The 72089-nt window shown below is 35.7% G+C and overlaps 1 long non-coding RNA gene across 1 annotated transcript; it reads right to left on the bottom strand.

Moving 5' to 3' along the window:
* Positions 1-54654: 54654 nt before the first annotated feature.
* LOC122211259 lies at positions 54655-61587 on the bottom strand. The gene is made up of 3 exons (XR_006198581.1): positions 61566-61587; positions 55763-55803; positions 54655-54732 (listed from the first exon to the last, which is right to left on the bottom strand). It is a non-coding gene; the product is annotated as an uncharacterized LOC122211259 (long non-coding RNA).
* Between the last annotated feature and the right edge of the window lie 10502 nt (positions 61588-72089).

Here is a 72089-nt window from a genome sequence, read left to right as displayed (position 1 = left end):
AGAGACAAAGACACTATATAATGATAAAGGGAATAATCCAATAAGAGAATGTAACATATCTATGCACTCAACTTGGAAGCACCTATATATACAAAACAACTATTAACAAACATAAAGGAAAAAACTAACAGTAATATAATAGTGGGGAACTTTAGTAACCCACTTACATCAATGGAGAGTTCATCCAGACAGAAAATCAACAAAAATACAGTGGTTTTGAATGACACAATGGGCCAAATGGACCTAATATATATATATATATATATATATATATATATATATATATATATATATATATTCCAAACATTCCACCCAAAACCAGCAAGACATACATTGTTTTCAAGTGCACCTGGAACACTGTCCAGAATAGATTACCTGTTAGGTAACAAAATAAATCTCCATACATTCAAGAAAACTGAAATCATATCATGCATCTTTTCTGACCAATTGGTATGAAACTCAAAATCAAACAAAAAAAAAAAAATCCAGAAGTGACACAAATACATGCAGGCTAAATAATATACTACTAAACAATGAATGGGTCGAACAAATCAATCACATGGAGACAAATGAAACTGAAAACACAATGGTTGGAAATCTTTGCAATCCAGCAAAGATGTTCTAAGAGACAAGTTTATGGTAATACAGACTTACTTCAAGGAACAAGAAAAATCTATTTTTTTTTGTCTTTTTTGTTACATAGAATTAGACTCATCTATGAAGATGACAGCTCACGTACAGGGAATCTTTGCAACTGAGGAATGTTATGTTAGCAAAGGTGATAAATGAAAAGAAAAAGATGCAACATACCTTTAGTTGTGAAAGGACTTTTTCTTGAATGCAAAATACTGTACATTTTTTTTAGTTTGAGAGAGAGAGAGAGAGTGTGTGTGCATGGGTGGGGGCAGAAAGAGAGAGAGAGAGAGAGAGAGAGAGAGAGAGAGAGAGAGAATCCCAAGCAGACTCTGCACTGTCAGCATAGAGCTCAATGCAGGGCTCTATCCCACGAACCATGAGATCATGACCTGAGCAAAAATCAAGAGTCCAACGCTTAACCAACTGAGTCCCTCAGGTGCCCCTGTACATGTTTTTCAATAGCAAAAGAAAAAACCAATAGAGTTAATAATGTGTTTTGTTCTTAATACTGCAGTTATCCATTTGTTTATTGACTTTTTCAAGTTATTATTTATTCCTTGTTTCATGTTATTATTGACATTTCTGTTCCATTATCTAAATGGTCAGCCAGTGACTTGACAGAAATTTCTTTTAGTGCTAAAATTTAGCAGACTTTTTCTTCTCCAAACACTCCCTTGGTTTTTGTTAGTTTTTTTTTTTTTTAAATATGATTCTGGAGGTCTGAAATGTTGATTTGAACAATTTTTTTTGCCAGATTAATGGCTGACTCGGTGGAGGGATGGATCTTTGTAATTTCCTACTCCACCACTGTCAGTGACATCACTCTTACTTCTCAGAGACAGGAAATTCTCCCCACAGGGGATTACTCCAGCTGAGTACCCTACTCTTTTGAAAACCTAAGAGGACAATGTCAGCCCAGTGTATTTTTTTGTGTGTTGTGGAAAATCTATTTTAATGCTACAAGAAGGGGTGTAATTATTAGCCTCCCAAACCGATGGTCTAAAAATCAACCATGGAGCTAGGGTTATGATTATATGTAATAATTGTATTCATAGAATGGTCAATTAATGAGCAACTACTGTGCTGCTCCTCACTAAGCAGCTAGGGAAATACAATAGTAAATAAACTGCACTGGACTAAAGACATCAAAACCTAATTCGTGTGATATTTACAACACAATTAAAAATTATTTCTAAGGCAACATTTTAGCAACTGAAATCAATGGTCTTAATCTGGATGCTAGCATACAGAAGGCAACCTAAAAGCCTTTTACTGTGTTAGCCATTATGTTGATTTTTGTCAGTTGTTTTGCTTTTCATTTGTTATTTGAGCACTTTTACTTGAGGTATGCACTCCCCATGCCAGCATTTTTACCAACATTCTTGAATATCATATATCCAGCTCACATGTTTATCGCCTTTCCCGAAGGTGGCTCAGCTTGTGACGCTTTCTATATTATGTTCTATTTTGTGCAACCAAGCAACCTAGCAACTTTCTCTTATTTTTAGGATATCAAATATTATAAGCATTTTTAGGTAGAAATGTTTAAAATTGATTTGCTTTGGATTCTTCCATTTTTCTTTTGCTACATTAACATACAATATTTCACTTAAAAATTCTAGTCGGGTTTTTAGTCTTCTCTGATTTTAGTAAGAAACAGAAATGCAATAGAAATGTATTATGCTGGAATCTATGTGCATGGTCAATTGTTCTAAGAGGTTGAATAAAAATGCCATGATATTTATATCTGGATTTATAAATATGGAAATTCTGAAGCAAGTCCACTGATACACAATTATCAAAATAGCTCTAGGCTAATTATCTACATGCATTTTTATATCTCACAAATAAAAGCAAACCATGCAATTTACAAATCAATCAATCACTATTTATTGAGTGCTTCTTCTGTGCTTTGTACTGTGCACGTAGCTTACAGCTGTAACTTTATTGACTGATGTGGATCACTGCACAATCAATATGGTGGGGGCAGTATTTACCAGTCACAAAATCTGAATGGGACACAGAAACGAACATTTGTGTTTATTTTGCAGTCCACATTAACAATTACATGGATACATGGCTTCTATCTGAATTATTAAATGATTAAAGAACAGATAGCAATTTTCTTAATAACCCAAATTTTTACATAAAGTCCCCCCAAGCTATTATTTCTGCAGTACACAGATGTAAATGTAACTTTATCAGGCTATTCCTAAATATTTCTACCTAAATCAATCTAATTTTAAAAAGTTCTTTTCTCCCTTACAATAATTTTGGTTTTGTTTTGATATCTTACAATATAAACTGGGTAGAATGTTGGTAAGTTGCTGAAAATAAATGACAGAAGAACAGAGGATAACAGAATACCTATGAAATATTTTGGAAGGACAAAATAAAGTGGTTCTTCCATTTAATCTTTGATTAATGGCACAAAAAAGAAGACTGACCACTGGCTGTCCAGAGTCTAACAGAACTCTGAACTCCCAGCAACCACAGCTTGACCTCAACCTAATACCCTTTAGTTCATTAGATGGAATAGAGGAGAGATAATGAGAGACCAGAGAGTTCACAGTAACTACTGCTGCCTTAACAGCATAAAACCAGTGTTCACAAAATCCTCTCCAGGAAGCTTTCACCAGAGGTCACACTTCAAACATTTGATCATTTCTTTCTTCTTTTGTATAGAGTAAGCAAGGTAGAGAAAAAAATCTTTACAAAAAGCGTAACTGGATGTTCACACTGTTTTCTCATTCGTTTCTTCTCTATGAGATAACTAGAGATGTGAAAAGTTGATGGATTAAGCAAAGACTTCCTCTTCAAATGAGGATTATAGAATAAATTTGCCTTCTTGTCACACATTTGGTAGCAAATACGGAATATCTACTTTGTTTTCAGCCTAAATGTTTAAATATGCAAATAAAAGAGGGTAAAGGAATATTTTAATATTCCAAATACATGTTTTAATTTTTCTTTTTGGAATATTTATTTGCAAATAGACTTTGTTCCATTTCCGTGGTTTTAACATTCAGAATGTTTGGGATATTTTAACCAAGACTCAGATTATTACTTGATACTATGGTGGTCTGTTGATATGTATTGTAGGTAATGTTCTACATTGATTATATAACTTTATTTCAGCAATTCCTTTTTTTTAAGGCCCAGAATATTTAACAGGGCCCCAACTGAAAATAAACTGATATTCAGAGTCTGATTATATCAAAAAGCTTATATATATATAAGCTTTGTATATACATATATATATACACATATATATATACATATATATGTATATATAAGCTTTGTCTTTGTATAGATAGACACAGGGGTTTAGTAGCCAAGGTACAAACATGGGAATTTTCAGAGTGTTGAGAACACATGTTAGAAGAACATTTGTGAAATTTCATAAGGGAATACAGATTAAGGAAAATATAACACAAACAAAAGAACAGGGAACAATGATGGTTGTATGATGTCTTGTCCCCAGTCTGACAACACAAAAAGAAAGTGCTGCTTTTAATATTCCCCACACTTTGCAACACTTCCTACCAGATAGCCCTTCACAGATATAAATATTCTGTTAATTGTCTTTCTGTACTCACAGGAACAGTGGTGAGTTACCAACTGGGCTCATGTATCTCAGTAAACACAGCAATGCAGGCCCTGGCAAGAAATCAGTATTAAGCTGGGCAATAGAATTATATAGGATCGAGTGTTAGAGACTCTCAGAAATACTTTTAGTATCTCTGCAGGAGTCTACAGTCCTATATAAGGAAGGAGTTCCAGGTCAACGGAATTTGAAAATTAAAGTTAAAATGACCTCCTTTCTATTCACACTGAAAGGAGCGCTGAGAAAATTTAGGTTTCCTCCAGTAGTGTGGCTTTCTATCTCCCAAGAACAATTTCTGTCATGAACAAATCTACCTGAATCAGGCACTGAATGAAAATTAAAGGATCCTCAGGCAGGCCCACGTCATTCATCATATAGCAAGCAAGGAAGAATCTCTAAACCAACCCAGTTTTTATTTCTTCGTCGTCATGCAATGCCTAACATTAATTGTTCCAATTTACCTGGGGAAGTTATTATTTTTTCCTATATTTTGAAGAATCTATAGAAACATCAAAATAGTATCTTGCCCACACTAAATCTTATCTATGCAACAATGCCTATAAAAACTTATTTTAATTTTAATAAAATATATATAACATAAATTTAATTAACAAATTTCAGGTATACAGTTCAGTGCCATTGAGTCCACTGACATTACTGTGAAACTACCTATTAGTCTCCAGAACTTCTTTGCCTTCCCAAACTGAAACTCATCTGATTAAGCAATAACTCCCATCTACTCATCCCTATCCCTGACAACCACCATTCTACTCTGGATTTCTGTACATCTGACTACTCTATGTGCCTCATCTAAGTGATGCCATAACAGTATTCATCTTTTTGTGTCCGGCTTATTTCACTTCACATAATGCCTTCATTATGTTCATACATAATTGTATGAACACACGACATACATACAACATACAACAGTTCATACGTGTTGTGGCATGGGTCAGAATTTTTCATTTCTTTTAAAGCTAAATAATATTCAATGGTACGTATGTTCTGCATTTTGTTTTTCCACTTATCCACTGATGAACATTGGGGTTATTTCTACTGTATGACTATTATAAAGAATGCTGCTTTGCGTAATGATACACAAATATCTGTTGAAGTCTCTGCTCTCAGTTCTGTTGTACGTATACCCAGAAGTACAATTGCTGAATTAAATGGCAATTCTACCTTTATTTATCTGAGTACTATCCATCCATTTTTTCAGTGGCTGTACCATTTTACATTGCTATCAGCAATGCATAGGATTAAAATTTCTCTGCAATTGTTATTTTTTGTTTTTATCACAGCTAATCTGATGAGTGTGAAATGGTATCTCATCATAGACTTTATTTGCATTTCCCTAATGATTAGTAATGCTGAGCATATACCTGTTGGTCATTACATGTCTTCTTCAAAGAAATGTCTGTAGAAGTCTTTTGCCCAATTTTTAATCAAGGATTTTCTTTTATTTTTGTTTGTTTTTGTTTTTGCTAGTGAGTTATAGCTGTTCCTTATATATTCGGGATTATTAATGACATCAAATATATGGTCTGCAAATGTCTTCTATTTGGTTTGCCCTTTCATTTTGTTAATTGTCTCCTTTTGCTGTGCAGAATATTTTTGGTTTGATGTAGTCCCACTTGTCTGTTTTTACTTTTGTTGCCTGTGCTTCTGGTGCCATATCCAAGAAATCATCGAACGTCATAAAAATTTTCTGCTATCATTTCTTGTAGGAGCTTTATAGTTTCAGGGCTTACATTTAAGCCTTTATTCCATTTTGAGTTTATTTTCGTGTATGATGTAAGATTGGGATCCAAAACCAGATGGACATCCAATGCTCCCAAAACTAGATGTTCAAGACTATTTTTTCCTATTGTGCATTCTTAGCACCCTTGTCAAAGATCCCTTGACCCATAAATGCATTGATTTCATTATAGGAACTCTTTTCAGTCAAGTTTAAATTCTTATATCAGTAGTTTGTAGTTTCCAGTATACAAATCTTTTATGTCCTTGGCTAAGTTTGTATTTTATTCTTTTTGTACTATTGAAAATGAGACTTTAAAAAAATGTTTATTTATTTATTTTGAGACAGAGCGTGCACAAGTAGGCAGGGGAGGGTGAGAAAAAGAGGGAGAGAAAGAATCCGAAGCAGGATCCACACTCAGTCTGGAGTCCAACATGGGGTTCAATCTCACGACCATGTGACGCTGACCTGAGCCAAAATCAAGAGTCAGGGGCCAAACCAAATGAGCCACCCAGAAGCCCCCAAAATGAGATTTAAAAAAATTTTTCATTTCAAATAGTTTATTGTCAGTGTATTGAAATGAAACTATTAATTATTTTTATCCTGAAACTTCACTGAATTTATTTATTAGTTCTAACAGTTTTACTCCTAAAAGAAAGCATAGGGAAATACTGATATTTGTGTGGGAAAAACTTTCTTGGATATGACACCAAAAACACAGGCAAAAAAAGACAAGTAGGACTACATCAAACTCAACACTCTCACACAGGAAAGAAAAAAAAAATCAACAAATGAAAAGGCAACATGCAGAACAGGAGAAAGTATTTGCAAACCATATATCTGATAAGAATAATCCCAAAATATAGTGAACACCTACAACTCAATGGCAACAAAACAACCCAATTAAAAAAAAAGCAAAGGATATGAATATGTATTGTTACATGGAAGATAAAGGAATGACCAAATATATGAAAAGGTGCTCAATATTACTAATCGTTAGGGAAATGCAAATCAAAACCACAGTGAGATCACCTCACACCTAATAGGATAGTTGTTCTCAATAAATAAATATATAAAAAGTGTTGGCAAGGATATGGAGAGAAGGGAACGCTTGTAACTTTGTTATGGTAATCTAAGTTAGTATAGCCACTATGGAGAATAGTATGAAGTTTTCTCTAAAAATTACAATAGAGCTGCTAAGTTACTCAGCATCCTAATTCAAGGGATCTACCCAATATAATTTAAATCAGGTTCTTGAAAACATGTTTGTATTCCTATGTTCATTGCAGCATTATTCACAATAGCCAAGACAATGATATAACCTAAATATCCGTGGAAGACAAATGGATAAAGAAAATGTGGTATTTGCACAAAATTGAATACTATTCAGCCTTAATAAATGGAAATGCTTCCATTTGCAACAACATGGATTAAATGGGGGACATTATGCTAAATGAAATAAACCAGACACATAGGGACAAATACTACATGGTGCCACTTATCTGAGCAATCTAAAATACTTAAATAGAAGCAGAAAGTAAATGTAGTTGCCAGGAGCTGGGAGAAGAGTGAAAGTGGGAGGTATTTGTCAAAGAGTACAAAGTTTTAGTCATTCATATAAGTAAGTCCAAGAGATTTACTGTATAGCATAGTATCAGTTGGTTTTTTTTTAATATGAAATTTATTGTCAAATTGGTTTCCATATAACACCCAGTGCTCATCCCAACAGGTGCCCTCCACAATGCCCTTCACCCACCCTCCCTTCCCTCCCACCCCCCATCAACCCTCAGTTTATTCTCAGTTTTTAAGAGTCTCCTATGATTTGGCTCCCTAACTTTTTTTTAATCAATTGTTAATACTGAATTGTATACTTAAAAATTTGCTAGGGCTCCTGGGTAGCTCAGCTGGTTAAGCATCCAACTCTTGGTTTAGGTTCAGGTCATGATCTCATGGCATGGGGGTTCGAGCCCCATATCAGGCTCTGTACTGGTAGTGCAGAGCCTGCTTGGGATTCTCTCTCTCCCTCTCTAGCTGCCCTTCCCCCACATGTGCTCTTTCTCAAAATATATAAATAAATTTAAAAACCATTAAAAAATTGCCAAGAATGTAGATCATATGTTGTATATTATCACAAATTAATAATAAAATGAAGGTGGGAAGAAACTTTTAGACATTATGGATATATTAATAGTATAGAATATACTGATGGTGTCACAGATGTATATTTATCTCCAAACTAATCAAGTTGCATATATTATATATGTTCAGTTTTTCTATGTCAATCATAACTCAATAAAGTGGTTAAAAAAAAAAAGATTAAAATGTCATTTGGTATCCCAGTCTATTAAAAAGAAGAGAGCTGCTCTAATGGAATAAAGTTAGGATGGGACAGGGTAGAGAAAAGTGTTCACATCCCCATAATAAATATGTCATTAAAAATAAACAGTTCTGAAGCAGTAGCTGAAATGTGTCATCAATTTTCTAATCCAACCAGCATCATTTCGGGAACACCAGTTATCTTGTTGCTTAAGTGACTAAAGACTTCATAATTCTACCTCTGAGATAAGAGAAATCTGTTACTCTGTAGTTAGACAAATTTCTGAGATAAAAGAAATCTGTTAATCTGTAGTTACATAAACTTTTGTCTTGTAACTTAGCCACATTTTTATCTGGGGAAAATAATTAAGTTGGCACAGTACAATACATAATATTTTACTATAATAGGAAATAATGTCATGGTGGAGTATGATGAACATTAACTGCATTCACCCTTAGACATATATGCGATGCTTAATTATTTCTGGACACATGGTTTCTGCTAACCAAATTTCCCTGTTTGGGGCGTATATGTATATAAAGAGATTTATAATCATATTTCAAGGAATGTTATGTGTCCTTTGCAAATTTATAATTTAAACTATTGTCACCAATTCTATTGCAAAGATATAATATTTTATCATGGTACCATTCCTTGCCCCAAATAAATCCTTTTAAAATTCAAAGATTTTGTTTTTATCATGCCCTTCCCCCAAAATACTATGTAAATAAAATTTTAAATTTAAAAAGCTTTAGCCAAAACTGTTAATAAACCATCTTGCTCTAATCTGCACAGATGTTTTCACTAGTCATGGTTTACTCTAGAGAGCTATTTATTTTGTCCTGTTGAGTAACAAGGCTACATTTTGAAAATGTGATTTTATAAAACTGACCACAGCTATCGCTTGACTGTATAACAAAGCAACACAGGTAAGCCTATGTTTATAATGGTGCAGTTGTTAAGATGAGCAAAATCATAGACATTTAAATCAATTATGTACAAACAAAGGAAGGATGGAATAGTAGTTAGTGCTAAAGAAATTACTTCCCTCTCTTCAGAGAGAAATGCCATGTGGAAAAAACAGAATTGAAATTATGATAGGTTTTACTCTATACCTTGAAAATACTATTTACCTAACTTCTTGCTTTTTAAAAATAGTGTAAGATTTTTTTAATCAGAAATCAGTGAAGTGCTCTTCTCACCTGATGTTTAGAGTAGTTACTTGACACTCCCCTCAGCTATAGTATTTAACATTAAAACTTAAAGCTGAAGAAAGGAAAAAATAAGTGGTGAGAAATAACCATCTCAGAATGTCTGATTTTTCTGCAGAGAAGCTGACTGTTCTCATTGAAGTCACACACATAAAAACTTTAAGAAAACATTGGTTGTGGAAAAAGTCAGCCTGATTCAGACACTAATATCAATATTCCTCCTTTGTAAAACAGATTAGATGTTCAGTAATTAGTGCATATGAATGAAAGGTTTGGCACAAAAGTGTTTCCCTTCATCCATGGACTTCCATTTCCAATCCAATTGAAGAGAATTGCCCAGTTAGTCTCCTGAAATATTAAATGTAAAGGATAATTATTTTACCTTTTTAAAAAAAATTAACATTTATTTATTATTGAGAGACAGAGAGTGAACAGGGGAGGGGCAGAGAGAGAAGGAGACACAGAATTGGAAGCAGGCTCCAGGTTCTGAGCTGTCAGCACAGAGCCTGATGCGGGGCTCAAACTCACAAACCGCAAGATCATGACCTGAGCTGACGTCAGACGCTTAACCGACTGAGCCACCCAGGCGCCCCTGAAGGATAATTGTTTTAAAAGTTTGTAAACTGTACTATTATTTGCCATGATTTATAGTTGTCTATAAATAAAATGTGTAAACAAGATATATTTATTTATACACATTCATTAAGCACATCCTTTTTGGAACATGCTGGGGAGAGTACTGGAAATGATTTCAAAATTAGGAAACATAATCTTTGCCTTCAAAAATTTAAATGACACATTAGTGGGAGAAACAAAGCATACATGGCAGAAACACTTTTCAGGCTATGGAATTTTCCTACTGCCAAAAAAGAAAACTTGTTTCAATTTTCTCGAATATTCTAAGACCAAATTTATCTGGAGGTAGACAGTTAATCTTAGGATAAGCCTGTGAATTTGGGGTTCTGTCAATTAGAGGGTCACTCTCTCTACTTTCCTCAGTTACTCAGAAAGTTCATATACTGCCAATCAGTAATAACAGAGAAAGAAAAGTTGTCTAGTACTTTAAAGTCATCTGACATCATGTTCTGGCATGTATTACATTTCATATGTTCTTTCAGTTGTCTTCATTGCTTCATGCTGTCAACTTCTGAGGGATCCTGTTAAAATATACATTCAGGTTCAATAGACCTGGCCTGGGGCCTAAAATTCTACATTTCTAACAAGCTCCCAGAAGAAGTTGCTGGCCTTGTTTCTACTGGTCTGGGTGTAGATCATGCTGTAAGTAGTCAGACTCTGAGGAATAATCTTTGTACTGTAATGGTCCCCTGTCACTGGTTGATGATAGCCTGTACTCCTCACCCTTGACTACAAGGCTGAGTCAGATTTGGTTCCATATCCCAGAATGACAACTTGTCTCATGTTATGGAATTTTTTTCATATGCCTGCACATACTGAATAGCCATTTGCAATCAATTTTTTTTCATACTATGTTGCCTCAGTCTGATAGTTCAGTCTCTGCCTACAGGATTCTAGAAGATATCTATGCTGAAGAAGTTTCATCTCCCTTAAAATAAATTATTAAACAAGGTATATGGGCAAGATGCAGGGTCTTTTCTCAGTAACTAGTTCCTAGTTACTACTATCAGAATTATTCCTAAGTAGGAAATCTAATCTCTCCTTGGGTGAGTAAGTAAATTGGGTAAAAGGAACTGGATCCACAAGCAACTGTCCAATCTACTTGTCCCAGGATCTTAGTTTTGGAGGATCAAAAACGAATAATCATCTTCTTTTGTCCTTTATGATCTATTTCTTCCATTCTCCCAATCATCGATGGCAATTTTAGTTAAAATAGGGAAAGGAAAAGGTAAGTAAATTATCAGAAATAAAAAGCCTATTTCTTAACTCATTATCTGCAGAGTCAATATTCAGACAACTCCCTCTCAATACTGGATAATTTTTCAAATATATTTTAATTCATGTCTGGATTTATGGGAACATAAATTCTTCAGAAGCCATAAATTAGCAAGAAACCAACAAAAATTTTGATCTGATGTTATAACAGAGACCTAAAACCTGAGATTTGTGGAGCCACTGAAGTCTAAGTAGGTCTATACACCAAGGTCCTACCAAATATTTCCCTGTACAAATTTCTTAACTCAAGTTCACATTTATTTGGGATGTGAATTAGAATGTAAATAATCTCTTGGAAAATACACTCTTAAACTTTGAAGTATTTCCGCAAATTTCACAAAGATTAACATAACAACCAAACACAATTGAACAACAACAAAACAATCACTAAAAATAAAAAATCAAGTTGCCAGGTAAAATCGTGAGCAGAAACCAAAAACTGTAGAAACAGACATATAGGAAGTAAGGTAAAAAGAATAAATTTCTCAAAAAGTATTTAAAAAAACTAAATTAGAAAATTCAATTGCCCTATAACACACACAAACATTAAATTAGATTAAAATATTCCCTTACACATCATTGTCCATATTGAAATAAAACACCAGAACTAAACAGCTTTGCTATAAGGGATATGAAAAGTGTATATATAGTAAATAGAAGAAGGAACCACTTAAAAGTATCTAGAGACATATCCTTTGATTGGAAAAAAGAATTTAGGAAGATTACCAAATAATAAGATGAACATTCACAGTCAAAAAAATGTACTCATTTTGTTCAAGTATCATTTTCTTGATTTTGTTGCTGTGTTCTCTTATAATTCATTAAACTTAAGATGATTATTTTGGAGAGAGACGAACCAAAAAAAAGACTCAAGTGTAGAGAACAGACTGATGGTTACCAGAGGGGAGGTGGGTAGAAGGGTGGGTGAAATAAGTGATAGGGATTAAAGAGGAAGTAAACTTATCATTAGCACTGAGTAATGTATAGAATTGTTTAATCACTATATTGTACACCTGAAACTAATAGAACACAGTATATTGACTACACTGGAATAAAAATGAAAAAATTAAAAATAAAAAAAAAAGTTAAATAAGATACAGTCCTTAGAAATTTAAAGAGATACTTGTTTTAAATATATTTTCAAGGAATTCATAAATCTTTATTTCTTTGGGTCAGTAGCTCGGGATATGTTTTGTTCTTTGAATTGTGTTGTGTTTTCCTAATTCTTCATGTCCCTGAAGTTTTGTACTAGTGTCTGCACATTTGAAGAAACAGATATGATGTCCAGTCTTTATGTCTGGTTTTAGCTGGGAAAACCTTCACCAACTATAGTGGTTGAGGTTCCTAGGTTCCTAGCTGCCCCAGTCTTTTTTTTTTTTTTTTTTTTTTTTCAAGGAACCTGTAATCTTTTGCTCTTTCTGGTGTCTAACCACAACACTTCTTTCAGAATTCTTTGTGAGGTATGACAGAAACCAGACCCTTGGGAACTGCACTAAAAGATCAGGGGTTTTGGTTTTAAGTCAAATTTCTTCCTCCCTCTATCTTAAAGGAGTGGCCTCAGTTCTGTGCCTTCTCCAGGCTGTACAAGCAAGTTGAAGGAAGGTGCCCTCCCCCCTAGCTACCTCAGTAGCAATAAAAATGGCCAAAAAGGGGCACCTCTGTGGCTCAGTTAGTTAGCATATGACTTGATTTCAGCTCAAGTCATGATGCCAGGGTCATGGGATCAAGCCCCATGTAGGGGCTGAGCAAGGAGTCTGCTTAAAATTCTCTCTCTCTCTCCTTCTGCCCCTCTCTGCCACTCACTCCTTCTCTCAAACAAACAAAAATCAAGAATAACCAAGGAAATTAAGAGAAAAAAAAAAGGATAAACAAGAGAAATTCTGGACCCATTGAGTACAATTGAACTAAGAAATTCAATAGAAATTCAATTGAACTAAAAAATTCAACTTGAGAAATGATCAATTAGAAGAAAAAAAAAACAATGATCTGGAGACCAGTCATTTGAAATTACACAGTCAGAAGACAAAAAGAAAAAGAATAAAAAGCCATGAAGAAAGTCCAAAGGGAACTATGGGACACCATCATGAAAACCAATATATGGAAGGCTCAGAGGATAAGACATTATGCGTTATGGGAGTCACAGAAGTAGAAGACAGAACAGGGCAGAAATATTATTGTTAAAGATAAGGGCTGGAATGCCTGGGTGGCTCAGTTGGTTAAGCGTCTGACTCTTGATTTCGGCTCAGGTCATGATCTCACTGTTCATGAGTTTGAGCCCTGCGCCAGGCTCTAAACTGATAGTGCAGAACCTGCATGGGATATTCATATATTCATTCTCTCTCTCTCTCTCTCTCTCTCTCTCTCTCTCTCTCTCTCTCTCATACTCTCACTATCAAAATAAATAAATAGGGATGCCTGGGTGGCTTAGTCGGTTAAGCATCAAACTTCAGCTCAGGTCATGATCTCAGGGTTTGTGAGTTCCAGCCCCAGGTCGGGCTCTGTATTGACAGCCTGGAGCCTGGACACTACTTCGGATTCTGTGTTTCCCTCTCTCTCTGCCCCTCCCCCACCCATGCTTTGTCTCTCTTTCTCTCTCATAGGTGAATAAATATTTAAATAAACAAACAAACAACTAATAAAGGCTGAAAATTTTCCAAATCATAAGAGAGAAATGGATATCCAGATTCATAATACTCAAAGGATTCCAAATCAGGTGAACCTAAAGAACAACAGTATACTATGATATATTATAATAAAATTTTTACCAAAGACAAAGAGAAAGCTTTCAAAGAAGCAAGAGAAAATCACTTCCATAGAGGAGCCCTGATAAAACTCTGAGCACTTTCTCAATAGGAAAGTTGTAGGCCAGAAAAGAAAGGGATGATATATTAAAAATGCTGAAAAAGTCCTACCAACTGAGAACACTATATGAGGCAACACTGTACGTCAGAAATAAAAAAAGAGATAAAGGCTTTTCCACACAAATAAAACCTGAGGGAATTCATTACCACTATATTGCTTTACTAGAAATGCTAAGAGGAATTCCTCACATTTAAATGAAAAGATTCTAAAAAGCAACATGAAAGTTTATGAATGTATACAACTCACTAGTTAAGGTGAACATAGAGACAAATGCAGAATACTGTAATAGTTTAATGGATTTGTAAATCACTTTTAACTCTAATATAAAAGTGAAAAGAAAAAAAGTGTTGTTAATTGATACACAATATAAAAGACATAAAGTGTTAAATCTATCACATAAAGTGTGTGGGTTTGGCAAAAATGTAAAGTTTTTGACGTAATTGAAGCTAAATTGTTATCAGCTTAAAACAGACATAACTTTAAGATTTTTTTTAATGTTTTTATTTTATCTTTGAGAAAGAGAGAGTGCATGAGCAGGGAGGGGCAGAGAGAGAGGGAGACAGAAAATCCCAAACAGGTTTCGCGCTGTTAGCACAGAGCCCAATGTGGAGATTGAATTCACAAACCGTGAGTTCATAACCTGAACCGAAATCAATAGTCAGATGCTTAACTGACTGAGCCACCCAGGCACCCCTAAGATGTTTTATGTAGATAGCAGATGTTTTATGTTCTAACTATATTATATTACCACAAAGAAATTGCATATAATAAATATACAAAGGAAAAGGTGAAATGAATCAAAGCACATCACTACAAACAAATTTTTAAATCACAAGGAAGATGGCGAGAGGAAAAGATAAACAAAAGAACCATAAATCAAATAGAAAACAACAACATGTCAATAGTAAGTCCTCACCTATTAATAATTACTTTATAAATAGATTGATTAATCTGCCAATAAAAAAATAGAGAGTGGCTGAATGCATTTTTAAAAGATCTAGACATATACTGTCTACAAAAGACTCACTTTAAATCAAAGAAAAAATGGACTAAAACTGAAGGGGTGGAAAAAGATGTTCCACGCAAATGGAAAATTAAGAAGAGAAAGTTTGGCTCTACTTGTATCAGACAAAATAGGCCTAAAGTAAAAAACTGTCACAAAAGACAAAGAAGGTCATTTTATAATAAGGGAAGTGTCAATTCATCTGGAAAATATAATAGTTAAAAATAAAATATGCACCCCAAATCCAACATATATAAATCAAATATTCACAGATCTTTAAAAAAAGAAATGGATATCAGTACAATAATAAAAGAAGATTTCAACGCCCCACTTTCATCAATGGATAGATTATCCACACAGAAAATTAATAAGGAAATAGCAAACTTGAATAACGCTGTAGACAAAATGGACCTAACAGACATATACATGACATTCTATCAAACAGGAGCAGAAGGCATATTCATCCCAAGCATACATGGAACATTCTCCAGGATAGACATGGATTGAACCACAAACCAAATCACAAGAATTTATAATATGAAGCAGCTTTTCTGAATACAATGGTATGAAATAAGATATAAGTAACAATAAAAATTGGAAAATTCACTTGTATGTAGAAATTAAACAACTCATGAACACCAATGGGTAAAAAAAATAAATAAATCAGGTAGGAAAGTGGAAAATTCAACGTGACAAACATAAATTTTAAAACACCTATCCAACACCTATATGATGCAGCAAAAGCAGTACTGAGAGGAAAATTTATACTGATAAATACCCATATTTAAAAAAGAGATCTCAAACAAACATAGAGAATGGAAAACAATAGGGAAAATCAACAATTTTGACAGGAAGTTTTTGTAAAGGTAAATAAAATGGGCAAACCCTTAGAGTTACCCAAAGCATAAAAAGTGACAATAAAAATTGGAAAATTCACATGCATGTAGAAATTAAACAACAAAGTCATGAACACCAATGGGTAAAAAAAAAATAAATCACAAAATCAACATACAAAAATCAGTGTTTGTATGAACCATCAATGAACTATCAGAAGTGAAAATTAAGAAAACCTTACAACAGCATAAAAAATACTCAGGAATGTGGTGCCTGGGTGGCTCAGTTGGCTGAGCGTCCGACTTCAGCTCAGGTCATGATCTCACATTCCATGAGTTCAAGCCACACGTCGGGCTCTGTGCTGACAGCTCAGAGCCTGGAGCCCGCTTCAGATTTTGTTTCTCCCCCTCTCTCTGCCCCTCCCCTGCTCATGCTCTGTCTGTCTCAAATATAAATAAAAGCATTAATTTTTTTTAAATATGCAGGAATAAACTTAAACAATGAGGTAAAATTCCCATACACTGAAAAGGATAAAACATTGCCAAAAGAAAGGAAAACACAAATAAATGGAAAGACATCATGTTTATAGACCGGAAAGCAATATTGTTGAAATGTCCATACTACTCAAAGTGATCCACATTCAGTGTAATCTCTATAAAATCCCAATGACATTTTTCAGTGAAAAAGAAAAAAAAATTCTAAAATGCATTTAGAATTGTCAAAATAACCTTGAGAAAGAGGACAAAGGTGGAGGTGTCACATTTTCTAATTTCTAACTACATTACATAACTATAGTAATCAGAATAGTATGGTACTGGTACTAAAACCGAGACAAACAGGACAGAACAGGAAGCCTCAAAATAAAACATACAAATAAAGGAACGGATCTTTGACAAAAGTGTCAAGAAAATATTCTGTAGGAAGAAGGCTCTTCAACAGACAGTATTGGTGAAAAGTGGGATATCCACATGCAAAGGAATGCAATTGGACTTCATAAATAAAAATAAACACAAAATGGATTAAAGATTTGATCACACCTGAGAGAAATTTTTTTTCTGGAAAACTCATTTTATTTCTAAAATATTTTGAAATTACTGTTACAGAAAATGTAGAAAGGTTGCTTTGTTTTCAATTCACTTTCAACAAGAGGTACTTTCAAAGCACAGTGAAATACTGCTGAACCCTTAGCAGTTTTCTTCTGATGCTGAAAAAAGAAAATGCAATGACTAACCATGATTAAGTTGTACTCTAATTGTAAAGAAAATACCAGTTTCATACTCCCACACTAAAAATGTGTCCACTTGTAATTTAGATCAACTTTCACTGTTTCTGCCTGTCATTAAAATTAATGCAGGAGTGATGCCACAGATGACTACGTTGGCCATTCCTGACTTCACGCCCCCTCGCAAGAAGTACTACTGACAACTATTCATGAGCAAGGCAACACTGAAAGAATCCTTTAACTTGGGAGTAAGGCCAAAGCATCTTGCTGTGCTATCTAGACCGAGACAAATTTTTTTAGAAGGGTAAAAGGAGCAGCTACATGCTGACCATGTTATCCTTCCCCCAGGCTTGTGCAGCACCATACAGTGATCTCTCTTCTGACTGTATGCTTTCAATGATGAGAAAAGAGAACCCAGGGGGGCATCCAGCTCCCCCCATCATCATGGGTTGCTTCTCAGGAGCCCCCACTCTGATTTCACTCCCTAGGGATTTCAAGGGAGTCTGTGGGGCTGGGAATCTGATTGTAACAGAGAAGAGGGGGAAGGAATTGCAACAACTAGCGCTCAGATTTGGGCAGAATGAGTTTCTACCTGCAGAGTCCAGGAGTAGACACAACTAGCAGCTTTGCACATCGGCAAAACAAAGTCAGTGGCGGGGTCTAACCAGGGAACTATAGCCTGGCCCACTGCTGAGTTTGGCCCCCTGTCCTTGTCTGACCAGAAGTCTGGCAAGAACACCTTGAAGTTGCATGCTTTGAGCAGAGGCCGGCAGGCAGAGAGATCACCTACAGAGAAAAATCAGGACCAGGCTTGGAGGTTCCCCTTGTACACCTAGGCAGGGGAGTTGATTCATAGTCCCACTCACTTTCGAGTGAATCTCTTGATCCCCCTAACTAGAAAGGCTGGTTGGAAAAATTTAGCAGGAGCTTGGGGCTGGCCCTCATTCATGCCCAGGCAGGAGAGCTGAGTCATAGAGAAGTCCAATAGTGAATGAAGGTCCCTGACCTGCCCAACCAGAAAGCATGACCAGAACCATAAGCTATGTAACTCAGAAACATTTGAGCTGAGTCCAGCAGGCAGAACTAATAATATGTAGAGCAAAGACAGTGTCAAGAACACAAACTAAGAGACTTAGTGGCCTTGGAACTAGTTCTCCCACTGCACTCATGCAGGGGAGCTAATTCATAATACTTCTCATTGCTAAATACCCAACCCGGGAACCTGACCGAAACACATAAGAAGTTAAATAACTCATCCAACAGCCCTGCTTACAGTGGCACTTATACGGAGAGCATTGTCCATGGCTTTCCTTGTCTGCAGAGTAAAACTACTGGTCTCAGCTGTTAAGGGACTGTAGTGTATACTCTTGCTTGATTTGGGTTCCCAAACAATGAGCCTGGATGTCCCTGGTTCCCTTCCTGCTGCCCTTCCAGAGAGGGAAAACTAATTCATAGCTGCACTTACTGCTGAGTATGGTACCCAACTCAACCATCTAGGAAGCTTGACCAGAGAATCCAGGTAAACATGAAGGCTACAACCTAGTTTGGTCAGGGAACCAAGCCAGAAGTCCTAACCAACTGTTCTCAGCCAGCAGCACCTACTTCACCTAAGCTCAGAGCTTGAGGAGTGGCCTTGCCCAAAAACAAAATGGATAGGAAGCCCTACCTGCTCAAAGATGTTCCAGCAAACATGCCACAAATCCAAACTGACCTGATTTGTAAAGAACTGCCTGCCACAGTGAACCTATAAAGTCTGAATGAGGAGACTGCTTACTCAAATAAACAGATACCAACACAAAAATTATCATCCAAGAAAGAGCTCAAATAAACAAGCTAACCTTATACCTAAAGGAACTAGACAAAGAACCAACAAAGCCCAAGGTGACCAGAAGGAAGGAAATAATAAAGATCAGAGCAAAAATAAATGGTATAGAAACTAAATCAAAGAAAAAATCAATAAAACCAAGATTTGGTTCTTTGTAAAGTTAAACGAAATTGACAAACTTTAGCCAGACTCAAGAAAAAAAGGCAGAGTACCAAACAAATCAAATGAGAAGCAAAAGAAAGAATAACTTTCCAGCTATAAGAATTAAAAGAGAGAGGGAAAGAGAGAGATCAGATAGATTAGATAGATGATTGATTGATAGATGGTAGGTAGGTAAGTAGAAAGACTAGATACATAGGTAGATAGATAGAGTCAGACATGGTTACAGGAAAATAACCCTTGTAGCACCATGGAAGACAGTACTGTGTAAGAAAGAAAAGGGGTAAGTCAGAGGCATAGAGGACAGCTAAATCAGGAAACTGCTGCAGAAAAGCAATCAGGAAATTTTAAAAAGGAGGGGAAAGAGGAGGGGAAGAATGAGGAGTGGAAATAGAAGGAGAAGGGGAAGGAGGAGGGGGAGGGGGAGGAGGGGGAAGAGGAGGAGGAGGAAGAGGGGAGGAAGCAGAGGGGAAGGGGGGAGGAGGAAGGGGAGGAGGGGGAGGAGGAAGGGGAGGATGGGGAGGAGGAGGGGAAGGAGGAGAAGGAAGAGGAGTTGAAGGAGGAGCCGGAGGAGGATGGGAAGGAGGAGGAGGAGGAGGAGGGGAAGGAAGAGGAGGAGGAGGAGGAGGGGAAGGAAGAGGAGGAGGAGGAGGAGGGGAAGGAAGAGGAGGAGGAGGAGGAGGATGGGGAGGAGGAGGATGGGGAGGAGGAGGATGGGGAGGAGGAGGATGGGGAGGATGGGGAGGAGGAGGAGGAGGAAGGGAAGGAGGAGGAAGGGAAAGAGAAGGGGAATGAGGAGGAAAAGGAGGAGGAGGAAGGGAAGAAGAAAGGAGGAGGGAGAAGAAGGAAGAAGAAGAAATAATAGTAACAAATGACACCATAGAAAGAAGAATTATAAGAGGGATGCCTAGGTGGCTTAGTCAGTTGAGCATCCTACTCTTGGTTTTGACTCAGGTCAAGATCTCATGGTTTGTGAGGTTGAGCCCTGTGCATTGACAGCATGGAGCCTGTCTGGAATTCTCTCTCTCCCTCTTTCCTCCCTCCACCTCCAAAATAAGTATACTTTAAAAAAAAGGTTATAAGAGAATACTATGAAAACCAATATTCCAACAAACTGTGTCCAGTTAGGAAAAATGGATAAATTCTTATAAATATAGTCTTCCCAATTGAACCAGGAAGAAATAGAAAATCTTAACAGACCAATTACAAGTAGCAAAGTTTAATCGTTAATCAAAAACTATGAAAAAATAAGTCCAGAACCAGATGGATTCAGAGATGAATTCTGCCAAACACTGAAAGAATTAATACCTATTCTCCTCAAACTATTCCAAAAATAAAAGAGGAAGGAAAGCTTCCAAATGCATTCTACAAGGCCAGCATTCCCTTCATGCCAAACCAGAAAAAGACACCACAAATAAAGAAAACTAAAGGCAATATCCCTGATGAATACAGGCAAAAATTTTGAACAAAATATAAGCAAACTTCATACAACAATACATTAAAAAAGACCGTTCACCACAATCAAGTGGGATTTACTTTATTTATAAAATTTAAAAATGGAAAAAGCATAGCATCCAACAATTCCACATTTGGGTTTTTACCCAAAGAAAACAAAAATACCAATTTAAAAAGATTTTTGCAGCCTTATGTTTATGGCAGTATTATTCACAATAACCACAGTATAGAAGCAACTCAAGTGTCCATCAATAGACAAATGAATAAAGAAGATGTAGGATATATATAACATGGAATATTATGAAGCTCCGAAGAATAAAAAAGATGACACTGTAACATTTGAGACAACATCACTGGAGCTAGAGGAGACCATGTTAAGTGAAATACATCAGACTGAGAAAAACAAATGCTATGCTATTTCACTCATAAGTAGAATCTAAAAAAAAAAAAAAAAAAAAGCAAATGGTTAATATACAGCACAAACTGATAGTTGCCTAAAAGGAGGAAGGTTGGGAGGTTAGACAAAATAGGTGATGGCACAAGGGATATACAGGTTTCTAGTTGAAAAATGAATAAGTCCCAGGAATAAAAGGCACAGCATAAGGAATGCAGTCAGTGTTATTTTAATTGCAGTGTGTGAGGACAGATGGTAGCTAGATTTGTGGTGAACATATCATAATGTATAAATTTGTCAAATCACTACGTGATACAATTGAAACTAATGTAACACTGTGTATCAACCATACTCCAAACCAAGAATAATTAGCAATTTATGGATTGTCATTCTATCATTCCAAAGTATGCTTGTGACTTGAATGGATATGCTGTCAGATATTAAATCGGGCCCCAATTTACTTTAAAAATCTTAAATATTTTGTTTGTTAAGTGATTATTTATGGCCTATAATCAAATTGAAAATGGTTTTTAAAAAATCATTAACTTTTTATGTCTAGAAGGATTATTTTCAAAGTTTATTTTCCTTCCCAACTAGGATTTTTAGCATATTTATTTGGAGTAAAGGGTTAAAATCTAATTTGGCTCTTCTGTAAGTTAGAGAGATTTAGTTTTTTTTATGTTTTTCATTTACTTAATATTTATGTATTTTGCAAAAAAATCCATTCTATTGTTTTTTAAAACTTGATTAGCAAGATATCTACTTTGTTACTCAGAATTAGTTAATGTATAATTATAGTATTTTCCCCAATTGATCTTATAGTAAATATTTTTCAACCTGTTATTAAACTGACAGTTTAAGTTAAAATATTATTACTTTCCATGAAATAGGTGCAATCTTCAAATCAAATTAACATTTATTAACTATTACTGTGTGGAAAGTGCTGTATTTAAATATTATTATTTTCCAGTTGGACATAAAATCAAGTCATATCACCACCTCCTGAGGCAGAGAAAGTAACCCAACTGGCTTATTTACAGTGAAGAAAACCTGCTGCCTAATTGTAAAGAAAACTAGTTGCAAAACAAGTCAGTGAAAACATGGATACTGATCATGATTACCAAATCAAGCCTTCATTTAGTGTTAAAACTTATAAAATAAAATGGCATTCCCTAATACCTTTTGAAATCTCTCTCACCTTTCCTGCTCAAGCCTTTTCCCAGTACCTAATAAACACCTCATTCTATTCAGATAAATTTGTCTTTATTTTTTCTACAAAAGCTAATTGATTTAGAGCTTATAAAAATTTGTGTTGTTTTTGTTGTTACTTTTGCACCCACCAGGCAATGTTCTAATAAAAAAGGAGGTAAGTCATGTGAGGAAGAATAATTCACCTCTTCATAGGAACCACAAATCTCCTTGCTGGTTTTTCTTTTTCTTTTCTTTTTTTTTTAAGATTTATCCATTTGTGTATTCCTTGACAAAAGATTTTTAAATGCCTCATATGTAAAATAAATTGTAATTATTTAAGTTTTTTGAAAATATACTATTAATGCAAAGAGGTATTAGGACATTTATTTTCTGTTTATTTCACAATTTATTTTTTCACTTTGGGGAAATTATACCCATCTGAGTTTGCTTGATTCGGAAATGTATTTCTAAAGTAAATATTGCCATTGATGACTTCTCATTTAATGTCAAGCTAGTCAAGCGACCCTAGGAATCTTCCAGTGGTATTAATTTTCCTTTTCATGAAATCCAATGTAGCTATTTTCATATTATTTGATATATGAAAACCAACTACTTCCTATATTCAAACTTTTATAACATTTTATTCTTACACTTGCCAAGAGGCAAATTACTTTATAAAAATAAAAGTATTATTTTTAAGTAAAAAAAAAAAAAGCTAAAAGGAGAATTGAACAGCAATATAATAATAGTTGGGGACTTTAATACCCCACTCTCAACAATGGATATATCATTAGGGCAGAGAATCAATAAAACAACAACAAATTTGAACAACATTGTAGACCAAAGGGGTCTAACAGACATACAGAACGGTCTATCCAACAACAACAGAATGCACATTTTCCTCAAGGGCACATAGAACATTTTCTAGGATAGACCATATCTTAGTCCACAAAACAAGTTTTAACAAATTCAAGAAAACGGACATCATACCAAGTGTCTTCTCTGACTACAATGTTATGAAATTAGAAATAAGAGGAACACTGGAAAATTCATGAATACATAGAAATTTAACACTTTCCTGAACAACCTATGGATCAAAAAAGAAAATACATGGGAAATAAAAATGTATCTTTGAGACCAACAAAAATGGTAACACAACATAACAAAATTAAAAGATAGAGCAAAAGTGGTTTTAAGAAGGAAGTTCATAGCAATAAATCTCTACATTAAGCAACAGTTGCAAATAAACAACCTAACTCTACACCTTACATTTCCAGGAAAAAGAAGAACAAATCTGTTCCGACATTATAAGAAAACAAATAATAAATATGATAGCAGAAATAAAAAGAATAATGAACAGGAAAACAGAAAATATCAATGAAACTAAAAGTTAATTTTTTAAATATAAGCAAAAGTGGCAAACTTTTAGCTAAACCACCCAAGAAAAAGACAATCAAAACTGAAATCAGCAAAAGTATAAATAAAAAAACATTACAATTGATACCAAAGAAGGACAAAGGATCATAAGAGACTACTATGAACAACAAAGGATTATAAGAAGCTACTGTATGCCAACAACCTGGACAACCTAGAAGAAATTGGAAAATTCTTAGAAACATACAACCTACCAATAATGAATCAGAATTAAAAAGAAAATCTGAACAGACTAATTACTATTAAGGAAATTAAATCAGTCATCAGATATCTCCAAACAAAGAAAAGCCCAAGACCAGACAGCTTCATTGGTGAATTTTACCAAACACATAATGAACAATTAAAACCAATTCTTCTCAAACTTAAAGAGTTAAAAAATAATTAAAATTAGAAAGAAAGAAGTAAAACTGTCTCAATTTAAAGATGACATGATTTTATATATAGAAAACCTTAAAGACTGTTGGATATAATCAACAAATTCAGTAAAGTTGCAAGATAGAAAAACATACAAAAATCACTAGTGTTTCTATATATTAGCAACAAATCTGAAAAAAGAAATAAAGAAAATGATCCCATTTACAATAGCATCAACAAGAATAAACTTAAATAAGAAAATGAAACATCTCCACTTTAAAAACTATAAGACACTGGGGTACATGGGTGGCTCAGTTGGATAAGCGTCTGACTCTTGGTTTCAACTCAGGTCATGATCTCATGGTTTGTGGGTTCTGGCCCTGTAAATGTCTCTGTGCTGACAGCACAGAGCCTGCTTGGGATTCTCTCCCTCTCTCTCTGCCCCTCCCCCACACTCGCTCACTCTCTGTCTCTCAAAATAAACTTTTTAAAAATTAAAAAAAAAAACAACTATAAGACACTGATGAAAGAAACTGAAGACACAAATAAATTCAAGGCCATCCCATATTCATGGATTGAAAAAAAAGATACTGTTAATATGTCAATACTACCAAAAATCATCTATAGATTCAATGCAATCCCTATCAAATATCCAATGCCATTTTTTTCTAATGGCACTTTTTACAGAAGTAGAAAATAATCCTAAAATTTATATGAAACTGCGAATGAGCCCATATAGCCAAAGCAATCCTGAGAAAGAACAAAGCAGGAGGTATTATACCTTCTGATCCAGCTGTATTATAAAGTTATAGCAATTAAAACAGTGTGGTACTGTCATAAAAACAGACACAGACCAATGAAACATAATTGAGAGTCCAGAAATAAACCCAAGAATATATATCATCAAGTTATATTTGGTAAAGGAGCCAAGAATAATAAGTAAAAGAGAGTCTCTTTAATAAATGGCTCTAGAAAAATTGGATATTCACATGTAACAGAATAAATCTGGACCCCTATCTTACACTACTCACAAAAATTAACTGGAAGTGTATTAAAGACTTAAATAAAGACCTAAAAACCAGAAAAGTCCTGGAAGAAAATATAGGAAAAAATCTCCGTATCATGGATCTTGGCAATGGATTCTTGGAGACACCTAAAGCACATGCAACAAAATGAAAAATAAACAAGTCGTACTATATCAAACTAGTACTATATCAAACTATATCAAACCAACAGAATGAAACAATCAACATAATGAAAAGATAATCTATGCAATGAGAAAAAGTATTTGCATACCAAAGATCTGATAAGGAGTTAATATCTAAGATATGTATAGAACACCTACAATTCAATAGAAAAACCACAACAAGCAACCCTATTCAAAAATAGGCATTTTCCCAAAGAAGATATACAAATGGCCAACAGGTACATGAAAAGATGCTCAATATCAGTAATCATTAGGGAAATGCAAATCAAAACCACAATGAGATATCACCTTATGTCTGTTAGAATGGCAAGCATCAAAAACACAAGAAATAGTAAGTGCTACTGTAGAGTAAAGGGAACCCTTGTGCACTACTGCTGGGATTATAAATTGGTGTGGCCACTATAGAAAATAGTATGGTGATTCCTCAAAAAATTAAAAATAGGATAACCATATGATCCAACAATCCCACTTCTGTGAATATATCTGAAAGAAATAAAAACACTAGGTTGAAAAGATATCTGCACCACATAATCATAGCAGCATTATTTACAATAGGCAAGACATGGAAACAACCTAAGTGTCCACTAATGAACAAAACAAAGTTTTGTTCATAAATATGCACACAATGAAATATTCAGCCATAAAAAACTAGGGAATCCTGTCGCTTATGACAACATGGATGGACCTTCAGGGCATTATGTTAAGTGAAATGCCAGCAGTGAGATAAATACTGATGATCCCACTTATATATGGACCCCCCCCCAAAAAAAAAAAATAGAAGAGATCAGGTTGTGGTTACCAGAAGCAGGAGATGGAGGAATGCAGAATTGAGTGAAAATGGTCAAAACATATAAACCTTCTTCAATTGTAAGATAAATACATACTAGGGATAAATGAACAGCTTGATGACTGTACTTAACACTTTATTAGATATATGAAAGTTGTTAAAGTAAATCCTAAGAGGTTTCATTATAAGGAAAAAATGTGTATTTTACATATTTTTATATCTATATGAGATGATGGATGTTAACTAGACTTATTGTGGTAAAAATTTCATGATATATGTAAATCAAATCATTGTACCATACACGCTAAACTTACACAATACTGTATATCAAATATGTTTCAATAAATCTGGAGAAAAATGCAAAAATGAGAGACTGTCCATTACCAATGTGATAATTTTAGTAATAGTTAAACTAGCTATTTTGTAACATTTATAGCAAAATGGTAACAATTTATATTGATGTATCAAATTTAGTTAAGAATCTAAGAATGTGATACAGCATATAAAAATTTTAGTAAGAAGCTTATAATAACTAAAATTCTCAAGAGAATAAGAATGAAAAATGGTTTAGAGAAAAATCAAATAATCCTTCACTATCTCCATGGATTATATGTAAAGCATTCCAAGAAATCTTGATTAGTTATCTTACTTTTATGTATTTATTTGTTTGTTTGTTTGTTTGTTTTGAGAGAGAGGGTGTGAGTGGGGGAGGGGCAGAGAGCAAGGGAAATAGAGAATTCCAAGCAGGCTACATGTTCTCAGCACAAAGCCCAGTGCAGGCTAAATCCTATGCCATGGGATCATGACCTGAGCTGAAATCAAGAGTCCAATACTTAACTGACTGAGCCACCCATGCTTCCCTAGTTCTCTTACTTTTAAATCTCTTGGCAAAAGATTTTATAAATATCTTTAGGAATCTTCTTTAGTATTTGCTTAGCTGTTGGGTCTGAAATTTCCTTGTGATTCTTAATTCTAACCTACAAATATTCTTCTATAGCTTTTGCTGTGTGACTACACATAACTGAATGAAAAATTTTACCTGTGAAGTACACAAATGATTGATGGTATTCAGGATCCCCAAAAGAAGATTCTGTAGCCTGTAATAATTATAAATCTGGGACATTGTTTAAAGAATATAGCCTATTTGTGGAATTCAATCATCTTTGTAACATGTTGGTTTAACTAGTGATTAAGTACTTTCTATTCATTATTCCTCCTCACAATTGAAACTGACTACATTATAAATAAGTATGAAGACTTTACATTGAAATATACCTGGGTTTGAGCCTAAGTTCTAGTTACCAGTGTAATTGAGCTTGAATTCAATATATATAAGAGTGGGATAATTATACCTATCTCCCAAGATTGATGTAAGTATTAAATGAGTTGATCATAATAAAAGTGCCTAGGGTATTTATTACCTGATATAAAATAGATACTAAAGACATTTAATTTTTTACCCCCCACCCCCAAACTGTTAGGAGTAAAGACAGTCATATCAAAATCAGTTTCCCATCTCAGCTAGAATTATTCCAATTTTGAAGGGAAAAAATGACATCAATTCAATTGCCTCCCTCTTCCTTGCAGGCACCTCCGAGTTTGATTGTTAGTCTGCACGCTATCTGACTTGAGCATGCATACACATATTTTAAGTAGTCCCAATGCTTTGTAGAATACACCACAGGAATCCCATCCTGCTGTCACTGTCAATGTGAAATGGCTCTGTGACTTCCCTGATAGGACTGAGAAAGTGTATCCACACACGCACTTCCTTCAGGGAAATTCTCAGTTGGAGACTCCCCAAGTGCTCAGATTTGTTTCCTAATACACAGGTCTATTACCCTCAGACATCTGGACACTGCAGGATGGCTATGAAGAACAGTTTAATGTGAAATGCAGCAAAAGTATTTTGACAGATCTCTTTTCTTTCCAAGTGAACCTTGTCATGGAAAAGAAAAGGGAAATTTAGAGCAAATAATTCTACTAGTAACTGTCTCCATTGGTTCCACTGGCCTAGAATATGTTTGAGAATAAAGATGCTATTTTGAAGGTATATTGAATGTTTTGTTCCTCTTTATTTGGATTCTTAAAAATAATCTTTGAACTTGATTATTTCACTCTACTACAGTGTGACGTGCTTTTGAGGGAAGCTTTGAATCTTACTCAACATTGTATCTTTGGAGTATATTGAGTCCTTGGGTAAGTAAACAAATTATTGAAGCACAGAATTATTAATAATGAATATCAAATAATTTCTGATATCGATGTCCTTTTCTTCTCACCTAATTTTATTCTCAATAATCTACAATCTTGAACTACCTTCACTTTGCTTTCAGTTCATCCAAGCTGAAGTTTATATAACTTTGTCATTTCCATAGCCTGTCTTTTCCTACTGGTCGAAATCATAAAGTAATAGGTCTTTGTATTGATTTGCTTATCATTCTTCTATACACAAATTCCACTTAATTCCATATTTTCTCAACATTAAACATGTGATATTTGTCATTTGTCTGTTTGACAAAGACAAATTAGTTCTACTCACGCTAACAGAGGATACCAGCTATTTCAAAGCCCTCTGCTGAATGCTGCAGTAGGTAAATATATAAAGAAGGAAAAAAAAAGTTGCTCTCAAATAGCATAGTCTTGTAGAATTTATGAAAAATGTACATGAATACACAAATATTTTGGGGATTGGGATTTGGACCAGTAAAAATCTATAAAAATCAGGGGTGACATTCTAAACAGAGGAAAAAGGCACTTACTGAAGTTTATAATTGAGATAAAAGAGAGAAGTTCTATGAACTATGATGAGCATAGTGTGCTCAGAAAATAAAATTTACATGTTTTTGTAGCTTGAGGACTTCATATGCCAAGGGATTCTGAAATATTAAAATCAAATAAGTTATATTTAACTCTTCCACTTTTATATCCCAACCAACAGGTGGAAATCAAAGACCAAGATTCTGAAGAAAAAAATCCTGCTGAATTGATTTCATCCCTTCTCCTCCTCCTTTGTAGATATTATGATTTCTCAGTTTAATGTCTTGTTTGTAAATGAATAAATGTATCAAAGAGGCTATGTAATGAATGGGATTTAAAAAAATAAAGCCATATGCTTACATTTTTCAAAAAGCATCATTTCAAACTTTGGCTTCAGTTGGTGAAACCATCAATATCTTATTTATTTATTTTTTTAATCTATTGAATGGTATTACCAACTAAATATAAGTGATGCTAAGGAATCTGGCATGATTGGTTCCAATTATGGAGACAGGTAAGCCAAAGAGACAGATTAACATCAGATTATATTTTAGGAAATAGGCAATTTTTGAAGAGTGGGGAAATGTTACTCAACTTCATTTTACTTTGCAGAAAATTGCTATAGGCTTACAATACTTGTACGAGGATTTAGTACATTAGAACAAGAAGCATGTTGGGAGAGGTGAGCAAATTAGAGTGGACAAATGAGGTCACTGTAGTGTGATTGGGGCAATAAAAGTGAATTGTAGCAAATGCGCTGTTTTACATTTTCCCTCACACAGACTGAGTTCTCTAAAGAATTCACTGATTCAAAACAGGCAAAACCATGTAAAAATCTAGAGCTACAATGGCTATCACAGCTGTGGCAGAATACTCTCCTACTATGGTGATTCCTGTAGTTAATCCTTCATAGCATGAGCTATGTTGCTTCTGTAGCCGACTAATTTGCAGTGACTGTATGCAGCTGTATTACGGAAAGCACCCAAGTTAAGCAGTAAGGTCATTTCCTAGCTTCAGCTTAGTGAACATGTCCATGATCAATTACCGTCTGTAATTTGGAGCAGCCAAAGCTCTGGTTGTATTTCATTTTATTCCAGAAAGAAATAAATATTGTGTGTCGCTGGAATAGGCTGGACAAAACAGGTGGAACAAAATAATGTTAGCAGTGAGTGGGATATAAAAGGAGTCAATTGGTCTTCTACATTTTATAATCATACTATTTCATTACCGACATAAAATATGGGCCCTGGAATTATTATGATCATTTATTGTCCAAACTTTTAGAGGCCATCTTCTATGTGCCAGACACTTTGCTAGATGTTAGAATGAAAAAAAAAAAAAGAAAGAAAGAAAGAAAGAAAAGAAAAGAAAAGAAGAACCAAGACATAATTTCTGACTGAGAAAAGTCTGCAGAACAATGAGAGAGAGCGAAAAAAAAGGAAGGAGGTTACAGGTACTCTGTAATATTACAGTGTAAATAAAATATACTTTAAAGAAAAGTCTGGATCTAAAAGCTGATTCAGCCACATTCTATTTTAAGTATCTTGAGCAAGTAGCTTAGGCTTTCTGAGGCTAAAGTTTTTCATATATAAAATAAGGGGCAATGAGGAAGCCTGTGTTTTGAGAAGACAATGATCTCAATGGATTCCAAAGGAGGATCTGAAGGTAAATACATTGACTTAGAAGACACGGGTAAATAATAGTAAAAAGATTCTAGGAGAACACTATAATAAAAAGAGAAGAAAACCAATAACTCAATTAATACCAACACTTGTGGGATTGATAAAAGAAAAAAAGCAGCCAGCATAGAATAATAAAGAGAGGCAAGAGAAATCAATAGACAATCACTATAGACTGAAGGAATGGAAGATAAGGAAAGATCAATAGCTCTGACTTACAGGTTAGATTCAAAACAAAGATGGGAAGAGATGCTTTATGCTCAATTCATGGATGTTCTTTAGTGTTTCCCTGACCACATCATTGCTCAGAGATAAAGGTGGAAATGCAAAACTTGGGATAATAGAATGAGCACTGGACTAGTACTCAAAAGAATTACGACTAGGGGCGCCTGGGTGGCTCAGTCGGTTAAGCGTACGACTTCGGCTCAGGTCATGATCTCACAGTCTGTGAGTTCGAGCCCCGCGTCGGGCTCTGGGCTGATGGCTCGGAGCCTGGAGCCTGCTTCTGATTCTGTGTCTCCCTCTCTCTCTGCCCCTCCCCCATTCATGCTCTGTCTCTCTCTGTCTCAAAAATAAATAAAAACGTTTAAAAAAAAATTAAAAAAAAAAAAAAAGAATTACGACTAGCTGTTTCACTTAAAACAATTATTTTAACCTCTCTCATCCTAACCATTCTTCTAACCAGGCTTATCAAGATAAAATTCATACAAATATGTTGATATACTCTATAAGTGACTACACAGCACAGATTTCAACATATTAATAACATCATAATGTATAATCGTTATTAAAATAAAATGCTACATATTCCAAGATATGTTTAAGTGTACCCCTAATTCATTAGTAAGAACAAACACCAGTTTTAATTTGGATTATTAATGTTACCTCTTCTCCACTTGGCTCTGGGACAGACTCTCTACCTATGCATGCTCTTTGTACCTTGCCAATCCAACCTGTTATGAGTAACTGATAAGCTAATTGCTTTGAATAGGTGATCCAACAATCATCTCAAAATTCTGAAAAGATAGTTCATTAAATTGGAACCCAAAACACAAATATTTTACCAAATGGAAAAAAGAAAAAACTCATTTATTCACACAGAGAATTTAGAATCACTTTTCAAGTTCCAGAATATATCATTAGGAATTTTAGAGGAATTAAATCAAAGCATAGCTAAAAACTGGGGGAACTGATGTGTAGATAAGACTTAGTCTTCCCATTCAGCAAAATCACCTATCTCATATTATTTTCATCTTCTATTTCTTAATATAGTTTAAAATTTTCTTCTCGATAGTTTTATTACTTTCATGAAAGAAGTCTTGCTTCCATTAGATTCCCAAATGGATTACTGCTGGTATATAGAAAGCTATTGACTTTTTTATTCATATGGTAAACATCTTTGTGAACTCTTTTTTTTTTTTTTAACTTCAAATGGATTTTCATTTTAGTTCTTTGAGTTTTCTATTTAGGTCATCATAACGTCCTGAAAGATGATTATTTTCTTGTTACCAAAGGTTTTAATTCATATAAATATTACTTGTCTTACTGCATTAACTAATACTTCGAGAACAATATGAAATAATTATGGTGGTAATAGTCACTTTGTCATGTTTCTACCTTTACATAATAATAGAATCAAGATGTTACTTTCTGAAATTGTGTCTATTATCTATATCAAATTAATAGTCATGTATAAGATTAATACGATATTAATCGTTTGAAAATTGAATTAAGTGTGTAAGCATTGATCCAAATATTCCAACTAGCAAGATTAATAGGAAAGTCGTCATCTTTTTGGTGGCTGTGTTAGCCAGGATACTCAAAATAACAGTCACTTAAATATATAAGTTCACAGCTCTGTTATGTGGCACTCTGGGTTTAAGCACTGCAGGGCAGATCCTGTGGCTCCTTTTGCAGGCAAAGCACACTCACCACCTTCATCCACAAGGCACAAGGTGGACTGCCACCATGTCTGTTTTGCAAACCACAAAATGGAAGGAGAGACAGGAAGAACACTCTTTAAGTACTTGACCTGATGGAAGAATTCATCATTTTACATACCTCCAACTGACAGAACTTAATTCTATGGCCAACTTGGCTGAAAAATGTATTAGTTAGCTAAGCAGCCATGTTCCCAGGTTAAAATTCTATTTACAATATCTAAGTAAGGGAGAACGGGTATAGGGACTCAAGGAAGACAGCCAACAGTCTCTGCCAAAATCTGACAGAATTTTAAGATATTAGCCAATGGTAATTTTTTCGCACACTTTCTTGTACCATTTGCTCTCCGTGAACTTTGCCCCCAATTTAGTATGTGGCAATCACTATCTTAGAGAAAAGATAATGCCCAAAGTAGGAGAAAAGACATAAGCATAATTTTTAAATTTTGAAACCTCAGCCTTGACTCAGTGCACAAACTCTTTTCCATAAATATGCATAATACACATAAGTATTTATAAAACAGTAAGGGGCAGTAGACAAAGGTGGGTGAAAAAGAAAACACTGTACCCTTACTGATCACTCACATGGGGGGAGGTACAGAAAAGGGCATATGTTTACAGAACTTTACGTGTCACCTAGTTCCTCCTTCACTCTTGAGAGGGCAAGCAAACTCCGTACCTGTTCTAGTCAATCTCCGATCTAACACAGAAATATTTACAGGTTATAAAAGTTTAATCGAGGCACCCAGGTGGCTCAGTCTGTTCGCCGTTCAACTTTGGCTCAGGTCATGATCTCATGGTTCATGGGTTCAGGCCCCGTGTCAGGCTCTGCGCCTGCTTCCTATTCTGTGTCTCCCTCTCTCTCTCTGCCCTTCCCCCACTCACATTCTGCCTCTCTCTAAAAAATAAACATTAAAAACAATTAAAAAACAATTTAAAAAGTCTAATCGTGTCTGATATTAAATCTTCAACATTACATTGTAAACAAAAGCCTGCCTCCTTTATGCCAGTTTTCATCTAATTTAATTTTGGAATCTACAATCGGGGACTCTAAGTGTGTTTGGTTTCTTTCCTTCCCCTTTTGTCCTTGACTTCCCCTGAATTTACTCTGTCATGTCTGGTTACTGCAAGGCCGGAGTCAGGAAAAAAGGAAAGAGTAGAAAAGATCCTCCTAGATTGGTACAGTTGTACTGGCTTCAGTTCTCCTACTCTGTAACATGTGCTCAAATGCTGACTTTACCTTTTCGGCTCTTGTTTTTTGTGTTAGACTACAGCCACTTCTTAGCCCCTGGATTTCAGTGGGAGCATCTCCACAAAGACTCTCTCCATTGGGCCTCGTGATTTTCTTTTATCATCTAAACACCGCTTTCTTGCTGGGAGTCCAACTCTAGAAAATGAGAAATGCACTCTGCCTCCAATGGGTGGAAGCGAAGCTTATACCACAGTGCCTCTCTCTCCACACTCCAACCAGTCTCATGCCTATTAGGCATACGGGGTTATTTTCTGGTACTCTTCAAATCCACATATTGAAGCTCTCCATCTGTGTTCTCTTAAGCAATTCTCAGATTGCTTAGGGTAGGAGGAGCACTGAGAGGGAGAAGAGAGGAAATGCACATAGTATTGAGTTTGGTTGTTTCCATCAGAAGCAGCCTCCCTTCATATAGCTTTGGCATGAACGTGAGAGGATGGCAGAATCCGTGCTGCAATTCATTTCCCTGGCCTGCTGAGCTGATCTGCATCTATACTCCTCCTTGGCTCCTGGGATCACTATAGTATCTCTGAAACCAGAGAAATTTCCACCTAACATTCTGTCACAGCAACAGGGATTCAATTATATAAGCTCATGAGTACCAGAAGAGGACTGTGGGCTTGGACAATAATAAAGTTTGAAAATTTCGTAAAGGGAAGAGTCATGAGAAATCTTGAGAAGATATTTCTATTAGCAGAAAATAGGAAAAACTAGCAAATGGGGGTTCAATGTGGGGTCCAAAAACTATGGATTTGGAGGCTATATAAACTACTCTCTTACATCTTTCACTTTATACTTTACTTGAGTGAAGAAGAAAAATGAAATAAGGAACCAGCCAATAAGATTGCAGGTTTATCTTTACTATCTTGAAATTGGGTTTAGCAAAACTTGTGAAAAGCTAGCTCTAGTACTTATACTGGAAAACAGTTAATTTAGGGCTTTAGTAAAGTATACTCTACTACAGAGACTCTATTAGGATGGTTTGGAGGGAGAAAAGTAAAAATAACTACTTGAAAATATGAAGACTTATTTACAAGAAAGAGAAAACACAATCATAACAAAACTTCGCAAGTTGCCTGCAAAATGTGTGATAATGGCAGAGACTAACACTCTGCTCAGGCTAAGAAAAACTGGAACAGTTGCCCAACACATGTTACTATGCTGCTCTTTTTGCCGTAGCTAATTTCTTATTTATGACAAAATCTGTATTGCCTTAGGCAGTTACTTAAAATCTCATTATGGTGAATACTTGGAAGTTTTAGAAACAAAATAGGAGCATTACCAATAAATATTGATTGTAGTCCTAAGTGAATGTGTATGAACTTCATTGCTTTATAAAAAAAGAAAGAGAGATCATACACTCTGATGGGTTCAACAGAAATTATACAGGTGTTAGTGTTTTTCATTTGGCTTTTGATTGGAGTGTTATTACATTTTTGTTTATATTGTTCATTTAGTGCTAACTCAAATTTTAATATGTGTCTAAAGGTCAGTCATTTTTATTCATCCTTTGTTAGGAATTACATTTGCTAATACTGAATATCCATTCCCTTAAATGGACTATGATTTAAACCACTTTTCTCTGCATGAATTGTTCAAGCTTGAGAAAGATCACACATTCTAAACAAAGTATATTCAAATGATAGCATTAGAATACATAATCTTATACCTTTTCATTAAATCCTTTAGAAACTATGATACACTTAAAAATAAATTGTGAGTTTTTTGAAGGGGGAAAGGCAGAGACAGACAGTTGGAGAGAGACTGAATCCCAAGCAGGCTCCACACCATCAGTACAGAGCCCAATGTTGGACTCAATCTCAACAACTATGAGATCATAGCCTGAGACGAAATTACGAGTCAGACACTTAACTGAGCCCACCAGGTGCCCCCATAATAAATTTTGTAATTAGGTTTTTCATGATTTATTAACATTTAGCCAATTATTAAGAAAAATACTTTTTAAAATTAATCACTTGGTTGATCTTGAAAAGCATGCTGGGTTCATCATATCCCTCTATTTGCAGGATATTACATATTATAGACCTATTAAAGATACCTCTCCTGTTTTGTCTTATTTTGTTCACAGTAATTTTGTCTTTCTTGCCCAAACCTCACTCCCATGCTACTCCCCCACAGGCACCCACAATAACATGTTTAGTATATATCCTTATACCAGCATTACCTTGAAATCAAAACCAAACAAAGGCACCACAAAAAGAGAAACTACAGGACAATATTCCTGTTGTACACAGATGCAAAAATCCTCAACAAAATATTAGCAAATGACATTCAACAATTCTTTAAAAGAATCATTTAACATGATCAAGTAGGTTTTATTCTGGGATACAAGGATGGTTCAATATTTGCAAATCAGTTAATATGATACACCACATCAACAAAACAAAGGATGAAAATCATGTGAACAGGACATCCAGGGAAGATGTAACAGTAGGGGCAACCTAGGCTCACTTCCTTGCATGGATACAACTAGATAACACTCTCATAAGTGTAAATACCTGAGAAAATTATCCAAAAACTGACAGAATAAAGTCCACAATGAAATGTAAAGAGGCCACATGGCAGAGGGTAGAAAGGGCAGAAACAGAGTCAGGAACCAAACAGAATTGTAGGAATGTGTACGGGAGGGAGCAACACCTCTGGCAGGGCAAGGGGGGAGAAATAGATGATCACACCAGGCTTAACACACAGGAAAGATGATTACCCATAACATTGACTTTGTGCACAAGAGGGGCCAAATTTCATGAGCTCTTACAACCAGTAGGACTTAAAATATGGAATTTTTAAAAATCAGCAGTCTCAGCTCTGGGAGAGCTGAGAGGGTGAGAAAAAATGGAGTCCCCTCCGTTAAAGAGACAGCACAACAAACAGGCAATGGAGATACGACATAAAAGCAGCAGTTTGCAAGGTACCTACCTAACGTCTGAGCACACTACATGACTCACTGCACTGTGCTTCTGCTAATCCACCCATCTGGACAGCCTGCCTCAGTCCAGACACTGCAGTGCCCCTCCCACAGAGGACAAGGGCATGCAAAGTTTTCTAGCACTGCCACAGTGTCACACCTTCACCTGCCACATGTTTCCAGGGATCCACCCCTCCAGACAGCCCACCACAATCCCAGTGCTACAGGGCCTCTACTGCACAGGACCAGGCATGCAAAGGTTGCTAGTAGCACTGCCCAGCCTCCCACACTGTGCATCAATGGATTCATCCTCTCCAAAAATCTCTTGACCAGAGAATATTCAGAGCAGTGCTACAGGCCTGGAAGTGTGCAATCAGCCCCCACAGTGGCTGGCACCACTCCAAAACGACCACTGCCCCAGAGGGAGGGAGAGATAATCACACACACAAGTCAGACTGGGGCCCCAGTAGAAAGGTAGAGGAACACAAGCAGTTAGACTACAGGCCCTGCCCACCAATGAAAGATTCACAGAGGACAACACAAGGAAAGTACGTGACAGTTTGGTGCTACTGCATCTCTGGTAAATGCCTGGTCTGACTCAACTCAAGCCTAAGGTGGCCCCAGACTGACCCAATAATATCACAGGAACCAAGTACTGCACACAACAGGAAAAGAGAGGCATTGATGATGACTGGATGCAGAAAAGATAAAAAGTGACTGAGCCACAACAGCAAAGCACACACATGACACACAAGACACATCTCTGAAGCACCAGGTTCTAGCAAACAGGGAACACAGGGATCTATAGGATCTCTTCTTCATAAGGCCATTACTTTCAAGAGCAGGAGACATAGCTATCTTTCCTAACACAGGGAAACAGGCACAGTTAGACACATGAGGAGACAAAGGAATATGTCCCAAATGAAAGAACAGGACAAAATCACAGCAAGAAACCTAAACAAAATGAAGATAAGTAACATGCCTGACAACGAATTGAAAGTAATGATCATAAAGATACTCACTGGATTTGAGAAAAGAATGGGAGACATCAGTGAGACCCTTAGCAATGAGATTAAAAATAATCCATCAGAGATGAAGAACACAATCAAGTGAAATTGAAAATAAACTAGATGGAGGGGCACCTGGGTGGCTCAGTCAGTTAAGCATCCAACTTCAGCTCAGGTCATAATCTCATGGATCGTGGGTTCAAGCCCCACATAGGGCTCTAAGCTGACTGCTCAGGGCCTGGAGCCTGCTTCAGATTCTGTGTCTCCCTCTCTCTCTCTCTGCCCCTCCCCCTCTTGAGCTCTCCCTCTCTCTAAAAAATAAATAAACATTAAAAAAAATTTTTTAATGCACTAGATGGAATAAATAGTAGACTAGACTAAGCAGAAGAACAAATCAGCTACCTGGAGGACAGAGTAATGAAAAGTAATCAATCTGATCAGCTGAGAGAAAAAAAAATTATGCAAAATGAGAATACAACTAGAGAACTCAGCAACACGATCAGGCATAACAACATTCACATCATAGATATCCCAGAAAGAGAAAAGAAATAAAAAGGGGCAGAAAATTTATTTGAAGAAATAATAGCTGAAAACTTCCCCAATCTGGGAAAGGAAACCAAAATCCTGACCCAAGAGGCACAGAGATCCCAAAACCAAGTCAATCCGTAGAGGTCCACACCAAGAAACATAATAATTAAGATGACAAAAAGTAGTGATAAAGAGAGAATTTTAAAAGCAGCAAGAGAAAAGAAAGAAGTTACATACAAAGGAAATTCCATAAGGCTACCAGCTGATTTTTCAACAGAAACATTTCAGGCCAGAAGGAAGTAGCATTAAATTTTCAAAGTGCTGAAAGGAAAAAAATCTGCAGCCAAGAAAACTCTATCCAACAAGTCTATAATTCAGAATAGAATAAAGAGTTTTCCAGAAAAGCAAAAGTTAAAGGAATTTATGACCACTAAACCAGCCCTACAAGAAATATTAAAGGGGACTCTGTGTGGAAAGGAAAGGCCATAAGCAACAGTAAGGAACATAGGAAGCACAAAAGCAGTAAAAATAAGTATATCTGTAAAATTCAGTCAAACAATCACAAAATAAAAAGATGTAAAGCACGACACCATATACTCTACCTAAAATGTGAAGGGGGGGAGAGGAGTAAAGAATGGGTTCAAACTTAAGCAAATATCAACTTAATATAGACTGCTATATACTGAAGATTTACATATAAACCAAATGAGAATCACAAAACAAAAACAAGTAATATACAAAAAAAGGAAAAAATCCAAGTATATCACTAAAGAAAGCCAACTAATCATTAGTGAAGAAAGCAGGAGAAGGAATGGAGAAAAATTACAAAAACAACCATAAAACAAGTAACAAAATGGCAATACATACCTATCAATAATTACTTTGAATGTAAATGGACTAAATGCACCATTCAAAAGACACAGGGTGATAAAGTGTATAAAAAAACAAGAGCCATCTATATGCTGCCTACAAGAGACCCAATTCAGACCTTAACACACACACAGATTAAAAGTGAAAGGATAGAGAAGCATTTATCATACAAATGGATGGGAAAAGAAAGAAGGGTTGCATACTTATATTGGACAAAAGAGACTTTAAAACAAAGGAAAGAGACAAAGAAGGACACTATATAATAATGAAGGGGACAACCCAAGAAGAAAATATAGCAACTGTAAATATATAAGCACCCAATATGGAAGCATTCAGATACTTAAAGCAGTTATTAGCAAACATAAAGGAAGTAATAAATAGTAATACAATGATAATAGGTGACTTTAACACCACACTTAGACTGATGGGCAGATCGTCCAAACAGAAAATCAACAGGGAAACAGTGGCTTTGAATGACATATTGGACCAGATGAATTTAACAGATTCAGAACAGTCCATCCTAAAACAGCAGAATTCAGATTCTTTTCAAGTGCACATGGAACATTCTCCAAAAGATCACATATATGGCCACAAAACAAGTCTCAACAAACTCAAAGAGATGAAAGTCATTCCATAAATCTTTTCTGACCACAACATTATGAAACTAGAAACCAACCAAAGAAAATATGTATAGTAGAAATACATGGAAGCTAAATAACATGCTGCTAAACATTTAATGGGTCATTGAAGAAATCAAGGAGGAAATAAAAAAAAATATATGGAAACAAATGAAAATTAAAATACAATGGCCCAAAATCTCTGGGATGCAGCAAAAGCAGTTCTAAGAGGGAGGTTTATAGTAATACAGGCCTACCTCAAGAAGCAAGAAAAATCTCAAATAAACAACCCAACCTTATAACTAAAGGAGCTAAAAAAAAAGAATAAAACCTCAAATCAGTAGAAGGAAGGAAATAATAAAAATTGGAATAGAAATAAATGGAATAGAAACTATACAAAAAACAATACACACACACACACACACACACACACACACTCACAAAAGAACAAATCAATGAAACCAGGAGCTGGTTCCTCAAAAAACTCAACAAAATTGATACACCTTTAGCCAGACTCATCAAAAAAGAGTGGAAGAGGACTCAAAATCAGAAATGAAAGAAAAAATAACAAATCACACCACAGAAATACAAAGGATTTTAAAAATTATATGCCAACAAATTTGACAAGCTAGAAGAAATGGATAAATTTCTAGAAATATATAGTCTCCAAAATTTACTCAAGAAGAACTATAAAATTTGAACAGACTCATTACCAGCAATAAAATTCAGTCAGTAATAAGAAGAAAGGAAAAGAAAAGAAGAGAAAAGAAAAGAAAAGAAAAAAAAGAAAAAAAAGTTCACAACACACAAAAGTCCAGAACCAAATGGCTTCACAGGGGAATTCTACCAAGCATTTAATGAAGAGTTAAGACCTATTCTTCTCAAATTATTCCAAAAAATATAAAAGGAAGGGAAATTTCCAAATTCAATTTACAAACAATGCATTACCCCAATACCAAAAACTGATAACGTCACGGTAAAAAAGAGAGAGAACTACAGGCCAATATCTCTGGTGAATATAGATTCAAAAATCTTCTACAAAATATCAGCAAACAAATGCAACAATACATTAAAAAAAATCATTCACCACAATCAGGTGGAATTTATTACTGAGATGTAAGAGTGGTTCAATATTCTCAAATCAATCAATGTGATAGATCATACCAATAAGAATGAAAACATAATCATTTCAATAGATGCAGAAAATACACTTAATGAAGTCCAATATCCATTCATGATAAAAACCTTCAATAAAGTAGGTTTAGAGAGAACATACCTGAAGATAATAAAGGTCATATACACAAAGTCCACACCTAACAATATACTCAAAAGTAAACAAAGATTTCTCCTAAGGTCAGGAACAGCACAAGAATGTCCACTCCCACTACTTTTATGCAACATATTGCTGGAAGTACTAGCCACAGCAATCACACAATGAAAAGAAATAAAGGGCATCCAAATTAGTAAGGAAGAAGTAAAACTTTCACTATTTGGAGATGACATAATATATAGAACACCTTAAAGACCACCAAAAAACTACTAGAACTGATAAATGAATTCAGTAAGGTCACAGAATACAAAATCAATGTACAGAAATCCATTGCATTTCTATGCACTAATAAAGAAGCAACAAAAAGAGAAATTAAGAAAGCAATCCCATTTGCAACTACACCAAAAATAGTAAACTACCTAGGACTAAACTTAATCAAGGAGGTAAAAGACCTACACTGTGAAAACTATAAAACATTGATGAAAGAAACTGAGGACAACACAGATAAATGGAAATGTATGCTCATGGAATGGAAAAAGGAATATTGGTAAAATGTCCATACTACCCAAAGCAATCTATAGACTTAATGCAATTCCTTTCAAAATACCAACAGCATTTTTCACAGAACTAGAATAAATAATCCTAAAATCTGTATGAAACCACAAAAGACCCAGAATAGCAAAAGCAATTCTGAAGAAGAAAAACAAAACTGCAGGTATCACAATTCCAGATTTCAAGTTATATTACAAAGCTGTAGTAATCAAAACAGTATGGTACTGGCAAAACATGCACATAGATCAGTGGAACAAAATAGAAAGCCCAGAAGTAAAGCCATGATTATATGATCAGTTAATCTATGACAGAGGAGGCAAGAATATGCAATGGGACATAGACTGTCTCTTCAAATGGTGTTGGAAAAACTGAGAAACTATGTGCAAAACAATGAAACTAGACCACTTTCTAACACCATATACAAAAATAAACTCAAAATGGATGAAATACCTAAATGTGAGACCTGAAACCATAAAAGTCCTGGAAGGAAATATAGTCATTAATTTCTTTGATACTAGCTATAGAAATATTTTTCTAGATATGTCTCCTCAGGCAAGAGAAACAAAAGCAAAATTAAACTATTGGGACTGCACCAAAATAAGAAGATTGTTGTAAAACATACAACATAGGGAATATACCCAATGGGTTAAAATAGTATCATAAGGTGACAGATGATAGGTATACTTGTGGTGAGCATAGCATAATGTATAGAGTTGTCAAATCACTATGTTGTACATCTGAAACTAATGTAACATTGTGTATCAACCATATATCAATAGAATCCACATATATTAAATATAAAAGTCAACTATAAATCAATTATACATATAAATACATAATTATATATAGGTATATCCTGCAATTTATATTATGTTTGGGTGAAGAGGAAATATTGTTATAAACCAATATAAATGTTAATGTTTCATAAATCTGTTTATCAGCTCCTGTCACTCAACCACATTTTTGAGATTTATGTTGCTCTGTGAATAGATTTTTGCTTCCTTGCTGCTAAGTATTCAATAATGCAGATTCTCAGAGCTTAATATACTATTGTAGTGACTGATGCCCCAACTCCCAGCTGCCACAGATAACCCTACAGTGAACAATCTTATATATGCCATTTTATAGACCTATGTAAGAACATTTCTGAGCTAAATATCCAGGAGTGGAATATCGGGCTTTAGGGGATACAAATACATGATTTAATTAAATTCAGTCAAACTGACTCAGCAGAGCCTCACCAGTTTACATTTCCCCTTTAAGAATTCCCATCTTGGGGTGCCTGGGTGGCTCAGTTGGTTGAGCGTCTGACTTTGGCTCAGGTCATGATCTCACGGTCCGTGAGTTCGAGCCCCACGTCGGGCTCTGTGCTGACAGCTCGGAGCCTGGAGCCTGTTTCGGATTCTGTGTCTCCCTCTCTCTCTGCCCCTCCCCTATTCATGCTCTGTCTCTCTCCGTCTCAAAAATAAATAAACGTTAAAAAAAAAAAAAAAAAAAGAATTCCCATCTCTCCACAACCTCAAGAGTACTTAGTATTAATCTTTCCAGTGTTTATCATATTGTAATTTTGTCATATTATTTACCTTTTTTTATTTTGCATTTCTCTAATCTTACCTTACATTTCTCTAATAAGAAAAAGCAATTCTTGATACACTTGTTAGCCATTGAGTCTTCTTTGTCTCTGAACTTTTTTTTTTAATATTTATTTATTTTGAGAGAGACAGAAAGAGAGAGAGAGAGAGCACACACACATAAGCAGGGGAAGGGCAGAGATAGAGGGAGAGAGGGAATCCCAAGCAGGCTCTGCAGTGTCAGAGTGGAGCCCAATGGGGCCTAGATTCCACAAGCTGGGACATCATGACATGAGCCAAAATGGAGAGTTGAACACTTACCAACTGAGCCACCCAGGTGTCCCTCTAAACTCTTAATTCATCTACTTTGTCCATTTTTTATAAATCTCATGCTTTCTGATGATGTGCAAAAGATCTTTTTATAGAGTACATATTAATACCTTGTGAGTTTTAGACACTGAAAATGTCCTTTTCCTTTCTGTCAAAGTCTGTCCATATTTGTCTATGGCATTCTTTGTTAATAGGTATCATTAATTTTGATGTAGTCAAATCCATATTTCTAGCTTTACCAACTTATACTTTTAAAATCTTGTTTCAGAAGTTTCTCCCCAGCTTTAGGCCTCAAGGTTATTTTTCTACACTTAAGAGAAGGTATTTTGCAAAGAGTCAGGGTAATCGTGTGGCAGTTTAAGTCTGTGTTCAGTTTCCATTTATTTACATTATATAAGTTCAGAATTGTTACAAAAATAATTTTTATTATATTCACAACATAATGCAGCTAACTATATAATACAACATAACTTGATGACAGTTGCCATTAAGATGTATGAATTTAAAAACAAATGTTTGCTTTAGGCTTCAATGGTAGTCAGGAAGAGTACTGGGAGAGGCAAATATTAAAAAGCAATTATTGAACACTCCCTACTTGGTCTGAAGCATTTGAATCATATCCCATTGGTTCAAAAGTAACATAAAACTAAAATTGACAATTGGAATACAAGCAAAGATTATGAGGGATATTTCAGACCTTTTCCATAAGTAAGTTGAAGAAAGAGTAGAAGATGTTCCTTTGCAAAGAGTTGATGATCCTCTTTGATTCTTTACCAGCTATAAAAATGTATCTTTTCTTTTATATTATTTTGTTTTGAGACAGACGGAGAGAGAGAGAGCGCGCGCGCAGCAGCAGCAGGGGAGAGGGGTGGAGGGGAAGAGAAAGAGAACCCTAAGCAGGCTCCATGCTCAGTACAGAGTACTCAAAGCTAGATCCCACACCCCTGGGACCATGACCTGAGCCAAAACCAAGACTTGGCTGCTCAACTGACTACGCCACCCAGGCGTCCCTCAAAATATCTCTTTAATAAAATTGTGTGTACTTATAAGCAAATATACAAAATGGCTATCAACACGTAGGACTTCCTATTTATCAGATAGCAATTTTCTGGGTATCAGTCCAAATTAAGCTCTTACTACTTAAAGCTTGTTTTGATATATTTGAACAAAAATTGTTCCTGGATTTTTCTAATTCTCATTCCACACACCTTCTTTGAATAAGCTCATCCACACCCATAGCATCAGCAATCTCCCGTGCACCATCTCCCAATTTTCTAAATTCTCCAAAATCATATATCCAACATGGGTGCTATATCCTTCAAAAGTCTTTAATATCTTTTGCTCTCACTCTTGCTCTTTCTCTAACATAAACACATACATATACATGCACATATACACACACTCTTTCCTTTCTTCTTTTTCTCCAATCACAATCCCATCCCAGTATGGTTGCAGAACTCATTAAACCCATCATTTACTTCAAGCAAAATATTATGAAAGTGAATTTGTAAGAGTCTTTCTTTCAGATCCTCAACAGGTATGGAAATATCACACAGATATTAGATATAGTTTGATAGTTAAGGACATCCTTTTTGGCAGTAGGGAGATAGAGATAGGAAGAAATATAAAGGGATATGGAGAGACAAGAATGTAAGAAAATTCCAGGTTTTCAAGTCTTTGTGTGAGTCTATTATGCACAAAGAGAATTAATTTAACCTCAAGTTTACTAAAAAAATGTTATACCAAATCTGTCCTATTTTGAAAGACTATTATAAGCCTTACTTAGTAACTCAAAAATTTTAAATTTTATTCTCTTAAACTATGTGGTTGAAATTTTCAATGAAAAAAAGGAAGAAAAGTCCCAAATTACAATGCTGTATTTCTTGATACTTTTCTCAATTTTTCTTGCATGATAGTGATTAATGATCCCTGACTTTGGCTGTCTCTTATCAAGTTCCTTCAGGTCCTGATTTAGAAAGTGAAGCTTAACCTTTCTACTGTTGATCAAGGGTATGGGGAACCTTCTGGATAATGACAGACTATAAATGAGTGTTCCTTTAACTGGAAAGATAAAGGCTGAGCAGTAAGATAAAGACTTTTAAAATCATGAAGTTTATGGATAGGGTAGACATGAACTTATTCCCAAAATTTTAGTCTGCTAAAATCAGGGGCACTTCTATAGAGTTACTTATAAATAACATTAAAACTGTTAAATTGGAAATCATCTATTTATATGGAAAAATAAATAGTTCCTGCAAATAAAGAAATTCATTATTTTATTTTATTTTATTTTTTAACGTTTATTTATTTTTGAGACAGAGAGAGACAGAGCATGAATGGGGGAGGGTCAGAGAGAGGGAGACACAGACTCTGAAACAGGCTCCAGGCTCTGAGCTGTCAGCACAGGGGCCCGATGCAGGGCTCGAACTCACGGACCACGAGATCGTGACCTGAGCCAAAGTCGGTGCTCAACCGATTGAGCCACCCAGGCGCCCCAAGAAATTCATTATTTTAGATATACATAGATGATTAATCTATATATTACTAGGATGATAAAATAAGAATGTTTAAAAATATATATCTAAATGTAGATATCAATAAATTGGGCGGATTTGTACTTGGTCTATACTTAAAATAACTACCTCTGTAGAGTATTTTGATAGCCCTTAGTAGCATGTATTTTATAAGCAATATCTTCACGGATTTGCACGTCACCCTGACACAGGGGCCATGACAGTCTTCAAGTGTTCCAATTAAATATTGTTCCAATGTTAGTATATCTGCTGCCAAAGCAAGCACTATAAAATATATCTTTTATTAAAAAGTTTGTGTTCTGGATGTTAAGCATGAGGCCCGGAGGTCTGAATGCTCTAAACTTTCCCTTCCGACTGTCACACGTCCTCAATGGAAGTCTGCATGTTCTGAAAAGATGCCCTCCCCACCCTCACTCCCATGATAACTTCCCCACCCCCAACTGGAACACTCACCAAGTCACCACTTGCAATTGCTGTGTGACCATCTTGTAACGCTCTTATCAAAAATAAACAAGAGTCCCAAAAAAATGAAAAGACAAAGCCATTCTTACTTATCAGTCAGGTGAACACGTGCTAGAAGAAGAAATCCTCTCAATAGTTCACTAAGGGGGGAAAATGTAGGCTTTGAAGTTCTAGAATGGTGGGGAGTCTCTGGTGGCTGTGCTTATTAAGGAGTAAAAAATAGCATTCTGGATTGAAAACAGTGTTAAAGGGCTACACACAGTAGTTTCAACATTTGTTATTGGTCATGAAAAGTCTTCAGCTAAGGTCACCTAAGTGGCTCAGTCAGTTAGTTGTCCCAACTCTTAGTTTTGGCCCAGGTCATGATATCACAGTTCGTGAGATTGAGCCCCTCGTCAGGCTCCATGCTGTTGGTGCCTTCTGGGTTCATGTTCTATTTCCCAAAATAAATAAATAAGCTTTAAAAAAAAACAGTCTTTGTTTAGATCCACTAAGAGCCTGGCAAACTTGAAATCACTCTATTTGTCTATTCCTTTAATAATTTTACCCGGTTATGGCAAACACAATATCCCATTTTGACATCTCCTCAGCAAGGTTCCTGTATGTGAAAACTTATTTTACACATTTATTCCTCTTATATCGATCTCCAGAATAAATCCCAAACTCTCAGGTTACTCCTTATCATTGGCTTTTAATCTCTTAATTTGATCTCATTCTCAGGTCCCAAAGCCCTCAGGAAATCATGGTCAGTTCTTATCAAAATTCCCTATTCCCTCAACTTTTCCTTATTCACCAGGTTAGAAATTTTTCTTTTCCTTGTTGCTCAAACTAAAACCTGACTCCTCCCAGATGATTCTGTATTGCTAAATTCCCTTAGAAGGTAGCTGTTTTTCTCATACAACCTCAGACCACTGGCCTGAGGGCTTTTAGGTGTCCCCTGTGCTCATATTATCTCTCTTAGTCCATTTTCCTAGTCCTCCTAAGAACCCCATGTTTTGAATCTCATTTTAACAGATAATGTAGTAGATTGGTAGTCTACCCCACAGTGGCTCTGGGTTTGCCCTGATTCTTTGCTTTAGCCAATAGGACAACTGCAAACATGATGCAAGCAGTCTTAATGTTTTTTCTTGCACAAGGGACTCACTCTATCTCACTTTTTATGGGAACCCTGCACCCACTAGTAGGAGGAGCCTAAGACAAGTATGTCGTATAACAAAAGACCCTTGGTCAAATCATCCTTATTGGCCACGTACATCCAAATTCTAGACGTGCGAGTCCATCTTAGATGACCTACCACAAGCTGGGCCAGTGGTAGGTGATCTAAGAAGAATTTCCTAGCCAACCCACAGAATCAATGAGAAATAATACTTGTTTATTGTCTTAAAATACTAACTGTGGAGTGTTTTTTTACATGGCAAAATCTAACTGACACAGATTACATCACCCAATCCTAATGCTGGACTATAAGCTCTATGTGAACAGTTGTTTGTTTGTTTGCTTTCCCCCCCTGCTGTCGCCCCAGTGGATGGAAATTTTTGATTTTCAATAACTTCTTTTTGAATATCAAGAAATGTTAAATGTTTTTAACACAAATGTTAAAATTTTTTTTAGGTAAATACTTCCCTAGATTAAATATAAGGAGGGAACATGCGTTTCCTTAATGGCTCACAGTTCCTAAGAACATGAATACATATATCATATAATCATTTTACTAAACTTATAATAAACTTAATTATTTCTCAAGCCTCTTTTCTAAAATTGAAATACTGTAATAAACAGTAATGGTGATATGGTAATGGTTAATGATACTGATTAAAGTATTAGTGTAATACTATAATCAGTATTAATTGAAAAGCCCTTAATTCCTGACAATATACCATTTAATATTTAAGTGAAACTTATAAGATAGACAATACTATTACCCCTGTTTCATTAAGGAGAAGACATGATGCTTCGTAAAATTAACCACTGATCCAAAGTTTCATAGTTGTGACAGATTTTTATATTCAAATCCAGAACTTTTTTATTCTAGGATATTAGTTACACTTTTTCTCTAATGTTAATATTCTTTATATCCCTGTTTTAATAGGAGTTTTTACGGAATAAAGATACTGAGAATATAACTGATTCAATTTCTCACTTAGTAGGTAAGAAAACAGAGGGCAAAGAGGTCAGCTAATGCATCCAAGAGGACACAGACAATAAGGTGCCAGGAATTTACAGATTAGAAGTAAACTCCCAGGTGAAAGAAGAAAAGAAAATGGCAGTAAATGAAAATGTCTTTTCTTCTTTCACTTGTGAAGGAAAAAAGAAAAGACATTTTCATTTACTGAAATTTTCACATAGGTTGGACACTGGGTAGGTACAGTTTTACATGTAACCTGGTTCATTCCTCACAGCAAAGTAGTAAGGAAAGCGTATCATGTTTACTGGTGAGGAATCTAGGGTTCAGAATCGACTAGTAGTTAAATGTTATGTCTGAAACCTAAACTCACTTCTGTCTGAATTCTAATAGCATGCTTTGGGAATACATGCCACAGCAATTTGGAGTTATACTTTTTTTTTATAATACTTTTAACAGTGTTTTAGGAAGAAATACTATCTGAAAAAGAGTATAATTTCTATTAAAAAAGAAACCTCTATGTCAAAAAACTGGCCTTCTCTAATATTTTGGGTTAAACTGGTAAATAAGAATAGTATTTTTTTGAGAGAGAGCACAAGCAGGGAAGGTGCAGACAGAGAGGGCGACAGAAGATCTGAATGTGGGGTTCAAACTCACTAACTGTGAGATCATGACTTGATGCTCAACTGACTGAACCATTCAGATGCCTTCAAGAGGAATAGTATTTAAGGTAAGCACCAAGTCAGAGGAGGGAAACATGTGGTTTAAAAAATTATTCGAGGGGCGCCTGGGTGGCTCAGTCGTTTAAGTGGCCGACTTCGGCTCAGGTCATGATCTCATGGTCTGTGAGTTCAAGCCCCGCGTCGGGCTCTGTGCTGACAGCTCGGAGCCTGGAGCCTGTTTCGGATTCTGTGTCTCCCTCTCTCTGACCCTCCCCCGTTCATGCTCTGTCTCTCTCTGTCTCAAAAATAAATAAACGTTAAAAAAAAATTTTTTTTAATTATTCGAACAGCAAATTTTGTTTCTGAAATAGATTATCAGTAAACTTCACACAGCTGATGAATATGTTAATACCAGGATATAATTTGAATTTTTGTTTTGGCAATAAAAATTACCACAAACTAATAACCTGAAAATAAAATCAAGATGCTATTTATGTTGTCATACCAATAAAATGATTAAGCATATCTTTTGGAACATTGGGAGGAGCTTGTCCACAGGATTATATAGTAATGGGTAGTTCATCTAACAAAGCCTGGTTTCAGGGGTCAGGCCCACCACTTGTGCAAGTGGTGGTCAGTTCAGAGAAGGAAGTCATGGGAAGGGCAAGGTCTTCGGAAGATAACTGGAATTTTATTTATCAAATTGTCCACTTCCTGAACCAGACTGTTAATTCTTTAAGTGGTGGTTATTAATGATTGATGATGGAATGAACGAAGGAGACAGGAGAAGGAATAAAGTACCAGGTAGAAAGTTCAGCCCACTGGAAAGATATGACATATCTTGGTCAGAGATCGGTCAGGATGCTGTATTATAGATGAAATTTCTAAAAATGAATTCATATGTAACATTAAAACACATATATTACATCCAGTGACTCCTTGATCCAGGTACTACAAATGACAAAAAAAAATCACAAGTTATTTTTAACATTCCATGTATTAAAATTTTTAAGAGTATCAAATTAAAGTTCAGAATTTCTCATATTTACATGGATTTAGAGTAGTGAAATGTTAAAATGCATTTTAATACACTAATTAAAACAGCCTCAAACTAGATGAGAGTTACCATTTTACATTAACATTATGTCAACATAATTTTAATTTAAATATATTTCCATATCTTTTGATCAGAATCTTGTTAATATTCAAGTTCATTACTTCGTACTAAAGACTTGCTTTATTTAGAGGTCATAAGAATATGTTAGTTGTAAAGTATGCTTACAACAGTTGAAATTTCTTAATTAAATTTTTTAATTGAAATATAAAATGTGCAATGTACTAGCGGGCAAAGCAAATCTGACATAATTCTTTCATGTAACTTTGGAGAGAGTTATCTCTCTTCCTATTACACTTGAGAATGTGGGAAGTTAACATCCTCTACAGTACAATTTCATTTATTCCTAAAATTGTAAATGTTACTCAGAAATGCTATTTTATTGGGCTTAGTCTTAAAAACCTCTTCTCTGTGCCCAGCAAGCCTAACTTACATGCTGAGAAACTGTGTTTTAATGGAGCATCTGTCCTAATTCTTGAAAGTGATTTCCTATACAGCCTGGCTATTTTGAATCAGCATTCTTGTTATAAAAAATATTTATCAGGCTATTTCAGGGGAAGATATAACTAAGGAAATCCATGAGTTAGGTTGCTAATTATGCAATTAAAGGCATATACCAAGCATTCGGGAGTTTAAAACTTTATCTTTGGGGACATACTGACAGGCAGTCATGAAAGAAATTTTCACTTAGAATGTGACCACCAAATACTGTCTCATTGACTGACAGTTCTATTATGAATTTAAGCCCAGGATACAAAAAAGAGTCAGTTGAACTACACATTCATCACTGCCTGCAGTTGTGGATGAGAGGAAAAGAACTTGTTAACATGGGTAGGTGGAGGTTATAGTTTCTAGGAGCTATTGATCTAGTTCTGTCTGCAACTCAATTACAATTGAGGTGTGTGGGGGGAGGAAGATTAGGAAAGTGAGGCAACAACAAGCTAGAGAGGATTCTTAAAAATACAGAAGGTAACAGACTACATAGATGGCATTTGGGATCCTAGGTTTAGTCCCAAGTAGAACTACAAAGACCTGCTTTTGACACTAATAGACATGTAATCAGTAGCAAACTATTTAAATTTTCTAAGCTTCAATTTGGTCATCTAAAAAAAAAAAAAAGCGAGTTTTTCATGACTCTAGTAATGGCATAAGTCAACAACACTCTTTCTTGGTGTAAACCTAAGAGTTTTCACACGATGCCTTGGCAAAACTTCTCACTGACATAGGTGAGCATTTGTTTCCTGGTCACTGTTTCTGGCCATTAATAACATAATAGGGGCCCCCTCAAATTCCACTAGAAGAGGTATTAGTTTTGAAGAGTACCAGGAGCATTTTCAGAAAGTATGGTATCAAAAGCCATATGTGCATGTGTGCACTGGTGGGGAGAAGACGTCACTAAAGAGAGCCACAGAAGTGGAAGAAAAAAATGGTGCCATTACTAGGATTATTTCCACTCAGCACACTTATTCCTATTACCTCATGTACTTTGGAGACCTAAACTCCCTAGAATCCTGAGCTCATGAGGCGAATACAGAGACCGCTATGGCTCGCAGATCATGAGGAAAATTTACTGACCAAATCAGAGGAACAGACAAAATGTCTTAAATCCAATGCAAAAGGGTAAATTTTGATAACATTTTATGTGGACGATATATTTCTTCCATTTGCCCTATGCTTTAAACATTCAACCTCCTCTTTCTAATCTCTACAACAAACCACATTTTATAAGTAGATTATTAGAGACTGGAAAAATAAGCAGAAAAGTGCAAAAGTTACCTCCAGCACAGAAATGTTGGATGCTTATATAGTCTTAGTTGGTAGTATCATTTTCTTGCAGACCTTTACGATCTCATGACACAAAACACCTACCCTTGGAAAAGCTTTTGGTATGTTTATAAGGTATGTATCTTAGGAACAACATCCACAAATAAGGAAAACTGAAAAATTATACAGTTATTATATATCAAATAGTAAAATCTCAGTGTTGAAAATCATGTGTAAATATTCCATTGGGGGTGCCTAGGTGGCTCAGTCGGTTGAGCATCCAACTTCGGTGCAGGTCATGATCTCACAGTTCGTGAGTTTGAGCCCCACAGTGGGTTCTGTGTTGACAGCTCAGAGCCTTGGAGCCTCCTTCAGATTCTGTGTCTCCCTCTCTCTGCTCCTCCCATGCTCATTCATTCTCTCTCTCTCTCTTTCTCACTCACTCTCTCTCTCAAAAATGAACATTAAAAAAACTTAAAAAAAATAAGCATTCAATGACAAAATGGGATGCAGGATGAGAAAATCATTGGATGAGGATCAGATATACTAATGATAAAATGAAAAAATTTTTTAAAAGCTTAAGCTTTCAGATCTTCCAAAGATACAAAGGGAAGAGGAATATGTGCTAATAAAAGCTGTTTCTCTTGGCCTTTAAGCTTAGTGACTATAGTTCAACACAATTCCATTTGGGTATGCTTCTTAAACCCCAATGGGAAATAAAAACTAAGAGATATTCATTAGAATTACATCCAGAGAGGAGAGTGACATCACCAAGATTGCAAGGGAGGTTATTCCTGATTTTAGTCTCTCTCACAAAGAGAACAACTGACAACTATTCATGGACAAGACAACACTGAAAGGATCCTGGAACACGAAAGAGATGATGAAGTAGCCCATGCACCACACAGACGGAGACAGACAGCGTTACAAAAGTGGAGGGGCTACGTGCTCACCATGTTGCCCCTCGCTCAGGCCAGCACAGCACCACACCAAGAGGTCTCCATAGGTTTATGGTTCCTCCAGCGGGAAAAGAGAACCCAGGGTGGATGTCTGTCTCCCCCCAATATTGTGGGTTGATTTTGGGGAGCCTTCACTCCAGTCTCTCCCCACGGGGATGGTAGGGGAGTCTATAGGGCTCAAGGACTAAGAATCTGATTTTGATGGCGCAGTGGAGGAGGGGCTTGAAATGACCAGCACTCCAATCCTGGCAGACTGAGTTCCTACCTGCAGCACCTAAGTAGCAGTCCCAACCAGCACTTTTGTTCACCAGCAGAACGAAGACAGTGGTGCAGTCTGACCAAGAAACTCAGTAGGGTACAGGTATGCCTGACTTGGGTCCTCAAACAAAGAGCTTTGCTGGCCCTACAAACTGACCTGCCCCCATTCAGACAGGAAAGCTGAGTAATAAACTGGCTTGCTGGTGAGTATGACTCCCGGTCCCACCAAAACAAACAAACAAACAAACAAAAAAGGTCAGAATGCCTGGGAGCTGTGTAGCCCAACACTTTTGAGCAGAGTATGACAGAGCTGATTGCGTAGCAAGGCCGGTGGCCCTCTTTAGCTAGGAAAATAGGGGTGTGGATTGGCTTGAGTCAAAGCCTTGTTGGCCTTGGAGCTGGTTCTCATGGTCTACCTGAACAAATAAATTAATTCATAGCCCCACAATGGCCAAATACAACCATCGGCCCACCCAACCAATGAGACATCATTCAGCCATAAAAGATGAAGTCCTACCACTTGAAACAACATGGATCAACTTTGAGAACATTATGCTAAGTTAAATAAGTCAGAGAGGACTCTGTATAATCTCATTGATATGTGGAATCTTAAAAAAGGATTCATAGAATATCATATTTACAGTTACTACAGGTGGAGGGTTGGGGGAGGGAGGAATGGAATAATGTACAATATGATGACTATAGTTAACATTGCTGTAATGTATAGATAGATAGGTATCAGAGCAAATCAAAGGCGCTCTCATCACAAGAAAAATATTTTTTTTTATCTATTTGAGAAGATGGATGTTAAATAAACTTATTGTAATCATTGCACAATATATGTAGGTCAAGTCATTATGCTGTACACTTTAAACTTCTACAGTGCTGGATGTCACTAACTTTGTTTTTTAATTTTTTTAACTTTTTTTTTTATTTATTACTGAGAGACAGAGAGAGAGACAGAGCATGAGCATCGGAGGGGCAGAGAAGGGGAGGCACAGAATCTGAATTAGCCTCTAGGCTCTGAGCTGTCAGCACAGAGCCCGATGCAGGGCTCAAACTCACAAACCCAAGATCATGAATGGAGCTGAAGTCAGACACTTAACCGACTCAGCCAACCAGGCGCCCCGGGATGTCACTATCTTAATAAAATAAAACTGGAAAAATAATTACATCAGAAAGCACATATAATACCTTACAGATTTTCCAGAATGCTCTAGAACAATTTTAATTGAAAATCAGAGGATCATCTTTTATTATTGTTCTTGTTACTTGCAATTAAGTATTCTAGGATTATATGGCCTACAGACCACAGATTATAAGACATAGAAAAATAATGCATACCATGCTCCCTTTCCCTTGTGTCATATGACTGATCTTTTTTTCATCAAAAGAATCCAATAACATAAAACTGTTAGGAGAGAAAAAAAAAAATCACTTTAGGAATTCACAAAGAGAGAAAAGATAGCATACTCTACTACCAGATTGACTGATTTGTTTTCAAGGGCTAGAGTTAATGGACTAAACTGAAAACCAATTCTATTCATTCAAAAAAAAAAAAAGTTCTTTTGAGACAGCAAGGACTATAGAAAAGTTAATTGGTGCATTTTAAAGGATTACTACCTCATTTTGTCCCTTAAACAAACAATAACAAAATCGTTATGTTTATTAGGATGGGCAACTCTTAAATCACAAAATAATCCCAAGGCATTATCCCAAATTTTCAAAGGGGCATTTTTTTAAGTTTATTTATTTTGAGACAGAGACAGAGACAGAGAGAGAGAGAGAGAGAGACAGACAGAGAGAGAGAGAGAGAGAGAGAGAGAGAGCTTGAGCAAGCAAGTGGGGGAGACACAGAGAAGGAGAGGGAGAATCTCCTGCAGGCTCCCCACGGTCAGCACAGAGTCCAGCTTGGGGCTTGATCTCACAAATTGTGAGATCACGACCTGAGCCAAATCTGAGTTGGTAGCCCAACCAACTGAACCACCAAGGTACCCCTCAAAGGGACATACTTTTTTTTTTTTTTTTTAATGTTTATTTTTGAGAGAGAGCAAGCACAAGCAGGGTAGGGGCAGAGAGAGAGGGAAACGCAGAATTCTAAGCAAGCTCCAGGCTCTAAACTGTCAGCACAGAGCCTGGCACAGGGCTTGAACCCACAAACCCTGTGATCGTGATCTGAGCCAAGGTCAGACGTTTAACCAACTGAGCCACCCAGGAGCTTCTCAAAGGGACATATTAATGAGTATGTATATACTATGATACACATAGGAGAAGGAGCTACACTTTTGTCCTGGGCAAATCCAAAGAAATTAAATTTCAGCCAAGGAGTCTATGGTACAAGTTTTTATTGGGCCCCAAAGGCTATAAACCTCCTTAGAAAGAAATAGGTAGCTATGTAGAAACATGAACAACCAGCAGTGTGATATCTATGTCCCATTTACCTGGAGTACTCAAAGTTCTCTGGCAACTGGAAAAATTATACCTATATGAAAATTAAAAGCATTATTGTCAAAATATTGCTTAGTGCTTATTTAAGCTTATATTTAGTGTTGTATATAGTTTGCTTCATTACTAAATTTTCCAAATCCTAGAAAACTGTGGTTTAAGATAGACGCCATGATAACAAAGTGCTTATGAATGCTGGCCCTGAATTTTGTTGCTTTGTGACCTTAGGTAAATCATTTGACCTCTCAGTTTTATTTTTTTTTTATGCTTATTTACTTTTGAGAGAGACAGAGTGTGAGCAGGGGAGGGGCACAGAAAGAGGATGACACAGAATCTGAAACAGGCTCCAGGCTCTGAGCAGTCAGCACAAAGCCCCATGCAGGACTCGAATTTAGCAAGATCATGACCTGAGCCGAAAATGGACACTTAACCAACTGAGCCACCCAGGAGCCCCTATTTTAATTGTCTTCAATACTAGAATAATAATAGTACCTCCCTTATGGGCTGGCATAAGATGACACATGTAAACTCTAACATCCCAAGGCTTTAATATATCACTCATGTTTATGAGCTCACTAAAGATACTAAGCTTCAAAACTTCCATGGCTTAGGTATCGGATTAATGTAAGGAACACCTAGGGGCACCTGGGTGGCTCAGTCGGTTGAGTGTCGGACTTCAGCTCAGGTCATGATCTTGCAGTTCGTGAGTTTGAGCCCCATGTCGGGCTCTGTGCTGACAGCTCAGAGCCTGAAGCCTGCTTCAGATTCGGATTCTGTGTCTCCCTCTCTCTCTGTCCCTTCCCCGCTCATGTTCTGTCTCTGTCTCTCAAAAATGAATAAACATTAAAAAAAAATTTTTTCAAAAAGGAACACCTAACAGCTAGAAGTTTTGATTATTTGTCTGAATAAAAGTCAAGCTTGTAGTGTTATAGACAATAATTTATTTGTCAGACTTGATAGCTGATATGGGGCTATTAACCAGTGTAGTGATATGGCTAAGAACATAACTATGTGATCAGCCTGACCTGAGTTCAAACTAAACTTCATTTCTCTTATCTGTGAAATAGAAATAATAATAGTACCTACTCCATAAAATTGTTATGAGGATTATAGTAGGTTTCCCTAATAAAATGCCAAACAAAGGGTATGGCATATAATAAGTAAATGCAACAAAGTCCCTAGCTCTTTATTAGGGAACATAGGAAGCCATCTAAACACAACCCTGAAAACCCTTGAGTCCTGACACTTTCTATTGTTTTTTATTACCTGGCTTCCTAATTGATTTTAATATAGCCTGCTGGCCTCTAGTGAAGCTCGCTCGCATCATTTGGGTGATCACAAATAGTGGTGCTAATAGAAAACATACTGAGAATGTTTTTGATTTTTATGAGGTTTGCAAGATTGGTGATCTGCCAAACAAAAATACAATAACTTAACTGCACATTTGTATTTTGGAAATATTTGCTTCTCTATACCATGAAGAAGCTTCATTTTATATTAAAATTATTAGCCCCAGCTGATGCTGCAAAAGCACAAACGCTCTAAATCCATTTTCCTGTTACTTAGAATGTAATTTAAAGTTCTTTGACATATTTTTTGTTGCTTATATCCAAAATGCTTGTCAGCAACTCATACAATCATTTAAAAATATTTTAAATTTATGTCAGTGCAATAGCAAGCAAGATTGCTTTCTTACTACAATGGATTTCTTCCACCTGTGTACGTCTTTTAAAATTACTATTACTTTCTTATGTTAATATTTTTCTAAATATATAACACTTCCCTTTGGTTGATTTCATGCACCCTTTTCAACTCATGCTTTAAGTAAATGTGACCTTTAAAATACATAAGTTTCCATAATAGGAAATGTAACCTTAATAGAGAACATCTACATGAACTAAGATTTCCTAAGGACATGCAGGTCACTGAACCTCATTTGTGTAGGGCATTTTGAAATGCAGGGAAACAGAAATGTGAATTAATTAAATAGCATTTTCTATGCTGTGCTCACATAAATAATTAAACTAACTAATACAACTGTTCTCAGACTGTAGTAACCTGATTAACTATCCCTCTGTTTGTTGCACATCGTTTGCACCATGCTATAAATCTACATCATAAATTATTTATAATTTTCTACTTCACCCTTGTTTCAATGCCAACCATTACATACAGTGAACAGTGAAAGTTACTGATGAAACATAATGAAAAAACAACAACTATACATTGTCCTTAAAGGAGCATAGGGGTCTGGATTATTACTTTGTTAATGTGGAGTTTAATACTTAATGAACTTTTTATTATCAGCCATTTTATTTTTAATAAAGGGGAAAGTGTGTCAGCCACCTTGGCCACAGTCACTATATATGATGGCCTCTATATCAAAATGTGATACCAACTTTGTGTCTCATATAAATTTGTCCATATTATCCTCAAGACAGTAATTCCAAAATTCTATAACGTTCATCAATGTATTCACTTATTTTTTTTCAGATAACAACTGTGTGAGAAGCTTTGTTCCATAGGCTCTGTGATACTCAGTGAGGTCATTGGGATGGGAGTGGTGAAGAATACAAGGTGGGTTTTGGGAAATGATACCTTGAGGTAAGGGAGGCAGAGAGTAGAGTCCAAGATCACTTCTAGTTTTCTGAATCAAACACCTGTGTCCAGGGAACTTCTAAGCAAATGCTGACAAATTACCGTTTCGCTCATGAACTCCCTTCTCTCTCCTCAGGGAGCTCTCTGAGCTCTGATCTTGTCCACCTTGATGAGGCAGTTTCCTCTGCCAACCCCCTCCACGTGTGAGGTTCGAGTAGATCAATTTGGTCTATTCTCTCAGACTGTTTACCTCACCTTACCCCCTCTGATAGGATTTTATGAGCACAAAGCTAAAAGAGAAAAAAATTAAGAAAAGGGAGTAGCAACGGGGATACTTTTTATTTTTATTTATTTTTTTTAATTATTGAGAGAGACAGCACAATTGGGGAAGGGGCCGAGAAACAGGGAGAGAATCCCAAGCAGGCCCAGGTACCTCGTGTGATATATTTTAAGTAAAAATTTCCATTGGAGGTGGCAGCTCAACACTTGAAAACATTTTACAGAGAAGTTTTAGTGAAATCATTAGGAAATAGAAAAAGAGAGATTATAGAAAAATCACCTAAAAGCTGAAGCCCTAGACCTGTAACAGGACATTCAAATATTCCATAAAATCATGATTTCCTTATCTCTTACTAGCCTCTTCTCAACTCCTGATGTACCAGAAATATTGACCTACTTCTAATTCTCTGCAGTCAACATGTTCTGATATTACTTTTGTTTTTATTGATGCTCTGTCCTTCAACCAGAATACCCTCACCCTTTTCCTTAGCTGGATAATTCTGATTTACTATTTCCAACCCAGCTCATGGGACACAGCTTCTAGGAATTCTTCCTTGATCTCACCAGGCTAAGTGCCCCATAGTGCTCCAACTCCTACTGTTCATTTCTCTGTATTTCATCTGCCACACTGTTTTTTGACTAATTGTTCATGAAGCCCACTTTCCGTTGCTTCTCCTAGACTATGAGCAGCTTTAAGGATAATTTCTCATTCATCTTCATATCCCAGTGCCTAGCACTATGACTTGGAATGTTGAAGGAATGAATGAACAAACAATGAATGATTGATTATAGAGTCAGAGAATTAAACATGCTCATTTATATAACCTATCACTGATGATACAAATTATATGGAGAGTATTAGGAAGGGTTATGAGAATTTGAGAGAAAATACTGAAGTCACAAAAACGTATTTCTAAGTGAATTAAATAACTAGAGGTACTGGGAAGTGAGCCATAAACAAGAGAGTATGGGGCAAAGAGTCATATGTTAGAGTTTATAGTGGTGAAGTTTCAATTGATTATAAGATATTAGTGTGTCCATGAGAGGTTTGCTGAAGTGGAATGGAGGAGAGGATCAATGGACTTGAAGCCATCAAAGGACAGTGAATTTATGCTGCTGATAACTGCATGCCTCATGATAGTCAATTCAGTTAGGCTAATGGCAGGAGTGGGGTGATGAGAACTGACTCGCCCTCTATAAATACAGGGGAGTCTACAGGTAAAGTTAATCTCCATGAGAAGTCATGTGGACTTGAAGTAATAAAGAAATTTTAAAATTTTCTAGCTACTTGGGCCATCTAGATAACAGCAATTCTTTTTCTTGTCAGCATAAAGGAGTGCAGGTGGCCCACACACTAGATTCTCAGATATTGACTGGTTAATCAGGCGATGTAAATGGCATTTTTATGTCTTTATCACATCTCTTCAGCCCCCCTCTTATTTCCTGTATTCCTCCTCAAGCATGCACTACCAGGACTTCCTGCCTTCCTGCCTCAAGTCTTTTTCCAAATGCCTAGACCATTTAGCTCATATACATGTGCTACATAGAATTGTAGGAATAATTAACTTCCACCTGCCCAGGGAAATTCTCAACCAACAAGCAACAGAGTTGATGGATGAACACCACAGCCTCTTTTCCTTCAGTGACAAATTCAGATGTACAACCTGTTTCCTCCTGAATTACCTAGTGACAATCCGTCCACTGTTTCAGGCTGAGACTGTGTAGTAGAAATTCTTTCCATTCTGTTGAAGGTGGCATCCCATATGTAATAACCTCAGAATGACAGAAGAATTTCAACTGTTATTTGGAATCTATCTCACCCATAGCCCTGATGTAGAGAAATAAAAAGTGGATTACAAAGAAACTAACTGATTTATTAAAGAGTCTTAGCAGATTTCAGGACCAAGCCTGAGTTCTTTTCATTATAAGAAACAGAAATGCTTAGGAAAAAAACAAATTTAAGCAAATTCACAAAATAGATGCATTGAGCAGGCCATCATTGCTTTATAATGGAATGTATCTTGTAAAATATAGGAAATTCTCATCTACCCAAATTTATATTATAAAGAACACATATGTGTTTTGTTAGTTGATCCAATGGTGGTATCTTACCTCACCTTTTTACAACAAATTATAATATACAATTTTTTTATATTATAAGCACCTGTTAGAATGGCTATTATCAAAAAGACTAGGAATAACAAGAGTTGACAAGGATGTAGAAAAACAGAAGCCTTCTACACTGTTGGTGAGAATGTAAATTGGTATGGCCACTGTGAAACAATTTAAAATAGAATTACCATATGATCCAGCAATTTCACTTCTGGGTATTTATCCCGAGAAAAAAAATACTAACTTGAAAACAGATTGCACCATTATTTACAATGCGAAGATATGGAAACAACTCAGGTATTCATCAATGGAAGAATTGATAAAGATTAATATAATACAATGGAATATTATTCAGCCATTAAAAGAACAAAATCTTGGGGCTCCTGGGTGGCTCAGGAGGCTAATCAATCCATGCTGGATTTCAGCTCAGGTCATGATCTCAGGGTTTTGTGAGTTTAAGCCCCGCTTTGGGCTGTGCATGCTGTCCATGAACGGAATCTATTTGAGATTCTCTCTCTTCCTCTCTCTCTCTGTCTGCCACCCCCCCCCCCCCCGCCATGGACACGCTCTCTCTCTCCCTCTCGCTCTCTCTCAAAATAAATAACTTTAAAAAAAAGAACAAAATCTTGCCATTTGTGACAATATGGATTGACCTCAAAGGCATTATTATGCTAAGTAAAATAAATGAGACAGAGGATGACAAAACACTGTATATCACTTATATATGGAGTCTAAAAATATATAAAATAAATACAAACTCAAAATAATATATACTGTACAATTTTGGCATATGTGTGATTCTGTACCTACCCTTAGTCCTATTAAAATGTGGTGGTTCGAGGGGCGCCTGGGTGGCTCAGTTGGTTGAGCGTCCGACTTCGGCTCAGGTCACGATCTCGCGGTATGTGAGTTCGAGCCCCGCATCGGGCTCTGTGCTGACTGCTCAGAGCCTGGAGCCCGTTTCAGATTCTGTGTCTCCCTCTCTCTCTGACCCTCCCCCGTTCACGCTCTGTCTCTCTCTGTCTCAAAAATAAATAAATGTTAAAAAAAAAAAAATTTAAAATGTGGTGGTTCGTAGGAAATTTACAGAGAGGAAAGATCTTGTAGAAATCATTCTTGCTCATTAGAGTTGAAAAGACAACACAGTGAAGTGGAATATGTAGACTGTCGCAGGTCTGGCATCAGCTGAGACCGAGATGACATGGTGGAAAATCTGTTAAAACTAACTTGTAAGTCTTATGGAAGTCTGAGAGAGACTTTTTTGCTTAACCTGTACATGAAGGGTTTATTAAAAGAGTGCATTTGTAAATAGGTTTATATTTACTTTTATAAAACATGCTTAGACTTTATTAAGATTTGATAACAAATATTACTTCTAAGCAATTCAAGGTGGTTTATCTGTTTCATGAAATATTTTTAAGGAGAAATTTGATTGCACTGTGTAAAAGTTAGGTGTTTCAGAACTCTGTGTGAGTAAGTAGCAATATTATTCTCCAAAGAAGCAAATAAAACGATTGGATATCTATTTTACCTCATTTATAACATATTTATTCTCTAACTGCCCACTTAGAAACTTTAAAATGTGTCTTTTGATGCAGGCATTTACAGAAAAATGTGACTTCTAATAGAAATACAGGAAGTGGGGTACCCAGGTAGTTCAGTCAATTGAACATCTGACTTGATTTTGGTCCAGGCCATGACCCCAGGGTCATGGGAGCAAGCCCCGTCTCAGGCTCTGCACCGAGCACGGAGCCTGCTTAGCTGTCCTCCTGCTCGCGCTCTCTCTAAAAAAATAAAAATGAAATGGACAGCTGGGTGGCTCAGTCGGTTAAGCATCCGACTTCTTCTGCTCAGGTCATGATCTCACGGTTGATGAGTCAGAGCCCTGCGTCGGGCTCTGTGCTGACAGCTCAGAGCCTGGAGCCTGCTTTGGGTTCTGTGTCCCCCTTTCTCTCTGCTCCTCCCCTGCTCACGTTCTCTCTCTCAAAAATAAATAAGCATTAAAAAAATTTTTTTAAGAAAATGAAAAAAAAATCCAGAAAGTGAACTTTAATTCATGCCATTGTAGTAAACAGCACTGCATGCTTACAAAGTACATGTAGTTTTCCACAGACTAATTAACGTGATGAAAATAACAAAAGGATCCATTTTATTATCAAGTCCTAGGCTGGGGTCAAACTCATCTCTTTCTCCAGAAACTCAAGAGTTTCCAGAGGACCCCTCTGGTCAATTCCCACAACCTTAAAGTTGCCTTTAAACAAACAAACAAACAGCATTGCAGAAGATGTGTTCTTCCCTTTCAAAACAACAATGGAAATCTCATTTGGGTGACAATTCCCTCACTGCTTACACATTTTTGCCAAGATAAAGATGGAAAGTCACTTCCATAAAACTAAAGTATTTAGGAAAAAGATATGAGCTTATACAATAAGCCCAGAGCTTTAAGAAGACAAGTTCTCAGATGAACAACAACTCCAGCAGAGCAATTTCTTGCCCCAAATCATACAAGACTCTCTCTGGATGACAGCATTTCTGAAACAGAATAGAATCTTCTATCTCATTGCCTGACCTGGCTTAACTGTTGTCATCTTCTGAGAAAAGCCTCTACCCAGAACATGTACACTCCAAAGTCCCTCAGAATCATCCAGTTAAATCAGCTTAACTCAAATACTTTTCCAATGCCATTTTATAGGCTTTGGGTATATAGAGATAAGGAAAGAATGATTACTTTCTTTGAGGCCTTTGAACAAGTTGAGGGAACAGGTGTGATTTCAAATAAGTCTAATATGATGGCAAACACACAGGACCAGGTCTAAAAGGACTGGTGGAGGGGACTCATGAAGCTGTGTCACCTATCAGAGTAGATCTGGTCTTAACTTTTTTTTTTTTTTTTTAGGGTTTATTTATTTTTGAGAAAGAGAGAGGGAGGGAGAGAGAGGGAGGGAGGGAGAGGGGGAGGGAGAGGGGGAGGGAGAGGGGGAGGGAGAGGGAGAGGGAGAGGGAGAGGGAGAGGGAGAGGGAGAGGGAGAGGGAGAGGGAGAGGGAGAGGGAGAGGGAGAGGGAGAGGGAGAGGGAGAGGGAGAGGGAGAGGGAGAGGGAGAGGGAGAGGGAGAGCGTGCACAAGCAGGTGAGAGAGACACAGAACCTGAAGCAGGCTCCAGGCTGTCAGCACAGAGGACAAAGGGCTTGAACCCACCAACTGTGAGATCATGACCTGAGCCGAAGTCAGACGCTTAACCAACTGAGCCACTCAGGCACTCCTGCTCTTATTAACTTTTCATGACATTTTGTTGTAACATGAACATAGCCTTATTGCTACAATCCTGTTTCCTGCCCAACACTACGTAAGCCCCCAGAATAAGTTACAAATATTTATTCCCACATAGATTCTTTAAAATACCAAGTCAGAGGAATTCAGCACAACTTTATGGTTCCAACCAGTTCAAGCTCTTTATTAAAACTGAGCCTTTGAGTAAATACTTAATGTAAATGAAAAAATTAAAGGATCCTGGGCCAAATATGAGAAGTCACATAAGACAGAATACTTCATATTGATTTGCTTTGATTTTCTGCTGCAGGTCATAAGTGCATCATCATATAATCATCCAGCTGCGTAGAATAAAAAATAATCTTTCCCCTTAATCATTTTATTCAACAATTGGTGCTTTAACTCCTAGATCGAGAAATTTTGGGGTCCATTATTTTTCTTAAGCCTTCACATATTTTGTGTTTGAAATGTCATTAATTTTCTACAAGGGAGCATCGGCAAAAATTAGCTAATATTCTTCATGTATCCTCTGCATTTAAACAAACCATAGTCCACTTGTATCATCTCACCTTGGATTTTGTTCAGGCTTTTGACAAATATCTCTTGAACCATCCACCTTAAGTGCATATAACAATGCTTCTATCCACATTCATCTTTCCCATGGTTATTATTATTATCTCTTATTTTAGCTCCACAATAACATTTGGATCTTTCTTCAATATTTCACTACCTATAATTTCTATTACATTCTTTTTTGAGATTCCAAACTAGTATATGTTTTTGCCAGACAGCAAGCACAACTTGCTTTTCTAGACATTATATGTTCTCGTTACTTTATTTATAAGTAGAATTTTCTCTTATAATTATTTAATTATATTTAATTATACACATTTAATTATATTATTTAAATACATTAACTGTATATTATAAAAACCTATACCCTCAACATTGTTTTTTCAGGTACTAAAAGCTTGTGGTTCAAACCACATTAGCAGTTCTAGGTGGAATAAGGTCCACAGGAGTTATACAAGTGGCAGTGCAGAGATCATAAGTTTTTCCACCGAGACCTCTCTTACTGTCTTGTAGAAGACACTATATTTGAATCTTATTTTTCATTTTCTGTAAGTATTCCAGTTTTATATCATCCATTTAAATATATATTATTAAATATATTATTTAAATATATATACATATGTGTGTATATATGTGTATTTATATGTGTGTATATATGTGTGTGTATATACATATATGTGTGTATACATGTGTATATATGTGTGTGTATATATGTGTGTGTATATACATATATGTGTATATATATGTGTGTGTGTATATGTGTATATACATACACAAATATATACCTATATATGTGGGTATATATATGTGTATATACATACATACACAAATATATACCTATATATGTGGGTATATATGTGTATATACATACATACACAAATATATACCTATATATGTGGGTATATATGTGTATATACATACATACACAAATATATACATATATATGTGGGTATATATATATATACATACATACACAAATATATACATATATATATGTGGGTATATATATGTATATATACATATATATATGTGGGTATATGTATATATATATAAGTATATACATATATATACACATATATATGTATATATATACATATATATATATATAAAGACTTTTTAAAGAAGTCTTAGGTTCATAACAAAATTGAAGGGACAGAGATTTCCCATATACTCTCTGCTCCCTCACACACACTGCCTCTCTCATTAATATCCCTACCAGAGTGGTATATTTGCTACAATTGATGAGCATACATAAGCATAACATAAACACCCAAAGTTCATAGTTTACGTGATGATTCACTACTGGTGTCATACGTGGTGTCAATGTGGACAAATATAATGATAGGCATCTACTATTTAGGTATCATATGGAATATTTTCACTGCCCTAAAATCCTCTGTACTTCACTATTCATCACTCTCGTTCTCTCTAATCCCTGGCAACCACTAATCTCTTTATAATTTTTTGCCTTTTCCAAAATGTCACATAGTTGGAATTATATAGTATTTGACCCTTTGAGATTGTTTTCTTTCACTTAGTAATAAATATTTAAGGCTCCTCCATGTCTTTTCATGGCTTGACAGTCCATTTATTTTTAGTGAATAATATTCCATTGTTTGGATATACCACAATTTATTCATTCACTTATTGAAGGACACCTGGATTGCTCCCAAGTTTTGGCAATTAGGAATAAAGGTACTATAGATGTTGAATGTAGGTAGGTTTTTATGTGGGGAAAATATTTTCAACTTCTTTGAGTAAATACCAAGGAGGACAATTGCTGGATTTTATGGCAAGATTATGTTTAGTTTTGTAAGAAATCACCAAACTTCTGCCAAAGTGTCTGTACAATACTGTATTTCCATTAGCGATGAATGAGAGTTCCTGTTTTTCCCCTCCTTGTTAACATTTAGTGTCATCACTGTTCCAGATTCTGGTTATTCTAATAGGTCTATAGTGGGATCTCTCTGTTGCTTTAATTTTCATTTTTCTGATGATCTATGATGTAAAATATCTTTTCATATGCTTATTTGCCATCTGTATATCTTTTCCAGTGAGGTGTCTGTTAAGATTTTCGGTCTATCTTTTATCAGGTTATTGGTCTTGCTGAGTTTTTTGTTTTTTAATGTTTATTTATTTTTGAGAGAGCACCAGTGGGGGAGGGGCAGAGAGAGAAGGGGACAGAAGATCCAAAGCAAGATCCGCATTGACAACAGTGAGCCCAATACCAGCCTCTAACTCATGAACTGTAAGACCATGACCTGAGCCAATGTCTGATGCTCAACCAACTGAGCCACCCAGGACAAGGGTTTTAAAAGTTTTAAAAGTTCTTGCTGAGTTTTAAAAGTTCTTTGTGTATTTTGGAACATTGTCTTTCCCCAAATGTGTCTTTTACAAATATTTGTTCCCAGTCTGTGGCTTGTGTTCTTCTTTTAACATTGTCTTTCACAAAAAGAGAATTTTTTTTTTAATTTTAATAAAGCCCAACTTACCAATAATTTTTTTCATGCATTGTGTCTTTGATGTTGTATCTAAAAAGTCACTGCCATACCCAAGGTCATCTAGGCTGACTCTTGTTATCTTCTAGGAGTTTGATAATTTTGCATTTGACATTTAGGTCTGTGATCCATTTTGAGTTAATTTTTGTAAAGTGTATAAAGTTGGTGCCTAGATTTTATTGTATGTGGATGCCCTGTTGTTCCAGCACCATTGGATGAACACTATCTTTACGCCTGTATTTCCTTTATTCCTTTGTCAAAGATCAGTTGACTATATTTCTGTGGGTCTTTTCTGGGCTGTCTACTCTATTCCCATGATCTACTTGTTCTTTCTCCAATACCACACTGTCATGATTACTGTAGGTTTATAGGAAGTCTTAAAGTCAGGTAGTTTTAGTCTTCTAACTTTGTCCTCCTTCAATATTTCTTAGCTATTCTGGATCCTTTGCCTGTCCATATAAACTTTAGAATCAGTTTGTCTATATTCACAGAATAACTTGCTGGGTTTTAACTGGGATTGCATTGAATCTGTAGATCAAGTTAGGAAACACTTGACATCTTGGCAATATTATTTCTACCCACAAATATGAAATATCTCTCCATTTATTTAGTTCTTTGATTTCATGCATCTGACTGATGTGGTTTTCCTCATATAGATCTTGCACATATTTTGTTTGATTTATACCAAAGTATTTCATTTTGGGGGGTACTAATGTAAATGCAAATGGCATTAGAATTTTAATTTTAAATTTCACTTGTTAATTGCTGGTATATAGGAACATAGCTCATTTTTTTAACAAGGATTCTTCCTAATTTTTTTGCCATCTCCTTACGTTCTATACATGGATGATTATACCTGCCCCTTAATTCTAAACTTTTCCTTTAGTTCCCCAGCAGGTTATGTATGTTACCTTTCTCATTGCAGGTTTGATTTTTCTCTCAAACATTTTTTTTCCTACTTTCTATGAAAAATTTCCATTTTTTGTTTCATTCTGGAATATGTTTTATATTCAGAAAATGAATTTGACAATTCTCATTGGGCAGATTTTGTTTAGAAACAAAAAGTACTTCAATATTGGGGAAATCTTACACTATTAAATATTTTTCAGTCATTAATTAAAATCTTCCCTTTTCAACATCCTCTTAATTGTACTTGCTCTAGAGTCAGATTGCCTTGGTTTGAGTTTACATGTATGGGCTGCACAACCTTAGTCAACTAGTCTAACTTTCTGAGCCACAGTTGTAACAGCTTTTGAATGGAATCTTAAGAGTATTTAGGATATAAAGTGGGTATGAGTTTATTGATATTATTTTTAAAAAGTACTTGGCAAAGTCCATGGCACATGTTTTCTCAGCAAGTTAGAGCTATCTATATTCTGGCATTATGACACTTTATATGAAAAATGAACATATATCTAAACATTCGCCATATTGATTGAGGTATTATAAAAATAATACACTGCATGAAAACATAATCTGGGAAGAAAATTGTTCTTAGGAAAAGTTAAGTGATCCATTTAGTTGGAGCAACTTTAGTAAAGTAAGTTTCTTGGCAAAAAGCCTTCTCAGAGATTCTAATATACTAATAGGCTGAATAGGAAGAATATGCCAAAGACATTTGCTTATTGCAAGAAACACACCAAGGTTTAATGGCACCTACTTTAAGAAGTGTTTATTGGTAAAGTTGAAGTAGGAAAGATATTTAGTGTAAAGACATTATCTTGTTACATATTTTTTAAGTATCTTTTATGTTTATTTTTGAAAGAGAAAGAGCATGCATGAGCATGAGAGGGGGAGGGGCAGAGAGAGAGAGAGGGAGAGAGAGAGAGAGAGAGAGAGAGAGAGAGAGGGAGGGAGGGAGGGAGAGAGAGAGAGAGAGAGAGAGAGAGAGAGAGAGGATCTGAGGCAGGCTCTGCACTGACAGCACGGAACCTAATGCAGGGCTTGAACCCAGGAACCATGAGATCATGACCTGAGCCAAAGTCGAACACTTAACCAACTGAGCCACCCAGGCGCCCCATCTTGTTACGTTTTTTTAAACAATGACTGACTTCTGTGTAGAAAAACTGACCTGTCAACAAAATGTAGAAAACTTAAAATTCATGTTGTTTTAGTTTTATTTTCTGAGTAGGGAAGATGGAAAATATCAGAAGAGAGTATTTGGGTTCAGAATGATCACTTTTGACGTTATGCTATCCTTCCATAAAGTAGTATTTTTCCAATAAGAGCAGTAGGATACATATCAGATTTCCAGAAATGATTTGCAAACATTGTGAAGTTTTGTATAGGTGGTCATATTACTTCTGAGTTCCCCTGATGATTTCACAGCCAAATAAGGGTATTCCTAAATTTAGTAGCTTTGTTTTTTGTTATTATACGTCTTGCCCTGCATATAGGAGTCATCAATCCTTTAGAAGAAACATCATGACTCAGTACAAAATGCTGAGTCTCTGAAAACAAAGAAAATCTCTAAATACTTGAAAAAATGAGAGAGACTACATGGAAATATAGAAATATAACCTAAGTAATTAAGTATGAAACTTTAAAATTTCCCTGAATGCATATAACCTAGTGATCAAACCAATGACATAACTTACTACCTATTGATACATTTCACTTCAATTTATTTAAGAATAGGAATCAAATTATATTTTGGAAAGTATTTCTATTCTCTTAAAGTTTATACCAATATGTTCACGAGGTCTTAACGGTATCTGGCACATTGTGGCCATTCAGTATGTATTTATTGAATAAACGAAGTATATGCCGAACTACAGAATATTAGCTTTGCCTCGAGAAATATCAACCTCACAGCTAACATTGGATTGAATGGTAAAAACCTGAAAGATTAGAAACAAGACAAAGATACCCACTCTGCCTTCTATGACAACTGAATGTCAAATTCGGTAAGCTTGCAGGATATAAAATCAACATAGAAAATCAATTGTTTCTTTACATTAACAAAAACCATTTTAAAAAGAAATTAAGAAAATAGTCTCATTTACAGTAGCACCAAAAAGAATAAAATTCTTAAGAATAAACAAAGGTCTTCAAAGACTTGTTCCCTGAAAACAATAAAACAATGATGAAAGAAATTAAAAGACACATAAATCAATGGAAAGAAACCCTGTGCTCATAAAATTGGAAGTCTTAATATTGTTGAAATACCCATGCTACCCAAAGTTATCTGAAATTCAATGTAATCCCCACCAAAATCATCATTTTTTTTTTTACAGAAATAGAAAAAACATCCTAAAATTCATAGGGAACCACAAAAGACCCAGAGTAGCCAAAGCAATCTGAGAAAGAACAAAGCTGGGAAGATCATATTTCCTAATTTCAAACTATTTCACGAAGCTACAGTATTTACAATTGTATGGTAAGAGCATATAAACAGACCTACAGATCAATGGAAGAGAATGGAAAGCCTATAATTAAACCCAAGGATATATGGCCTACTGATTATTAACAAGGATGCCAAGAATATACAAAAGAGGGAGGATCATCTCTTCAAGAAAACGTGCTGGGGAAACTGAATACTCATGCACAAAAAAATAAGTAAATGAAATAAAATTGGACTTCTCCTTTACAACCACACACAAAAATCAACTCAAAATAAATTAAAGACTTAAACCTAAGGCCTGAAACTATAAAACTCCTTTAAGAAAATATAAGGAAAATCTTAACATCGGTCTTGGATATGACACCAAAAGCACAGGCAACACAGGCAAGTAGACAAGTAAAGACTATATTCAACTAAAAAAAAAAAAACATCTGCACATCAAAGGAACAATCAACAGAATGAAAAGGCAGCATAAGAAATGGGAGACAATATACCTGATAAAAGGTTAATTTCCAAAATATGTAAAGAACTCTTGCAACAGCAAAACAAAACATAAACGAGTAACCCATTTAAAAATTGAGCAAAGGACTTGAACACACCTTTTCCCCCAAAACATTCAAATGGCCAATAGGTATATGAAATTAATACATTACTAGTTAACAAGAAAATGAAAATCAAAATTATATCCCCTCACATTGACAGGATTGCTCTTATCAAAAAACAAAAGATAAGTCTGAAAGAGAATGTGAAGAAATTGGAAACTTTGTATACTGTTTTTGTGGAAATATAAATTGATTCAGCCACCACATAAAAACAGTATGGGGTTTTTTCAAAAAATTAAAAATAGAACTACTATATGATCCAGCAATCCCTTTGGTAAGTATCCAAAATAATTGAAATCAGGATCTCAATGAGATATCTGCACTCCCATGTTCATTGCAACATTATTTACAATAGCCAAGTTATAGAAATATACACACAATCCAAGTATCCTTTGATGAATGAATGGATAAAGAAAATGTGATACACACATATATTAGTAATAGAATCTATAGACACATATATATGTATATGTGTGTGTGTATAATGGAATATTATTCTTCCATAAAAAGGAAAGAAATTCCGCTGTTTGTAATAACATGGATGGACCCTGAGGGCATTCTGCTAAGTAAAATAAGTCGGACAGAGAATGACAAGTACTGTATATTTTCACTTATATGTGAATCTTAAAAAGGCTATATTCATAGCCTTTAGAGATAGTAAAATGGTAGTTGACAGGGAAGTGGGCAAATATTTGGTCAAAGGGTACAAACTTCCAGTTATCAGGTGAATAAATTCTGGGGATCTAATGTACAGCATGGTGACTATCATTAACAATGATATATGATATACTTGAAAGTTGTTAAAAGAGTAAATCTTACACGTTATCACTCAAAAAAAAAAAAAAGGTAATGACATGAGGGAATGGAGGTATTCAGTAACCTTACTGCGGTAATCATTTCCCAATATATATGAATCATCATGCCTAATACCTCAAACTTACGTGTTCTATGTCAGTAATACCTCAATAAATTGGGGAGGGGAAGTGTTCTATAATAATTAGCCATCAGGAAAATGTAAAATAAAAACACAATGAGACACCAATGCATACT

Source organism: Panthera leo, chromosome F2 (assembly GCF_018350215.1).
Source record: "Panthera leo isolate Ple1 chromosome F2, P.leo_Ple1_pat1.1, whole genome shotgun sequence".
Lineage (NCBI taxonomy): Eukaryota > Metazoa > Chordata > Mammalia > Carnivora > Felidae > Panthera > Panthera leo.
The sequence above is the reverse complement of the archived record's forward strand: the minus strand, read 5'-3'. Positions and strand labels throughout refer to the sequence as shown.